Source organism: Phyllostomus discolor, chromosome 9 (assembly GCF_004126475.2).
Source record: "Phyllostomus discolor isolate MPI-MPIP mPhyDis1 chromosome 9, mPhyDis1.pri.v3, whole genome shotgun sequence".
NCBI lineage: Eukaryota > Metazoa > Chordata > Mammalia > Chiroptera > Phyllostomidae > Phyllostomus > Phyllostomus discolor.
Genome location: NC_040911.2, coordinates 80,661,018 through 80,724,624, shown reverse-complemented (window position 1 = coordinate 80,724,624; position 63,607 = coordinate 80,661,018). Strand labels below are relative to the sequence as shown.

The window sequence follows — 63,607 nt, the reverse complement described above, 5'->3', positions numbered from 1 at the left end:
CTGTGTTAATTATTAATCATATCACCTGGCCTTGGGGCCCTGGGTTAGGCCCTTGGGTGGCTGCTGTTGATTTTGGGAAAGTGGATAACTGACCATTTTTTGTATATATATATTTTTGACCACTTTAATGTATATCCCTAAGTGTTGCCCACCGTTGTGTTTCAAGGGCCTACCCTTTATTGGAGAGTGGTCTTTTCTGCTCCTTATGCTGAGTGCACACACACACACCCACATAAACACACTCCTTAGGTACATTTACCCACAAACACGTGTACACTCCCACAGACATATCACCTGAAACCCTTCCACCTACACACAGTCACATTTACACACATGTGCATTGGACCTGGAAGGATATTTAGTCAATTTTTTTTAAATTCAAGATTTCTACTGGCAGAGTTCGAATTCTATAGAATTGAGGGGTTAGGTGGCAGAGGAGGTTGTGAAAAGCCAGGTGGGCCCCCTGCTCTAACTCGGTATGGCTTAGCTGGCTGTTCTGCTTGGACATCAGGGCACTGCCTTTGATATGACTCTGCATCCTCTCCCCCCCATCTCAGGTGATGACGGAACTGCCCAACGTGCAAGCACAGTTGTGCACATGCCTGCTCCATGTCCTGGCCTGCATACTCACCTGCACGTGCCCATCTGCCAGGCAGCTTGCTTTGCCAGGGCAGATCCACCGGACATCTCCATGGGGTGTATGTCAGGAATTTATATTCACCTGGTGCATATCTTGAGAATATATAAGTATACACATTAAAACTATTTTGAATAGAGGATCTATAGATGTGGTTCTTTAAGCTTGAAAGTCACAAAGGCTGCTCTGAAAGCATCTCCCCTGAGGCTGGTCCGCAGTGCCGTTGCCGCTTCTCACAGCCCCATGGTGGGAGTCCGTGTGTCCATTTCTAGATGTAACTCCACAGAAATACATACCCTGCACTGTCCTTTTTTATACAAAAGTGACAAACCCTTCCCCCTGTCCTCATTTTGCTTGTTTTAGTCAAGATAAGGTATCGTGGAGCTCTTTCCGTAATTACTTAAACAGACAATGTAAATTTGGACCCGTCTATTTCCTGGCCCCAAGTCACTTTGCGGGAAGCACCTTTTATTAATTTCACCTTGGGAGGCTCTGGTCCGGCGTGAACCCTCCCCATGTCCTGGATTTCCCCCATTCACTGTGATGGGACGGACGGATGGAAGTGGCCCAGCACGCAAGTAATGGGGAAGAAAGTCATTAAGTAGATTTCAGGATCACCGGTGTGGGAATTTTAAAGGACTCCATGAGAATGAAAAGGCCAGAAATGTTTATCTGCTATCTGCATGTTGGGCGCTTCAGGTGTGGGCCAGAGGGAGGGAGAGACTGTTTGCTTAGTGCTGACCACCTGCCAGGCAAGGTGCCAGTTGTAAATGCCAGGCACTTTGGATTGGATGTGGATGAAACTTGGGCTGGGGAGAGCCGTTCATCCCCATGGGGGAACAGAAGCCCCCAGAGTTAGGTAGCCCATCCAGTGTCACTCAGGTGGGTGGTGATGCTGGGACTTGAACTGCAATCTGTCTGACCTCACAGTGCAGGCTCATTTCTCTGCACAATAAAAAGAGGCTTGGTCTACCCCCCACCGAAAAACAAACAAACGAAAAACACCACCCACAAAAACCAACCAAACAAACAAAAAACCCAAGGTCATTGCTGGAAAGAGTGGAAATGGGTACAGCGACACTGAGAGACTGTGTGGCAGGTTTGACTACAGTTGGTCACATGCCCGCCAGCACTTCCGCTCCTATGTGTGCACAGCCCAGAGAAACACGTGCATGTGTCCACCCACCAAAAATACGCACTAGAACGTTCATAGCAACAGTTTGCAATAGCTAAAAGCTGGAAACAGCTCAGATGTCCATCAGCAGAATGGACAAACCAGTACACTCATACAGTGGAATGCTAACGTACCAACAGAATAAAATGCGTTAATATTTGCAACATCTATTAATCTCAAAAATATTACGTTGAGTGAAAGAAGCCAGACGGAAGGCTGTAGGCATGCCTTGTTGTGTTGCGCCCCACTGGATTGCACTTCAAATTTTCACAAATTGAAGGCAAGCCCCCACGAGCAAAAAGATTGTGTCTTGTGTTATTGCAATATTTGCTTTATTGTGGTGGTCTGGAACCAAATTGTAACATCTCCTAGGAGGTGTGCTCATATATACTATATCATTTGGTATGAAGTTCAAGAACGTGCAGACCTAATCCATGGCGTTAGAGATGAGGGGGTGGGGTCCTGCCTGGGGCAGGGGTGTGTGTAGAGGTAATTTCTGGGTTAGGGGATGTTCCACTGCTTGACCCAGGTGTGGTCGCATGGATAGCACGGGCATATATGTCAGTCTAAATGCAGTGGGTCTGAAGACGTATGCACTTTTCTCTGGGTGTGATATACTCAGTTTAAAAAGTCCAAAAAAGAGTCTGAGGTTGCCCTTCCCCCGACCTGCCCATCCCCAAACAGGGCTGTGTTGGCCCAGCGGATTTCTTCCTTGCCACAGAGGTGAGCAGGTGAAGGGAGGAATGACCTACTTACGCCCTGCTGCCTCTCCAGTGATAAGGATTGGCCTGCATTTGCATAGATGCAACTGTTCACCAGACCCCTCACCAGATCCCCTCATCTGGGCATCTGCAGAGCATGAAGGAGGCAGGGATGGTTTCCCAGCCGAGGAAATCCAGGTTTCCAGAAGGACATGTGTGGGGCTGTGCCACCTCAAGGGGAAGAGAGCAACCCTGGGATGGGGGTGGGGGGAGCCTCGGGGACTCAGGTGGGGACAGGTGTAGGAGGGGTGGCCCTGGAGAGTTTGTCAAAGCAGTCAGCCCTCCAGTGCGCTGCCTCCATACTGAGCAATTGTGGAATGTGGGTAGCACTTACGAGTTTCAGCTTCAAAAGCAGATTCAAACCAGATAAAGAAAAGCAGGAGTCATTCAGAAGCGGGGAGAGACTAGATGTACCAGGAAGCCAGCATGAGGTCCTTGCCGCGGCTGTTTCTGAAACAGCCTTGACATTGATTGAAACCCAAAGGACTCGATCAGGGGTGGAAAATGTGGCATGCTCAGGCTCACAGCGGGCCAACCACTGCTATCCAATTCCTATCACCTGCGGAAGGTCACTTGAGAGGAAAGTTTTTTCCTGGCACCGGATTCTAGGTAGAATTGTTTGCATTGTTTCTTGTGCTGTCGGCATCAGTGGATCCTCGGGCAAGGTGTTCAGTTGTGGTTTTGTGGAAGCCTCAGAGATGTTCTCTCAAGGGGCCTGGAGTAGTTGGCAGGTACTATCTCCTTTTACCTTTGCTGCTACTGGACAGGTGAGCAGTATGTGAGCTCCCACGTCCTGGGAGCCACTTGGAATGTCTGCCCTGCCTGCCCACAAGTGCAGGAGTAAGCGTCTCTGGTTTGAGTCACCCTGCATTCCCTTGGGCCCGTTGGGATGAGCCCAAGGGTAACCCTGAGGCTCAGAATGAGGTAGGCGGCGGGTTCAGTTCTAGAGCGAGGCCTGTCTAATGAACGGTCTGCTAAACATAATGGTAGCGTTCACATGAAGCTGTGCTTTCTCATAATGACTGGCTGGGCTCTTTGTGGAGGCTACTTGTGATTTGTGTAGGATAATCAAATGTCAATAAACAGAAGGATTTGTGGCCCTATCAAGGTGGCATTGGGGACAGTGAGCTCATGTGAGCTATTTCACATAAGAAACAAAGTCACAGCCCCGCTTACTGGAGGTGATGGACACAAAGGCTCTTCGCGCCCCCATGGTTCTGAGGGTGGTTGTTGGACACTGGTTTCGCAGGAGTCTTCAAAACCTGGACCTCTGTTAGGCGATCATGTCAGGCATATTTTATTTCAGTGAGCTCAGTGTTTGATCTGTTGGACTGGGCATTTCCCTCCATTTCACTGCGGAGCCCATTACTACTTTTTGTCTTGGATCTGTCACCTTCCTCTCTCGTATATGGGGCATATGGGGGTCACACAGTTATCTGTCCAGGCCTAGTTCAAGGCCATGATTGAGACCGGATGCCTTATAGCTCTTCCTTCCCATTTCTGGGCTACTCACTGCCTTTCCCAACTACACAAGTCATTAGTTCCCTTTTTGGTTAATTGGCTTGGTTTAGGCTTTTATAACTAGTGTTAAATGAACTTAATTAGTCCTGACTAATTTAAAAGTGGTTCCAGGGCGGGGGGCTTTTCAATTCTGTATCATTTCACTAGATCTCTTTCCAATATCCTAACTCTTGTGCCGTTTGCTCTGTTAAAGCCCAGGCATGGATCCCTTGTTTGCTTTCTCCACAGTCATGTCTGAGTCACCAGGAGGAACTGCTGGAGAAAAACACGAAGCCACACCTGCTGGCCAGAAACACAGCACAGCAGAGCAAACACACCACCACCTACAGGAGCTTTCCATGGCCTCCCATGTCCAAAGCAGGACTCTTGATCTGCTCCTTCCCTATCTACTCCACTTGATTTGAGTGAGTGGTCCCAGCGCTGGCTCAGGACAAACACCAGAGACAGTGACGTCCCTTTTCCTTTCATACTCCACATCTGATCACCAGATTTGCCCTCAGCAAGCGTTGGCTTTACCTACAAGACATCCTGAATCTGTTCACCTGAAACCTTCTCTCCTGCTCCTTTCATCTCTGCCATCGATGCCTGCAGTAGCCTCCTGCATGGCGTTCTTTCTCCCATACTCACCGCTTAGCCTGGTCTCCACCCGGCAGCCAGTGTGATCCTTTAAAAATACGAATCCAGTCACGTGCTCCCCTGGTTTCCAAGGACTCCCACCACTCTGAGCATAAAAGGTAATTTCCGGCACCTTATGTGATCTCCTGGCTCCCATTTCCTGCCCCCTGCCCTGGGCTCTGGTTGTCCCCTTGGTCTGGAATGCTCGTTCCCAGGTATTTGCAAGCCTCTTTCCCTCACTGTGTTCAGATCTCTATTCAGCTGTCACTGCCTTGGGCCCCATTTTCACGGCATGTCTGGTACCCCGCCCCCTCCCTCTTCCTGTTTCTTCATAGCCCTTCTCTTTCCCTTTTGTCATTGTTTGTTTATTTATATGTTTATTTGTCTGCACTCCACACCCCACTAAATGTAAGATGCTGTGTCCAAAATAGTACCTGGTGTGATAATAGGTAATCAGATATTTGCAGAATGAATGAACAAACGAAGAAAGAAGTGAAACCAAATGGCGCCAGCCTCTGCTCCCACGCTTGGTGCTGGCTGGCAACCTGCCTGGGTTTCTCTTGTCCACCTCTGACCCTCCTGCCTCTTCACTGTCAGCAGGCGACCTGGTCTCCTGCGTCCCAGACAGAACAGAAACCAACTGGAGGCAACTTCCTCACCAAGTCCACAAATAGCCGGCCTTCACACGGGTCCTTTCAGTCTCCCCTCACCCCTCGCTGCCATATAAAGGAAGCTTGTGGCCCTCCTTGTGTGTCCCATGTCCCAAACGCAGGGATTCACCTCATCTGTTCCTCTCCCCCTGCTCTCCAGGATGTCCTTCCCATCCTCGTTTCAATGTATTCGTGTCTTTCCCTTCACCCGCCCCGCTCCTGCTACCGCCTTCCCTGGCCTCCCCTTCAGAGTCAAGCTTCACACTTTTTACACATGCTCTCTCTGCATCCTCACTGTCTTCATCCTCGATATTGTTGGGGGGCAGTCTCAGGTTGCTGAGGAAGACAGGAAGGGCTGGGCTAGCTCCCCCTCTCACCATGGCTGGGACGGGTTGGGAGAAGGTGCCCTGAACTCTGAGCAAGAACAACTTCGTGCCCCGAGCCACGTCCTCTGCCGCCATCTGCTGGCCAAACTGAACTATAGCTCTCTTGCTGCTTGGAGAATGTTTTTAGGCTTCTGTGAGCTTTTCTGAATTAAAAAAAAAAGACAATAAAACAAAAAAATCACAGAAAGTACCTTAAATTAATATGAAATAAATGAAGAAAATAAGATTATAACTTATTCTAGAATATCATTTTTTTTCATTTCAACAGCAAAAACAGTTAAGAATGTTTGATCATTCATTCATTCACTCACCAGATTTTAGTGGTTTCGTTTTGTATGCCAGCTTCTGTGCAATTAAAGTTTAATTATGCTCTAATAAATAATTTCACTAAGTAATTAAGTAAATGAATAAAGATTGTGAACTTATTTATTTCGTTTCCCAAGTGAAGCTTTACTGTATGATTTCTTTTAAATTTGTTGATGTTTGTTTTATGGCCCAGATATGGTCTGTCTTGGTAGATGATATATGGTGCTTGCAAAGAGTGTGCATTCTGATATTGTTGGGTGGAGTGCCATATAGAAGGTGAGTGGATCCTGTTTGTTGGTGGTGTATTGATTTCTTCTATATCCATGCCAATTTTCTGTCTAGTTTTATCAACTGTTAAGAGAATAGTGTTGAAGTGTCCAACTATAATTGTGTACTTGTTTATTTATTCTTTCAGCTCTGTCAGTTTTTTTTGCACCAATAGATTTTTTTTAGAATAGCTTCAGACTTACAGAAAAAGTAAGTAGATAGAGTCTCTCCCATTTTCCCTATTATTAACATCTTACATTAATATGGTACATTTGTTAGAACTAATAAACCAATATTGGGCCCTGGCTGGTGTTGTTCAGTGGATTGAGTGCTGGCCTGTTCACCAAAGGGTCCCTGGTTCGATTCTTAGTCAGGGTACAAGCCTGGGTTGCAGGCCAGGTCCTCTGCAGGGGGCGCGTGAGAGGCAACCACGCGGTGATATTTTCCTCCCTCTCTTCTCCCTCCCTCCCCCTCTGTCTAAAAATAAATACTTAAATATTTTAAGAAAAACACCAATATTGGAACATTATGATTAGCTGAGTCCACGGTTTATTCATATTTCCTTAGTTTTCGCTTAATGTTCCTTTTCTGTTCCAGAATTCCAACCAGGAAACCACGTTGTATTTAGTTATTATTCCCTTAGGTTTGTTCCCTCTTGGTTGTGACATTTTCTCTGACTCTCCTTGTTTTGTTTTATTTTTAAAAGATTATTTATTTATTCACTTTTAGAGAGAGGGGGAGGGAGGGAGAAAGAGAGGGAGAGAAACATCAATGTGTGGTTACCTCTCATGCATGTCCCACTGGGGTCCAGGTCTGCAACCCAGGCATGTGCCCTGACTGGGAACTGAACTGGAGACCCTTTGGTTTTGCTGGCCGGCGCTCAATCCACTGAGCCACACCAGGCAGGGCTGTTCATCCCAGTGTTACTTGTTGGATGATCCACCCTTTCCCCACTGACTGAAAATGGCATCTACTGACAATTGGTGGGGAATAGGAAGAATTTAGTTTTTGATTTAGATGTGGCTAACTTGCATACTCTTTTATTAGTTTGGATTATTTATCTATCACTTTTCTTGGGTTTTCTAGGTAGATCACATTACCTGCAAAGTTTGATAGTCAAGTTCCTTTACTGTCAACACACCTGTTGTTTGTTTTCCCTTTTTCTTATTGCATTAAGTGTAACTACCAGTACCATGTGGAATGAAAGAATGATATGGGGATTGTAGCCTTATTCCTGACTTAATGGGAATGTCTATAACATTTCTAATAAGTGTCCTGTTTGCACTGGTTCTGGAAACCTTTTATCAAGTTAAAGAAATTTCCTTCTGTATTAGTTTGTGAATTTTTATTTTGAATGAATATTGAATGTTATCAACTATGTTTTCTGCATCTGTTGAGACGATCATAGAATTTCCTCCTATTATGTGTTAATAATTACATTGATGAAATTTTTAATGTTTTTCTTGTATTTTGGGGACATTTTTTGCCTTGTTCTATTAGTCAGCTTAGGCTAAGTTCTGCTCTGTTAACAGACAACTCCTAAATCTTAGTAAATTACAACAGAAGTTTATTTCTTATTCATCTCACATGAGCCCAGAGGATTAATTTTACATCCTCTTAATTCTACCACATTGATGGAGCATCTTATGGTAGATGAAAAAGAGAGGTAATGGAACATCTTAATGTTTCTGATCAGAAGTAGCATGTATTACTTCTAGCCACATCTCATTGGCCAGATCAAGCCAGTGCCTGAGCTTGAGGTCAGTGAACAAGCACATAATCTTCTTTCAAAAAGTATCCAGCAAATTGGGGCAGCGAATGTTTTGTCGACACAACCCACTACACTGGTCTTGCTGGATTTCATGTTTGTTTAGGCCTTTGCATCTATGTTCACAAGTGACCTAAGACTTCCCTCCCTGGGTTTTCCAGAGCCTTTTCCCCTCCCTCTTGGGCTTTTAAAACAATTTGGGTAGTTTTACATATTTTTACTATATACATTGGGAAAATATGTACAAAATGTTAATTACCCGTTTCCTGGAAATTTAAAGTGCTTATCTGGAAAACTCGATGGACTCAGTTCATTTTTTTTGGAAGTAGATCTTTGACTATTGTTTTAATTTCTTTTACGGTTAATGTTCCGTTAAGATTTTCTACTTTTGGAAGTGAGATGCAATTTTGGCAATTTATATTTTATTAGAAAATTGGCCTTTTTGTGTTAGTTTAAACATTTACCAGTCTAAAATTTTTCAAGTATCTCTGGCTGGTGGATTGAGCGCTGGCCTCAAGGTCCTGGTTCGATTCCCAGTCAGGGCACATGCCTGGTTCTCTGTAGGGGGTGCATGAGAGGCAACCACACATTGATGTTTCTCTCTCACTCTTTCTCCCTCCCTCCCTCTCTCTAAAAATAAAATACATAAAATTTTAAAAAAATTTGTTCAAGTATGTATTCTGTCTCAAGTACAAAAGTCTCTCTTGTGACTTTAGTTATATCCTCTTTTTGTTTCAGATTTGTTGTTTTGTATTGTATTTGCATTGACTGGGCTTTGTCAGGGGGTCCCTTTGCATTTTGACCTTGCATCTCCTCCCACTAAAAAGGTTGTTATGAGCTGCATTAAGCAATACCCCCATTCATGTGTTGAAGTCCTATCCCAGCTTTCTGAGCTAGGCTGAAAGATTATTCAGCAAATATTCTATAGCTTTCCTCTCCTTCTGGAAGCAGAGTCTATTTTCCTGGCCCACCGACATTGAGCTTAGCCATCTTACTTGTTTGGTCAACGGAATGTGAACAGTCATGATGCCATATGAGCAGAAGCTTTGAACATGCTTGGCACCGTGTGTACTTGCTATTTATCTTGAGAATAACATACCTTGATAGCTGACATTTCAGGGAGAAAATAGAGAGAAGGGGAGTAGGTGTGACTGAGCCCATAGAAGCCTGAAGCTAAACCTGGGACCTGCAGACAGAAGCATAGGCAAGAGAGCAAATGCTTGCTCCTGTAACCTGTGAATTTCGAGGTGGCTTGTTTTGAGGCACTATCATGGCACTAGCTGACTGATATATCTCTACTTGGGGGAGTCATCCAGCCCAAAAGGGACATTTCTAGGCATTAGTGATAGACTAAGCAGTAGACTTATAGACGAGGAAGCCACCTAGAATTCATGGGGGGCTCTGTCCCAGCAAAGGGCCTTGCAGGAATGCGTGAAGGGATTCAGGTCCCTGGAGGATACATTTCATGGCTTGACTCTGGCTCAAGGAGCTGGAGGGGACAGAAACCAGTGGGCATTCTTCTAGTTCTGTTCTATCAGACTGAGGAAAATCTTCTACTCCTCACTGCCCAATCCTCAGCTAATGAGGAAGAACTTTGTTCTAAAAATTCAGAGCTGCTGTCTATTCCTTTTCCATCAAATGGATCACCTGAGAACTATACTGTTCTGCTCTGCTCTCAAGGTCCCTTCTGACCTCAGACCCACAAGCCTGGACAGTCCAGAGAGCAGGTAGAGAGTTCCAGCAGGGGACTGGGAAGATGGGGGAGGGTCACTGTCTCCTCAGTTACTCAGAAAGCAGCTGTTGGGCAGTAGGACAGGGGCTAGAGATCAGATGACTGGGAAGGCTCTTCTTGGAGTTAGGGGTGGGGAGTGGGGGATGTGCAGGGGAATGGGTGGAGCCTTAAATGGGGAGGCAAAACCCTGGCAGGGCCCCTGAGCCTGTCAATGCAGCTTCTTCAGCTTTGGAGTCCCCACTGTTTGCAAATGGTTGACTGATAGATATCCTTACTTTTCTGACCTGTTTTGAATTTCTATCCTCTTTTTAGGTTTCTGTTGGTGTTTTAAGGGGAGGGGTCTTATAAAGGGCTTGGTAGGGTGCCACCTTAAGTTAGGAAGTCTCTATCTGTGACTTAAAACAAATCTTTCCAACATTGTCTGTGTGTACAAGCTTCAGTACTGGAGTCGGGAGAAAAGCTGTGCATGGACAATCAGAGTCAACCTTGTATGTTTTACCAAAGTAAATATGAGGTAGTGAAGACAGTGCTGGGGCTGGAAAGGTGGATTTGGGACATGGATGGTCCTATGGGTGGCATTGAGGAAAGAAATGAAAAAAAGAAGTAAAGATAAGAAACCAAGTAGAACTTTAGGAAATGCTTAAATTTAGGAGGAGATGAGAGAGGGGCAGGAAATCCATCTTTCCTGACATGTTAAGGACTCCTAATAAGGTGAGCAGGTCTTGACAGTAGATTGGGAATGGTGGATGTCGGTGTGTCATATAGAAATGCCATCTTCAAAATCTCCAGAATCGACCTCTTCTCATCATTTATGTCCCTCCCTGTGGCCAATGGCCAAATATCCATTGCCTGGACTGTTGTGGTTGCTGCCCTCCCTCTAACTGCTCTCCTGCTTCTGCTCTGGTCTCTTTCTCTTTCCTTCCTTCAACACAAAAGCTAGAGTGGCCCTGTTCACCCAAGGTCAGGTCCTGTTACTTTCCTCCTCAAGCCCTCTTATGGCCCCACCTCACTCGGAGGGAAACCTAGGGTCCTGCCATGGTTTACACAGCTCAGTGGACCCAGGTGAAGGCTGCCATCACCTTCTTTATCTCATACTCCCCCACTCTGCCTGGTCTTCTCTGACTGCAAAAGGCTGGGATTGAAGCATGAGCCACTTAGATGGAAGGAGGGAGTGCCCCAGGTATGGGGTTCGGTCCCCAGGCCAGGGCTCCACCTCCCTGTGTATCCTGCCTCTGTTTCCATGATAGATCTCTCTCCATGTTTAATAGCCCATGTTTAGTCAGCTATTGATCAGCTTCCTGATGACTTGCAGCTGCATTCTCAACAGATCCAGTGTGCCCGAGATGCCAATCATTACCTGCTCCTCTGCTACCCCATCTGGGAGAATCACTGTATCCACAGACACTGGTACCCAGTCAGCTGTGTTTTGTGCCATGTCATCTGTCCCATTCCCATCTGCCTGCCCAGCTATTCAGATTTGTCCCCGAATCAGTCAATCCATTGGTTGGCCACTGACCAGCCTATGTGGCTTGCTTCAAAAGGTGAGTGAGGCCTATCTGAGTCTCTCTCAGGAATGAGATATGGGACCCCTTTGGTTTAGAAATAGGTGGCAGACAGCATGGTGGAGTCATGTGAATGAAGAATCCTGGAAGTTTTAGAGTCCGCAGTTAGACAGGCATGAGCAGAGCAGAAACAATAGGACAGACAGGCAATGTCACCAGGGAAGGAAGTCCCAGGTGCCTAGCAATGGGAAAAACTGGGAAAACAAGTATGATGGGCTAGGACCTTACCCCAGAGTGACCGCTTCTCACCTGGCCTATCACTATGCGGTTTAGACCCTTTAGAGGAGGAGCAAGGGGGCTGCAGAATAGCCTCAGATGACTCCCATGCAAGCTCTCATATGACCACTCCCTTCAGCATTGGGCGCTCAGGACAATGAGGGTCTGACCCACATCAAATAATCTTAGGAACAGAGCCTTGCGTCTGTTGACCACAGAGACAGATTTTTAGTCAAACTAGGGATGACATCTAGGCCTCACTTGTGCTTCAGCTCCAGGCCCAGAAGAGCAGCAAAAACAGATGAAACAATGCTATGCATGGCTGACACCGGGACCAGCTGCCATGACTAATGACCCCCTACCCTAGTGTCAACCAATCAGTGGAGACCACGGCCCTGAAAGGACACACCTGGAAAGCAGATGCACAGTCTGTGGAGATCCTCTCCTGGGACCTCCCCTAAAATTCCTGCCTTTAGAAACCCTTGAGACAAGGGACCTAACTCTCTCTTTCTTTCCTCACCTTCCACCTCTTCTCTCAGGGGCATTACCTTTATGTTCCTTCTCCTGGTCTCCAAGGACCCTTCTTTTGTAACTTGTTCCCTGAGTCCACACAGCCCAGCTGGCTCACTTCTTCTACTTCTGTGACTTTCTAAGTAAAGTTTCACTTGCATTTGAGTTCTTGGCTCTGAATTCTTTCTTAGCCCAACTCAAAGACTGAGGTCTAATTTCTAACTCCACTGGTAACAGAAAGACTTTCACAAATGGCAGGGGGAGGTCCCCCTGCTCCAGGGGGAGCTGCCGCCAGTGCACCCCTCTTCCTGGCTCTTGGCTCTGAAAGCTCAGCCTGTCACAGCCCCAGTGTCTAGACTTCTTCTTGATTCTAAGTTCTTCCTGCAATGTCTTATTCATTCTCCCCTGGACCAGAGCAATTTGAGAATGTAGGCCAGGGTCCCTGTCTCCCTGCTTCTGCCAAGGGGTCAGTGGGGAAAGGGAAGAAACACCAGCCCAGACCAGCAGGAGAATGCAACACTCCCTTCCCAAAGACCCCACTCCCAGTCCCAGCTGGGTCCACGAGGCTCCCCAGAGAGCTACTCTGAGTGCAGGACCGGTTTAGCCTTTATAAGCATCTGGTTTTGTGCTTCCCAAAGCCAAAGGAATAAAAAAAAAAGAAAAGGAAAGAAAGAAAGAAATTCTTTCCAAGTGGATGGTGAATATGTAACCCCTGGGGGGGAGCAATAGGATGGGAATAGAAACAGGGTCAGGAGGGCACTGAGGAGTCAGAGCTCTGATAGGTCACTGAGGGGACAGCCACCAAGGTCCCAACCTTTCCTCAGTGCCTGTCAGCACCTGGTGTAGGGGTGGTGGGGAGACGCATGCAGAGAGGTGGGGCTCCACGTGGGAGGTTTAGGTGGGCTGGAAGGCGCATGGAGCAGGTGTTCCTGCAGAGCTCCAGGGTTCAGCTGGCTCTCTGCTTGGGGGAAGACACAGGCTTTAGCTCCTTGAGGATTGATGGGATCAGATGGGGTGAGGGTCTCGCAAAAATCAGCTATCAGGTGCGCAGGGTTGCAGGGAAGGGTCAGTGGATCCATAGATCCAACATTTAATGAGCACTCACACCAGTCCTGAGCAGCCCTGGGGACAGCCCACTCCTGAAGGACACAGACATGGATTCTAACATTGGACTGTAGGCCAGGGTGATTTTGGTGTGAGCTACCAGGAAGACTGAGGAATGAGTGCTCGGGGATTAGTTCTGGGTGGGGGATCTGGGAAGGAGATCTTGGGAAGATGATGAAGTGTGGAGAGGACGGTGGGGCAGGCTCAGGGCCACGGGGAGTAGGAGCCCTAGCACCAGTGGCCTTGTCGTGGCTGCAAGGAATGGACGAGATGGCTTTGCAGAAAGTGAGTGGGCTTGCATTTAAGGTGTTTGGGCGTCATCCAGACACACATCTGAAGCTACAGTCAGACTCTTGGGAGCCATTTATATTTGAGATTGAGATGACTTGGAGTGGATGAGATTGTGTGGAGGGTTGAGAAAAGGAAGAAGAAAACCCTGGGGGACATTTAAGGACAGAGAAAGGCGCCTGCGCAGGAGTTGGAGAGAGTGTGGTCAGGGGACCAGAAGAGATCCCAGGGGCGTGGCTCAGGCAGGAGGGGAACATTTCAGCAAGCAGGAGTGGCCACAAGTGTGGACTGCAGTAGAGACAGATTATGGGAGGAGATTAGGGAAATGAAAGGTCCCAGGTGACTTGCAAAAGTGGCTCTGTGGAATGCTGGGGACAGAGGTCCTGAAGAGTGTGGGAAGCAAGGCAAGATGGGTGGCAAGAGCCCAGCTTGAGAGGGAGGGTGGACTGGAGCTAGAGGTTTTGGGTGGGAAGCAGGAACGAGGCTTAGTAAAGGGGTGGGGAGGGGCAGTTGGACAAATGCCAATGTGTTTGGAGACTTTCTTTTTTTTCCCTGTTACATCTCACAGGCTTATGCCCTTCTCACTAACAAACTTCCCCATTTCTTGAGGATTGTGCAAAGAACTCCTATTCCCATTTTGATGGGTACTGAGTCTCCCTCATTTCCCCAATCACCTTGACATTTCATAGTGGCTGCCTGGAGACAAAGGCCCCACTTTTTAATATGCACTTTAGGGACAGTCTTTAATGAGTCATGTGGGCCAGGGTGGGAGGCTGGGGCACCCAAGCACCTAGGAAATGGTGCAGTGAATGCACTTCTCCCAAATGCCCCAAATCACTTGCAAGAGGCTCCCTCCTCCAGAAGGGTTGTTGCTATGCTCTCCATACTTCTTGGCCACTCTACAACTTTTTTGGCAGGTCCTGCAACCAAGCTTAACAGCTCAGTGCTTGATTGATGCTTAGAGCTGGGCCCCTGAATGCTTCTGCTGTGGCGTGCCCTCTCTGGGCACTCTGTAGCCCTCTGCCATTTTCTGAAGGCTCGACACCTGGTGTGGGGGTACAGGAAGAGGTAGCTGTGTGCAGAGGGCCTCCATGCCCAGGAGATGGGGGCTGAAGCTTGAACATCGGACATGTTTTGCTGATTGATCATCATGCCGACAGAAAGTACTGGCTAAACTTCGTGTACTGCCTGCCTCCATGCCTACTGTCATGGGGGCAAGGAGGTCTCCACCCCTACCTAAAAAATTCTCCTGAAGTCTTCCTCCCCACCTTGCTCCCTTGCTCCCACTGTTGACCTCCTCTGGACTCAACTTCCCTGGCATGGGGTCACTAATGTTCACCCTGCTCAGGGACCCTCCCCTGCCATTGACCCCTGCCCAGGAGTCCAATGTTCAGCCCTCTGATACTAGGGTCTGCTCCATTGTTGACCTCTGATTTGACCAACAACCTCACCTCTGGGAGACCACAGGGGCTGTCCCCCAGTGTCTCTGCCTTTAAGGTGGCCAATGTGCTGCATAGAAGGGCCCTCTTGGGGTATGCAACATGCTCCCAGTACCCACCTTAAACTCTCCTTCCTGTGCCTCTGGGGTGTGTGTGTGTGGGGGGGGGGGGGGGCAATGCCAGGCTTGAAAGTCCAGAAGCTGCTGTTCCCACAGGGTGAAATGTCAATTCCTGAGCCGAGATATTGGTCATGGCTTGTAAATTGGAGTGAGGGGTCTGAAGTTGTGGTGACCTTTCAAACAGACTACCTTCCCGCTACAGAGTGGAAACTTTTGGCTTAAAATGTTGGCTCCAGCAGCTGGATCTTCCACTCTTAGAACACCCCAACTCCAGACTCCCTAGGGGATCATCTAACCAGCTCTTTTTTCAGGGATCCACTGGACCAAGCCATTACTCCCATGCTGGCTGCGTGTATGTGGTCAATATTATCCAGCTGAAGACTGAATTACTTGCAACCTCTTGGGAATATGGTGTGTTGGACATTTTACTCAGAGCCAACAAGCACGGTTTCTAGATAGGCGTTCTCTCACTCACCAGGTACACCTGCCTACTTGGTTTTGCATATTTTTTCTTGTAATGTTTCTCCCGTTTAGCTGGTGGCTGCCTTCCCCACGGAGGCTCCCAGAGTGTCATAGGTACATCTGGGGAGGCTGACAAAGTGAAAATTTGTGCTTATGATTACTGTTTGGGTCCAAGACTAATCACGAGAATTTTAAAAGTCAACAACCTCCCCCTCCAGAGTCCTTTGGTCAGACTACAAGTCCCAAAGGACAGCAGCCGTTGGCTTAAAGAGACAGTTAAGTAGAAACTAGAAAGGTGAACGAACCCCCACCCTATCCTGTCGTGGGCCTTTGGTACTTGAAAAATTTTAGAAAAAAAAAAAAAGGAAGTTCTTTATAGACTGTAAGCTAAAGAGGGACAGTTTGCACAGTTTGGACAAAATAGAAGTACTCTTACCAATAAATATGTCTCAAAATGACAAATAAAGTTCTCCCCGTTGGACGGCTCTGGATCCGGCGAGAGGTGATGGGCACAGGCACGACGAGCTATGTACAGAGTGTAAACAGTAAGGCCCTTGGGGGCCGTAGGCGGGGCAGGGCCAGGTGATGCGGGGTGGGTGGGGGGGTGCGCATGGAGTCCCGGTAGGGGAGAGTGCGTCCACCGGTAGATACAACAGGCCTGTAAAATGGTCGTCCAATCTGCCACCAAAGCTGTGGATGGCGGGGACAGGTCCTCAAGGTTCCTCCAGTTGGCAGTAAGGAGAAACGGTGTTCGTTGAGAAGCCCTGGCCCCAATGACTTCTCTAGGGAGGCGGTGGGGCAGCCATGCAGGGCCTCTGTGCCCCTTTCTCCCCAAGAGGAAGGGCAGGCCTGCCCGGCCATACTTGGGGCTGTCTACCCAGGGTTCCAGGCATGAACGGGGCAGTGTTTGTCAAAGAGATTGGGAGCAAATGGCTCTATGGACTCCGCAACCCCTCCCTCCGAAAGGAGGAGCTGGGGCAACTGTGTCCACGTGGGGGCCCATAAACTTCTACACTTCCAGTGCACCACCCCCGCCTCAGTTTCCAGTCCCTGGTCCGCATGGGTCACTTGAACAAAGCCAGACTCCCTCCGCACGCCCTCGTCCTCGCCCTACCTTATCCGCCTCCCCAGCACACCCTCATCCCCGGCCTAGCTGGGTGGGGGGTGGTCCTTAGATATCAGTCTCCCGGAGGTTGCTGTCGTCTGCCAGTTCACAGGCCTGACAGGTGGCGCCCTCCGAGACATCGTGGGGGACGCCAAGGGACACAGCTTCCACCTCCGAGCGCAGGGCACACGCGGCCTCTGTGCGTTGCGCACTCCCGGAGCGGATCTTGTGCGACAGGCTGGACACCTTGGCACGCAGCTGGGTAGTCGGTCTCCGGAAAGGCCCAGGCAGCCTCCACTCGCGAAAAGCGCGGGGCGGCTTTCCGCAGCCGGTGGCGGAAGCCTGCACCTCAGGCGTGTCTGGGGAGCCCGAGGCTGAGAGCTCCGTGAGGGCCAGGGGCGCTCCGGGGAGCGCGGCCCCCGGGCCAAGGGAGCAGTCGGGGCGTGGCCCGCTGGCGGAGGCCCGCCAGTGGTGACCGTAGACGCGCCAGAGGGGTCGCCGGCGCCGGCGACGCCGGCACTGGCAGCGCAGGAGACGGAGGAAGGCGCGCTTGAACTCGCGGCTGGAGCAAGGGTAGATGAGCGGGTTCACGCAGCTGTTGAAGTAGCCGAGCCAGAAGATTACCTTGAAGACGCCTTCCGAGGGCTTCAGCTGCGGGAACAGGGAACCTGCAGGGAGCAGAGACCCAGGCAGGTTAGAGAGATGCTCTGGGAGGAAGGAGGCTCAGGCAGCCCCTGGACGCCAAGGGGCGACCCTCCCCGACCTCCCCGGGCCCTGGCTAAGTGATCAACTAGGGGTTGCCAAGGTATCTCTCCCCAAGTGGTTCCTGATATAATTGGAGGGGGTCCATGAACTTGGATGGGGAAGAAGAGTCATCTTCAGTTTTTTACTCACAACCACCTGAAACTGAGTATTTCCTTCAATGAGGAGCATAGGCAACAAACCGAAGAGAGAATTGGGTAAAACTATTTGAAATTACAGTTTTTGTAGCCCAAAACTGGTGCAACACCGGCAGTTTCCTAAGGCTCAGTCTAATATTTGCTGGTCCTGCAGATATTTTTCTATCACATTCGGTTGTTGCAGTTGTTTTGAAATGTCAGCCATGCTCCTCACCATTTAGAGAGGATGGTTATTGGAACGCACCTCTAGACCTTATTTCATGCCTTGACATAGAAAAGCACATTGACGACTACTTCACAAATTTCATTTAAAAAATATTCTGGCAACAGGTTCCATAAAATCAGTTTTACTTGCAGTCCTTTGGATTTTATTTAGTGCATTTGAAAGCGTGGCCCTGAGAAGGGCTGTTAAGTAGCCCCTAGCCCACAAAGGGTAAGAACCCCCGATCCACGCTGAGCCAGGCTTTGCCCCACGCCAGGCACTGCGCTGAGCTCACAGCAAACGTCGCCCTGCTCCCCGAGAGTAACGTGGGTCCAATGTCATGGGCACTCAGGTGGGGTGATGGTGGTGCTCAGCCTGTGGGGTGGGGGCTTCCCAGGGGTCTCAGAGAATGGCCAGGAGCCAGCCAGGACAGGTAGGTGGAGGGTGTAGGAGCGGAAAGGACAGACGGGCAAGAGAATAACAGGGCTGGGGCCTGGGAGTGTCGCATAGGATATGTTCAGAAAACTTCATTGGGACAGAAGGGCTCTGGGAAGTTTAGCTTTTATTTTGTGGTCAGAAGCCCTGGATATTTTTAAGCAGGCGAGAGATAGGACTTAGAATTAAACCTCAGTAAACAATACCCGTGGCTGTGGGAATTCAGGACAGCAGGGCTGTCCCAGGGGGAGTGGTGAAGGAAGGCTTCTGGGGTGGCTTGAGGGAGCAGTGCCAGGCGGGAGGGGGTGAGGTGGGGGCACCCCAGTGCCTGAGCTGTACCAGGAAGACCGTCCTGTAAACCTCTCCCCTGGCATTTCCAGCATGGACCCGAAGGAGTCGTGTCTCCATAAAGTACCTGACAAAATGCAAAGGCATGATCCAGGAATCGAAGGCCACTCTCTCAGCCTCACTGGTCAGCAGCAGCAGCAGAGGTAGAGGGTAGGTGGCAGGAATGTCCATTTCCGGGCAGAAGCTGCTGGTGCCCAAGAGGCTGAGCAGACCAGGGGTAGGGGTCCTTCACGAATCATGGGACCTGCTCTCTCTTTCCCTTCCCCTCAAAGAAAAGAGAGCAGGCTCCCTGATTGAGGGGGCAGAGGTACCATGCCCTGCTCTCGAACCTGGGGCCCTTGTATATCACCCACCTCTCACCATACAGAGAACTCCAGGTGCTAAGAGACCCCTGGAGGAAAAGAAAGGTTCTGCAGCATTGCATGACCATTGCAGCAAACCATGGTCACGGCACCCTGAGCAAGTTATTTGGCTAGCTAAGTCTCATCTTCATTGTCCGTGAAGTACACACAGTAATAGTTCTCTGGCAGGGATTTTGTGAAGATTCATAAATTTCAGGATCTAGAACTTAAGTTCTTAATAAATATTCCCCTTCTCCCTGTTTCTGTGGCTTTTGAGACAGGAGACCTCAGGCCTGGAAGGGACCCATTTCCCAGCTCTGGGGAGTAGCCAGAAGCAGAAGCCCGAACCCGATAGATTTGAGGGAGGCTGGGACATCAGTCAGGGTGTGTTGAGGAGACGGTATCCCCTGGGAGAGGAGTCAGGTAGTTGTCCCTGGAATATGGGGTCCACCAGCATTTACCTCAGCCTCCAGGAAAGCAGCTCCCGAATAGCATCCCTCAGTGGTTGCAAAGTAAGACAGAGTGCTGAAAATAACTCTCTGACTCAGGCCGCAATTTTTTATATTTAGCCCAGGATGACAAATCAGTGGACTATGCTTTCAGCGACAAGCCTGACGCCGGCCAAAGGGCACTGATATCAGTGTGGTTTTGATTTGGATTGGTGGGTGACATGGCACACTGCGTGAGCCGGGCCGTGTTGTAACCATTAATACTCTAATATTCTCAACCAACCTGCGTGGAAGCCTGCTGCCAGCTGGGGATTCCTTACACAGATGGAGTTGGGACTCAAACAGGCTTCCAGCCCCCCAGTTTTCCTACTCTGTCCTGCTGACGTTCTATCTTACTTTGGGCTCCTCCAGAAGCAGATCCTGAGACAAGGATTCAAATGCAAGTTGTTAATTTGGGAGGTAAATGAATACTAGTAGTGGAGTGGGAAAGAAGACAGGGAAGAGAAGAAAGCCAATAAAAGGTGTTACGGAATTCCTGAGGACTCTGGGAGACAGTGGAGAATAGGAACCTTGGATTTATTCCCCTGCCCCCTCCCACCAATGGGGTGAGGGATGTGGGGTATCTATGCACCCACTCGCATAAGTTATTGGTTCATTTTCCACAAGTCCTACCTGCTGTGCGTGTGGACAAGGAGGATTTTGGTGGGCAGAGAAAGCCCCTGGGCAGAGAGACAAAGGCAGGTGCTTGGGCAGAAGTTAGCCCACTAGTGCACCAAAGGTCTGAGGGAGATGGGCGAGGCACCAATAGCATCTGCACAACTTTATTTGCTCTCTGCCCACTGTGCACAGACATCTTGCCTGGAAAATACAGACATTTGTGCTTTGGGCTCCAGCTTCTACAAGCAGTAGTTCCCAAGGGACATTTCCTGTTCTCTTCATAGTTGGCAGTTCTGAGTCTCACAACTACGTCTGCTTAGAGTGCTACATGCAGTGTCCTCCTGTGCCTCCCTACCTCCCTTTTTCTCAGTGTACAGCCTCTTGCAAGGATCTCTGGGTCAGAGAGGGCTGTGGGCAGGCACTTCCCTTCCCTTTGCATGTCACAGATGAGATGAGGAACTGTCCTGAGACCCCTGAGGATGGGCACTTGGCTCACAGGCATTGTCCCTGCAATGCTGCCCTGCTGTGGGGGCATCAATGGACAAGCTCCTTCTTGGCCACTCTCAGCTTTTTCCTCCCCAGCCACTGAGTTATGGCTCTTGGGTTGACCAGCTGTCCCACGTATCTTGTCTCTGCATCCCTCTCCAGCTGCCTAGCACACACCTTTGTCAGCACCTGTAGCTCAGATACAGGAAAGCCTCTATCGGAAGCTGTGGGCTCTCTCTCCCAGTACCTGGTAGTCCCTTTTTCTGCCCTGAGTTGGCTCCCACTTTGCCCATAGCCTTTTTTTGAAAGCATGAAGTCCAACTGTGCTAAGTAGTCTTGGCAGCTGTTACTGGAACCAGAGGCTCTCATAGGACTCCCTCCCTTACCTTCCCACCTCTCTTTCCCAGAGCCCAGCATCACCTCCTTGCTCTCCTTTCTCTTGTGGATCCTGCTTCTCTCTGCCATCTGACTTTTGTCCTTATGGGCATCAGATAAGTGGTCACACTGACTTCTCACTGTCTTCTGGCCACAGCAGGCTCCTTAGTCATGCCTTTTGCACATACTCATTTTGGATGCCCTTCCACTTTCTTCACCTGGTAGTGCCAGCTTCATGGCACTTCCTCCTGGAAGCCTTCCTCACTCCATCCTTACCCAAGTGAGCAAAGTTAGTTGTACACTGCCCCCTACCACTGCCCTAGCATATCTACCCACTTTTCAGTTTTCTGTCTATCTTAACCTTAAATGGGAAGCTCTCACAGCATATTTGTCACATTGTAGGTGCTGCATACATTCTGACTCCTCTCTTTCTATTGCACCCTGCATCCCACCATCACCAACTCCTACTAGTCCCAGAATTCCCCCATTGTGCACCATCCCCTATTATCACCCTGGTCCCAGCTACCATGCATCCCAGCTCTCCCCTATGCCTGCACTGGCTCCTATACAAGCCCTGTGGCTGCCCTGTCACCTTCTCTAGAGCACTTGACCTTACTTCCTGTTTCATGAAGAAAACAGAAGCCAAAGAAGTTGGAGGCTCACTCAAACCTTCCTCCCCAGTAAGAAAGGAGTCTCTGTTCCTCCTACTCCCCACAAAGCCCATGCCCTTCTTGTGTTGTGGTGCTCTTGGGCCATCAGTCACCTGTGAGCTTGCCTCTGTCACAGCTGCACCCCCAGACTCTCTACCCTTTCCATTCACACCTGCTGTCTCCTCTTCCCTACCTGCTTTTCACTCCACTGCTTTGCCCCACAGCCCCAACCCACACAGGTCCCCAACCTGAAGACACTTTGCTGGTATATTCTGGACACTTGTCACCTCACCACGGCTTCCAGGGTGCCACTCTCTTGGATTTTTGACTCCTTGTCAATTTCCTATGCTGCCTCTTCCTCACATTCCCACTGCTAGATGTAGGAGTGCCCTTATAAGAAGAGTCTTGTGAAGGCAGTAAGGTCCCTCTGACTTCCCAATTAAAATTGCAATGTCCTCCCCCCACCTCCTGTGCCCCCATTCCTCTCAACTGGCTCTACTGTTTTTGACAGCACTCATCACCTTCCCCTAAACTATCTGAGTTATTCTTTACTGTGGCCATCATTCCATGGGCCAGGACTTGCGTCTGTTTTCTTGGCATTGTCCTCCTATCACCTGGAAGACCTCATGGGCACACTGTGCATACAGTAGGTGCTCAGCACTTGCTGAGTTTGCTGAATGAATCCTTTTTCTCTGCCTTACATGTCCAACTTGTCACCATGTCCAGTGCATTCAACTTTGTCTCCAGTTAGGGTCCCTCTCTTCACATCATTCCTGAAGCCTTTGCTGAGTCTAGCATCTCATTTGGTTTGCAAGACTATGATAGCCCCCAGTGGTCCCCTGTCCTGTCCACTTTGCACACAGATGCTGGATGCTTTTTCTAAAAGAAAAAAAGTCATAAGGTTTTTCTGTTTTCCCCCTCTGAAAACTGTGAGTGGCTTCCAGTGGCTCTGAGGAATAAGCCCAAACTTTCTTGTGTTGCATCCAAGGCTTTTTAGGACCCAGTGCTGATCTTAACTCTCTCCAAATTAGGCCACATGAAGCCACAAGCAGGTCTTCTCACAGGGTTGGGCCCCTTTGGCCTTTCTGCTCAGTCTCTTCTGCTCCCACGGTGCTTTCTGCTTCCTTCCACCTACCCCTCCAGCTTTGGGTCACACATCCTGCTTGACCAAGCCTGGGTTAGGTACCTTTTCACGAATGCCTCTACTTTAATTAATAAAGTATATGATTGTTCTATTCATTCCACTAGACTTTAGCTTTCTCGAAGGCAGGGATGCTATTAATTATTCCTTTCATCCCAGCCTGACCCAGAGCAGTCACTGTAAAATATTTGTTGAATGAATGAATATGTGATGTTTGGTTAGGTGGCCTCTAAAGTGAGGAGGAAGGAAATGGGAGCTAATGCTTTTCTGAGGGTTCAGTACCTACTAGGCTCCATGCTGGTCCCTGTAAATACTTCTCATTTCATTTTCATGGCACTGCCATCCTACTGTGCAGAAAGATTTAGTTATCTCCAGAGGGCAAGGGGCAGGGGCAGGTTTTGAACTTGTGTCAGTGTAGCCCTAAAGCCCTTGGCCTTCCTGTATCATCATGCAAAGATAGAAATAGAACTTCCCCTGGTCTTCCAGAGATCTTGGTGGTCAGACCACACACACTTGCTTTATTCTGCTGGTAGTTGCCCCAGCCCCAGCTCTGGGCTTTCACATGCTGGCCAGGCCATGATGGCCCTCTTCTCTCCATAGTGGGTGTCTTCCCTGGTTTCAGACTCAGGCCTGAAACTACTTTCTCCAGGAGTGTTTCTGTGATTAACCCCACTCCCTGGGCATCTGGGGAGGTGGTGGTAGTTTCTGGACTGTATATTGAGCAAATCTTACTTCTGCTTCCATCAGGCTAGGTGGCATTTGTTAGCCTCCTGTATGACCTCAAGGGTGCCTTGTGGGGCCTGCCACATCGGGTTTGGCTACTGCATATACATATCCATCCAGAACACCTACAAGAGCTGGGCTGTTGCTTGTTTGTATGAGCCACTTCTCAAGAGAGAGCATCAAACAGACCCCCACCTCCTAAGAGGAACACCAAGCTTCTTGGCTATGTCCTTCCCCCGTTTCAAGCCTTTGCTCAAAAGTCACCTCTAAGGTTCAAAGTAGATGCTGCTGGTGCCCTGCCTAGGAGTCCCCAGTCCTTAGCTGCTGTGAATGTTGGCTGTTAAGGCTCACAGTATCCTCTTTTCTGGAGAACTGCCCTCACTCAGTGGGAGCTGCTTCAACTGGGAGAAGGTACCTCAATGGGGAGATGGCACCTCCCCACCAAGGGGCAGCTCACAGCCAGGGACAGGCTGATGTGGGATAGAGAAGGCCAGCTTCCTTGCCTCCAGGTGGTACAATTCTGTGCTGTTGGTCTTGCTCTGTGGCTCCAGTGGGACCAGATTGAGGCCAGAGTTTGAGACCATATCCTGGGTTAGCTCTTTCCTGACCTAGCTCACTTCCTTCCCTTCCTCACAGGTGCCTCCTGAGAGCTACCCTCAGTCCATCACTTGCATAAGGACCCCTGTTCTTATGTAGGCTCTGACTCTAGGCATGGAACCCAAGACACTCAAGGCCATGTTTTTAAGCCATTTTGCTTGCTTCCCAACCTACAATGGTGGGATTACACCTTCATCACTGTACCAATTCTTTCACCTACTGCTAGGAAACACAGGGCACGAGTGTGCACACCTGTGCCCACTTCTCTCTACTCAACAGGCATGTTGGAGCAGGGCAGTGGCTGCATTTACCTGCCAGTGAGGAGAGGTAGTAAGGATGCAGGAAAGAGATGGCTGCTTCACTCTGCTCCTATTCTCTCATGTGCGTTTCCATCAAGCTTACTCCCACCCGCCTTCCCTACTCCCTATATTGGGATGCCTTTGTCAGGAGTCTAACCTAATGTGCGAGGTGGGCAGGCATTCTTGGCCAGAAGTGGCAGGGCTTCTCCTGTATTAGCAGGTGAGCCTGCTCTCTGGCATGTTGGCTGGGACAGTTTGGCCTATACATTGTTGGGGAAACTGAGGCAGAAGCCTGTGAGGTGGGGGGGGGCGAGTATTTGCAGCCTGCTTCCCTTTCATAAGAAACAGGAATGGCCAGGCCTAGGTGGTAATGCTGAGATACCAGTTAAGGCTTGTGGTTACCAATGTGGCCAAGCCTCATTGAGGACTGACAGCTCTGACACCAAGGGGTGGACTGTGTGATTAATAGTACTGTTTTGGCCTCACCAGAAGGGTACTTGCTCTTTCTTGGCAGAAAGTCAGAATTCACAGCCAGTCTTACTCAAAACTTGCAGCAAACTATGAAATATCAGGCTGCACCAGCCCTCCCCTTCCCTACTCCCTCTGTCATTAGTTGGGGGTGAAGGGCTGGTCCTAGAGCCACAGAGGCTGACTGGTGAATCCCAAGGTAGGAAGATGAGTCTCAGAGTCCTGAGTCCTACTCTGGGTCCCACCCCCTTTCCTTCAACTCTTTTCCTGCCCTTTCTCTCCCTCCCCACCTTCCCTCTTTCTCTTCCTTCTTTCTATTCATTGTTGTCACTTCTTAACTCATTATTTCCTGATCTGTGGCCTTGGAGTGGCCAAACTCCAAGCTCTGAGTGCCCAAGGCTGACCTCTGCCAAATGGCTCCTGTGCTCAGCTGAACTGGACCCTGATCAGAGCATGAGCCTCTCAGCCCTGGGGCTGCACGGACCAATGACTCATGGGCCTGAGCAGATCAGTGCTTATGCCAGAGGAGAGAAGGTACCTAAACAGTGGTCACTCTGTCTGGAAGTCCCAGCACTCAGCTGCTAGGCATTGCCCACGAGGACTCAATACCAGCTCTCAGGGGCCCAGGAACCCTGTTGGGCTGGGTTACCACCTGCAAAAGGAGGGCAGACACATCCTCCAGCATTTGCAGCAGAACTTTTGGGTGGGGCATGTAGCTCATGAGGCAGGATGAGGCAGGGCCCAGGTGGGGCCAGACAGAGACTTTCCCTTGAGGGATGGGTTCAAGGGTCTCTGGGGGGTCTTTTGGGGTCTGTGAGAGGGTCAGGTCACACAGAAAGTGACTTTCTCCTATGGCAATGCTCAGGACCCTGGTGTGCCCAGGGTCTGGGGCATAAGGGAGCATGAAACTGAGCCTGGTGGATGAGTGCAGGGGCTGAGGGGTTTGGTGAGATTTAAAGCTTAAAATATGGCTATCAACTGACCTGAACCCTGGCCCAAGCCTGACCTCTGACCCTGACAGGAGGTAAAAAGGACTCTAGAGCCAGAGGAATTTTATTCCAGTCCCAGTTCTGACATTTAGGATTAAGATTAATATAAAAATAGACTCTGGCCAGGTATCCCGGTTAGAGCATTGTCCTGGTGTGCCAAGGTTGCAGGTTCAATTCCTGGTCAGGGCACATGCAAGAATCAACCAATGAATAAATAAGTGGTCCAACAAAAAACAATAAATTGAGCATCAATAAATTTATGTTTCTCTCTCTCCCTCTAAAAAATCAATAAATTAAAAAAGACTAATATCAAAATACTTTTAAAAGAAGTAAGTAGCACAGGATATTCTTGCAAATATGTAAAAAGGAGGAAAGGTCATAGTGAGAAGATGGGGAGGGGTTGAGGGTGAGGGAGCCACAGAGTTGAGGGCAAATCATTTTTTTATGGGAAGCTTGGGACTCATCTACATGCTGTGTATGTGGGCAGAGGAGAGGTCGAAAAGAGGGAGGGCTGAGCAGTAACAGATAGAGACCCCTTAGGACAGAAAGGGATTGAGAGAGATTCAGAGCCAAAACAGAACATGTAGGACCTCTGGGGACACCCCGAGGCTGCCCGGAGGAGGAAGTCTGCCTATGGAGAGTGTGATTTTGCTTTAGCAAGTGCTTAGCTAGACACTGGTTTGCACTGGCTCACAAGATCTGATGGTTAAATTTTTAGGAACTTTGCAAGCCAGCTCAGGTCTCTTTGGTAGCTTGAAATTGACCACAGTGGGAATATTTTCACCATGGAAATGGGTGCTACAAATTAGCCCCCACTCCAGAGCCAATTGTTAAGTATTTACTAGCACACCAGTGTGTTCCACGTGAGAGAATGGTCAGATTCGAGGTTTAGGGCTCACAGAAGTGGGTGGAATTTAAGAAGGCAAGAGATGGGTGAGGGAATTTAAGATGGCAAGAGATGATGAAGTGATGGGTCATGGCAGTAGCTGGGAAGGGAGGCCTAACTAACCAGAGGGCAAGGTAAGGGCAGGGAGTTGAAGGTTTGGTCAAGGTTGAGGTTGATCAGCTTTTCCTGTACAGACTCTGTTTCAAGTAACTAAACAGGTAGTGGTGCATTCTTTTTAGAATTTTAGTGAACAAATGTACAAGGGATGGCAAAATTCAGATATCACCACTTTAAGTCCTAGTGATATAAAGAGAGCCATGGTTAATGGCTGCTAAAACCAGCAGGTGAAAGGTTGATGGGACACTTTATAATGGATGGATCAGGCTGGTGGCTCCTAAACCCTTGACCAATCTTAATATTATCCCCCCCAAGAAAAAAAAAGGAGCTTGCCCAAAACACTTAACCTGATTCTGATCAAACCAGTTTACAGGAAGTATAGGAAAAGGAGGGACGCATTAAATGGCACTATGGGGATACAACCCACAGACTGTGGGCTAAGGAGAATCTTATCAATTAAAGAGACCTAGGATGCAAATCAACCACATGCAATGGACATACTGTTTTTGGACCCTGATTCAAACAAATTAAACATTTGAGGCAATAGGCAACATTTGCACACCAGGTAGATATTTAACAATTATTTTTCTGTTATAATGGATCATGGTTATTTTTAAAAGTACTTATTTCCTGAAATACATATTGAAGAATTTATGGATGAACTGATATGATGTTTGGATGTTCTTCAAGATAGTCTGTGGTGGTAGGAAAGTAGGTCAGGGTCAAGGTGAACCGAGACTGGCCTTGGGTTGATAGCTGTTGTAGTTGGGTCACAGGTCCCTGGGAATCATCTTACTGCCCTGTCGACTTAGTATGTGTTTGAAACTGTCCATGATTTAAAAAAATGGGAAAAACCCTAACCCTAGATCATTTTGTATTCATAGTAACCACTCAGTAAATGTTAGCTGCTTTGTTTAAAAAAAAAATTTCAGGTTACATAAATGGAGGGCCATCCCCAGTGTATCACTAGTAAGGATGGTTGGCTTTACATAGAGAGCTGTTACCCTAAGGAGAATAAGCCAGTCACAGAGGGACTGCTTGGTTCTACTTATATGAGGTATCTAAGATACAGGCATACCTCGGAGACATTGCGGGTTTGGTTCCAGAACACTGCAATAAAGCGAGATGTGATCTTTTTGCTGGTGGAGGGTCTTGCCTTCAATTTGTAAAAGATACAACATCTGTGAAGCACAAAGGCGAAGCACAATAAAATGAGGTATGCCTGCAATCAAATCATAGAATCTAAGAGGGGCTGGAGGGAGGGGGAAGAGGAGCATTGCTAATCAGCAAGCATAAAGTTTCACTTAAAGAAGGACGTTCTAGAGATCCGCTGTACAAAACTGTGCCTAGTTAATGCTACTGTGTTGGACACTTAATTTGTTGAGAGAGATGTCATGTATTCTTAACACAATAAAATAAAATAATAAAAAAATAAAGAGGGTCTTTGTCACCCAGATTCTTGTCACTGCAGGATGTGAAGAGGCCATGGGTCCTGTCATTTCCTCCCTCTAATGCACGTTGACTCAACACCTACTGCATGCCAGATGCCACAAAGGCACAGATAGCAGGCGTAATGCCAACCCCTTCTTCAAGCTTTTGGGACAAGGGACAGAATAGAATAGACATTACTGAGGACCTGAAGCACCCCACATCTCTTCCTGTGTCTGTAGATCCCTATACGAGACCCCTGCACGACCGCAGGGAGCCTGTGGAGATGGGTCCTTTAGCACTTGGCCAATACTCTGCAGATGCACGTGCTGAGTCTACCCTCCACAGCTGGCTGCCAAAGTGTGCTTTCCAGCATGGATGCCAGTTCCTCAGTGTGGCTCGAAGCCTCCTCTTGTCTGCTCCCACATTCCTTTTCTTCACGAAGGCATAAGTTTATGAAGTGCATACATCTTAAGAGTATGGCTTAATGACTTTACATATGCATACAACAATGTGGTTACTGCCAAGATCAAGAGAGAATATTCCTGACCCTTGGAAGGTTTCTGTGCACTTCTTCTGATTAATGCTACCCACCTGGCTCTCTTACATATGTAACCACCATCCTGATTTTTATCACCACTGATTAGCTTTACTTGTTTTTGAATGTCACATACACAAAATCATATAATATGTTAGCTTTTAATTTCAGGTCTGGTTTATTTCACCCAGCATAGTGTCCATGAAGCTCATTCACGTTGCTATGGGCACCAGGTTTGTTATTTTACTAGGTGCATAGTAGTCCAGTCAATGAATATACCTCGATGTATTTATCTATTGGATTGATGACATCTTGCTTCACCTTGTGACCTGTCTTCTCATAGATTCTACATTTCAGGTGTCCCAAACCACAGGGTGACCCTCAAATACCTCCACTCCTCTATGCCTGCATATGCACCGTTTTCTCTGCCCTCATACTTGGTGGTATGTGTAAGAACATTAACTGCGCACTGTGATAAAGGTATGGCAGAGTGTTTGAAACATGAGGGGTCACCTAACTAAATCTGGTGGTGGTCAGGGAGGCAGCAATACCACAGGACCTAGGCTGATCATACAGAAGGGAGCCCCTCATATGGATCGCACATGGCTGGAGTCCCAGTGTGTCCTAGGACTTCCAATATCAGAGCCTCCCAGTAGTTGACATACCTGGGGGCATATCTGGGCGGGGCCATGGGCTCTGAGCCTCTGAGGCTGCTTTGGGTGACTGACACACTCTACACATTTGGAGGCCAACTAGGAGGCCAGTGAGGCTTGGAGATCTGCCCAACAAAAGGGAGCTGAGTGTGCAAGTTGGGCATCTGTCTGTGGTCACTAGGAATGACAGGGGGCGGGACTCTGTGTGTATGTGTGTAGACAGGTCCACCTCTGGGCATGGCTGTGGGTACTTGCCAGGCAGGTCAAAGCCAGACTCAGTGAGGTGCTGCCTCCATGAGACCGTCAAGAGAGATGGGGCCTCTGGAGGTGCCTGGGAGAGGAAGGGAGCTCTCTGTAGATGGGTACTTTCCTGCCTGGGGCAGTGCTCCTACAGTCCCTCTGTCCCCCTCTTGCTTGCAGGGAGGGTGACTGGCATTTCTACACCAAAAGGCTGTGGGTGAGGGGACCCTTGCACTACGTGTCCGGGGCCGAGGCTTCCATCAGGTGCACTTCCTGTGGCCCCCACCCCTGCCATGACTCCCTTTTGGGGGCTCCTCCATGTAAGTCTGCAGGCAGCAGGCCCTAACTGCTGCCTGTCCCCACACGTGCTCTGCAAGTTTGGGCTCTTCTGGACATTGGGCTAAAGGATTCTCATAAGAAGGGACCTTTTCATAATGTTCTGTGATTTTCTCAGGTGCCCAGTCCTGTTCCAGCTTGCTGTGGCATGGGCAGGAGGTACGTATCTGTCATGGTCAGGGCTGCCAAGAACCCTTACCCCCAGGAAGGGGCCATGTACTCTGTCGTCCAGACTGGAACATCTTTGAGGGTGAAAGGGGGCACTACTAGTAGTCATGTGGGTCAACATGCATAACCAAGACTGTCCTGGGCAAGCCGGGATGTGCAATCATTCTGCAAGGAGCAGACGGCCCTGCTGGGCATCAGTACAGACCACCAGGCAGGTGGGTGCCCTCTCATGGGGGTGAGTGGTATTTCTCGTGTCCTTATACAGCTCCCCAGGTGTTCTGGAAAGGCAGGTGCTGCCCTCCTTGGGCTTGCTGCCCGAAATTGCAGGGTCAGACATGTGATGTCTCAGGTTCACTGAGCTGACCTTCTGCCTGCCTATCACATGCCCTTCAGTTGCTCCTTATGGGGAAAGGAGGCAGCTGGAGGTGTGGGGGATGACCCCTAGCCCCTCTTCAGGCCCCTCAGGATTTTAGGTGGCTGGTGTCTATGTTCCAGTCTCTCCTGGCCATTGACCTGAGCCCCCAGAGTCCCCATGGTTCAGGACACCCCATCAGTGCCTCTCTCTGCTGCTGCTCTGGCCTGACACATAGCATTTCAGGTTTATAGATGGCAGTCAACCATCCCCTGTGCCAAGGTCCCTCTGGGACCTCCGGTTCCCTTCTTAAGGTCCTCAGTGACCTCTGGGCAGTTGGGGCCACTCACTGGCTATGTCACTACTGCAGCTGTGCCTGAAGCTTCCATTTGGCTTTAGGTCTGGAGGTTTGGGTAAGAAGCATCCTGGGTCTGTTTGACACCCCCTGGGTTTTGGTCCTACTGGGTGCCTTTGTTTCTATGGCCTATGGCCCTTGCTGGCAACCACTACTCTTTCTTAACCCCTTCATCTCTGCTGCTCTTCACACCTGGTGTTGGGACTGGTGCCTGGGAGCTGAAAGGCGTCACTCCTGGCTTCCTGCTTCTCTGCCTCCTCCTGACTTCTTCAAAGTATGAGCTCCCCCAGGCCCTGTCCCAAAACCCTGTCTTTTCCTTGCATCCCCATTCTCTTTCTGGGAGACTGTACCCCACATTCCTGCTTCTGCAACCACTCCTATTTGGCCCCCTTACCTAAGTTCCCAATGCTCTCCACCCCCACCACATACTGGCACCTTCTACCAAGATGCCACCTTGAATGCCCCCCCCCCCCCAAGTTGCTGCTCAGAATATTCCCTGTTCCTTCAGTAGTGCCTTCCTCCTCCCAGGCCTGGGCGCAGTGCTGGGGGTGTCAGGTCCTGCCGGCCCCAGTCCCTCCTGCATAGCCCTCAGTCTGCTGTTTCCCCTAACTCAGGCTCTGTCCTGTTCTCTCTGTGATCCGCCCTCTGAGCCACATCATGGCAATTGGAATACTCAGTGTCCCTGCTTGGCCTCTGTCCTGTCTGTTTGCTATTGCCAGAATCCACTCAGCTCAGCTCCACCAGCAGCCATGGGCTCTGCTCTGGGACTCAGAGAGGTGCCCTGGGAGGCTGTGCAGGGCATGGACCAGTAGGAAGGAGGAGACAGGGACACCTGCCCCACCCCCCTGGGGTCCCCAGGCCAGGTCTGAGGAGCAGCCGAGAAAGAGCAGTGTGTACCAGCCGGGGGCAAAGGCCATGGAAATTTAGGAATGACTTGCTGGAAGAGGGGACACGTGATCTAGACCTGAGACAACAGTAGCCTTTTGCAGTGTTGATTGTGACAGTGAGAAATTAGAGACAGGGAACGCTCAGCGGGAGATGGCGTCAACATGCTGCGGAGGGCTCTCAGACAGCACCGTGCTGCTGCTCACGCGAGCCGGCATGGGTGTGGGCAAAGCTCAGCGACACAACGTGGGTGAAAAAGACAAACTGAAGATGGATACACAAGGCATGGTGGGATTTACATACACCATAAAGACACACAAAACAATATATTATTATTATGGTGGGCACTGGTATTTGTGGGAAGAACATAAACGTGTGGGAGTGATAAATACCAGATTTACCTTTGGGGAGGGTGGGAGTGAAAAAGGAAGGAGAAAGGAACCTAGTGGTGGCCGTGCTCTATTTCTCTGAAAAGAGAGAGAAAAAGGGGTCTGAGGCAAATATGGCAAAATGCGAACATCTGTTCTGTATGGGTGATTACAGGTATGAGGGCATTTGCTGTGTTGTTTTCTTGTTATCTCTGCATTATTCTGTAACTAAAAATTTTAAAAGAAGCTAAAAGACCATAAAGGGAGGTGGCATTCTACACACAGGTTGTTTATTTCCTACAGGGGGCTGGCGTGAACCAAGGGGCGGGAGGAGGATGAGGGGACCTGGGATGACAGGGGACAGCTGGGCGAGGCCAGAGCAGGAGCTGGCTGGCAGGGAAAGGAGCCCAGGTACTGGGCCTGGGGGGTTCTAAATACTGAGTAGTGGGAGGTTTCTAAAGGGGGCCACCCGGACTTTCTCCTGCCCCTATTTGCCTCCCCCTACTCCCTTCCCTCCCTCTCTCTACCCCTACAACAGTTTCTGGCTGGGTGATTTTCAAGCCAGTGATTTATCCATTTCTTACCTTGTACTGAGCATATACTAGAAAAGCAATGGCCCACATGGCACTCACCACGTGCCACAGTTACAGTCACACATGATATCTCACTGAAATCTTGTAACCCCCCTGTAAGTCATCATTATAACCATCACCACCATCCCTACTTTATAGATGAGGAAAGAGAGGCACAGAGAAGTTCAGGGATTTGCTGGAAGTTACACAGCTAGTCAGAAGTGGAGCTGGGATTTGAACCCAGGCTATCTGGAGCCAGAGCCTGTGGTCCTTGCTGCTGGGGTCTATTGCTCTTCATATGCCAGGCACTGAGCTGGGTGCTGTGGATTGGTGACAACCGAGCCAGCATAACCCTGCTCTTGCAGAGCTTCTGGGCCAGTGGGAGAAGTCAGACACCAAACCAAGCGACACACAGATGTGATTACTGAAGAAGAGACATTCATGCCAAGACCTGAAAGATGGGGAGTTAGCTGGGAGGGGTTGAGGAGACCAGGCCAGACAGAGGGAAGAGCAAATGCAAGAGCATGAGGGGTGTGGGCAAAGAGGGGGACCACTTGTCCGGGTTTGTCCCCACTGTCCTGGTTCATGCCTGTGGTTCAAACACAAATATTCCTAGTGTTTCATTTTGGTTTGGACAATAATAAGTTTGAAGGTCACCCTCTCATAGGCCATGGTAGAGAGTCTGGATTTTTTTTCTCCAGGGCAGTGGGGAAAGCATTGAGGGGTTTTTGTAGATGGTGACACTAATTTATAATTCATAAAGGTCACTCTGTGTGGAGAGAGCCTGCAAGGGAGCAGGAGGGAGACCATTGTCCCTTTGCCGACTCAGCTGCAGAGTGTGGAAGCAGCAGGACTGGGGAAGGCAGGGGAGGGCCCAGCTTGGGCCTGCTGAGGCTGCAGCCAGGGGTGAAATGACTCAGGGCAAATTCGTCTGCGGAAATGCTGTCCTTCTCTTCCCTGTGCTGACCCAGCCTCAAGGCTTCCAGCAAGGCCCTCAGCTGTGGGAGGAAACCCCTGAGAACAGCTGCCCACATCCCAGAACTGCAGAGACCCTTGTGGAGGGCAGAGGAGAGTTTTCCAGAAGAGCTGAAGGACTCAGTAAATGTAAGAGATGACAGTAGAACAACATTAACCTTCCATTTGCTAATTTGCCCCTTTCCCTTTTCCTCTTACCCACACACAATTCTAAGAGGAGCCTGAAGCAGTTAGAAGCCCAGGGCATTCACAGACACCGGCTGGGGAAGGTCTGGACATGGGGCCAGCTTCCACACTGAATGAGTGCTGGGAGAAAGCAGGTGGCTTCTGGTGCCTGCTGATGTACATGTTGACTGGCCTGGGCTTGCTGCCCATGAATGAGTGTAGGTCCACCCTCTCTGTGAGCCCACCTTTGAGAGTTGACAGTTATCTGGGAGTGTGTGTGTGTGTTAATCTGTGGATAGGCATATACACTATTGATCATACTATGGGCAAACGCTGGCACAGGTTTCCACTACCCTTTTATATTTAGCCGGGTCCACGGTGTAAAACGAACCCAGGCTTGTAATGGTCGATGAAGAGGGGTAAGGACAGAAAAGTTAGAAACCCATAATACAAATCCTATAAGCACGAAGAACCTCTTGTTTGTCCCCCAGAAAGCGTTGCCACGCATCTGTCTGAAAGACCAGGGAGGTTGCTAAGTCCACCTTCTATGTTCAGGTGGAGAGCCACTTGCCCCCCCGGGGAGCGCCATCCAAGCCTGGGTGCCAAGAAGGCACGGCCACAGGCTCAGGGAGAAAGGGAGCAGGCTGGTGGGAGAGGCGTCACTCACCAAGTGGCAGGACGAAGAAGAACGGGAACCAGCAGAGCACGAAGACTCCCACGACGATGGCCAGCGTCTTGGCCGCTTTCTTCTCGCGGGAGAACTTGAGCAGGCGCACCGACAGCGAGCTGCGAAAGGTGTGGCCCTTGGCGCTGCGCATCCCCTGGCGTGCCCCGTCTGTACCTGAGGTGGTGCCACGACAGTGGATGCGCAGCACCACCTCGGAGGCCTTGCCGCGCTCCCGCTTGACGCCTGCCTCGAGGCTGCGCGTGGTGCTGCGCGCTACGATGTACACGCGGCAGTACATGACTAGGATAACGGCCATCGGCAGGTAGAAGGAGCACACAGAGGAGAAGACGGCGTAGCCCACCTCCTCGGTGATGCTGCAGAAGCGCTCATCAGGGGGCACCGGCTCTTTCCAGCCCAGCAGAGGCCCCACGGACACCACGAGAGCTACGGCCCAGAGCATCGCCAGGATGACGGCCGCCTTGCGCTCGGTCATGATGGCGGGGTACTTGAGCGAGTGGCGCACGCCCACGTACCGGTCCACTGAGATGGTGCAGAGGCTGAGGATGGAGGCGGTGCAGCACAGCACGTCCACGGCGGCCCACACGTCGCAGAAGGCCCGGCCGAAGGCCCAGAAGCCCAGAACCTCCATTGTGGCCGAGAAGGGCAGCACTGTGGTGCTCAGCAGCAGGTCGGCCACGGCCAGGTTCACAATGAAATAGTTGGTGACCGTCTGCAGGTGGCGGTTGCAGGCCACCGAGAGGATGACAAGCAGGTTGCCCACCACGGCCAGGAGGATGAAGGCGGCCAGGAAGACGCCCACACCCACGCCCTGCGCGCTCACCACCAGACCCCCGACGGCCGCCGTGCCGTTCACCTCGCCGCCCGCGCCCGCGGCCCCCGGCTCCCCCGCGGAGCTCCGGTTGTCCTCGCCACTGCCCGCGCCTACCACGCCGCCGCCGCCCGCAGCCCCAGGCACGCTGCCCACCGCCGGGCCCTCGGAGGCTGCCGGGCCTCCCGCACCACCCCCGCTGCCGCCCGCGCTGGAACCCGCGGCGCTGCTGTCCGGGCGGGGTCCCTCAAAACTGACGCCCAGTAGATCGCGGAAAGTCATCTCAACGCGCGGCCGTCGGGGGCCGGGCCCCGACGCAGGACAAGTGACAGTCAGAGAGGGGGGTGCCGGGCATAGCCGCAGGGCTCTGGTCCAGTCCCGCGCGCCGGTACCGTCGGAGTCCTGCCCAAGTTCCCTGGACTCCGAGCGCTGCTGGTCGAAAGCGGAGCGAAGCGGCAGGGGCAGCGGCCGGGGCTCTCCGAGTCGGATGGAAGAACCGGGTCGCCGGTGCGCTTCGCTTTCTGAGTGTGCCTAGGCGAGTGGGAGAAGCGGCGGCTCCCCGCCCGGGTGGTGCAGGCGGCGGCCACTGCAGCGCTCGCTACTGGGCGCTGTGGGCGGGACGGAGGAGGGGCAGCGCGGGGAAGGAGAGGGGGCGGCCTGCGTCGGGGGTAGGTGACGCCACACTCACCAGGGACAGGGGCTTTGCGCTCTCAGCAAGCAGGCTTTTGGGGGTCCGGAGAATGTGGGGTGCTGCCGCGTACCCCAGCACCGCGGCAGCTCTCCCAGCCTCGCCGCGGGTGCCCACGTCCACCCTCCCTGCTTGTGGTCCGCTCTGCGATTCCTCCCGCGCTCTTTCCCCTCAGCTGCGTCCCCCTTCCTCCCACCCTTTCCTCAGCCTCTCTGTCACTTGCTGGTGCCCTTGGGTGCTTGCAGTGTAGAAGGCGCGATTCCCGGGTCCCCGGGCTCCCGGCTCCGGCCGCCAGAGAGCAGCAAGCGCCCGGGATCTGCGGACTGCGGACTGGACCGCGCAATGGCATTGCGAGTCGCCTCCTGGGACTGCCTGGATGGATCTGTCGCACCTCCTCCCTTCTCTCAGGCTACTGGCCAGGGGAGGGTCTTAATAGCCTCTGTCCAGTGCGGTGGCCAGGAGAAAGCCCCGGAAGGGGTCAAATGCCTGTCCTGGCTTGGGATGGGCGAAGAAACGAGAGAGTATATGGTGACAGACCTTGGACCCTGGTCACGATACATGGGTTTGCATATACTAACTTCCGCACTGTTACTTGACTCCATATCAGATGATGGAATAAAACTTTCTCGTCACACTAAATGAGCGGCCTCCTTCCGGGGAGCGAGGGTTTAAGTGCTGGAGGATGGGAAAGGACACTTGGCAGGGTGGTTAAGGGGGAGGGTCAGACAGACTGGCTCCAAATCTAGGCTCCATCCTGTATTAGCTGTTTGACTTCTTTGTGCCTCAGTTCCTCATTTGTACCGTGAGGGTAAGAGTAGTGTCTACTTTACTCGTCAAGGTTAAATGAGTTAATATATGTAAGTCTCCAGAGCAGTGTCTGTGTTTGTTAGCTGAAAGGGGGGCTTGGTAGGGCACTGTTTGAACAGGGAGGACAGAGGGCAGAAGGGGTGTGGGGATGGTATGAACCACTGACCCAGGTTCAGGGGAGAGTTTGAGGAGCCTCTTGAAGGCTGGGTAGGACTGGGTCTGGAGAGACAAAAAGAAAACGCTAGCCAGGCTGCTGTCATCTGGGCACCAAGCTGGGCACTCTGGGTGGCAGGGAAAGGAGGAATTGCAGGGGGGATGGCACCATTGTACCCATGGGGGACGAGGAAGGCTTGTGCCACACCAGGGAGATTAGAGCCTGTTGGAGAGGTGTCTGGGGGGAAATGGAGAGAACTCACAGCCTTGGTGCCCACTGGCTGTGGATGACTTAGGCAGGATGTCTTCGAGTCCTAGATGAGAAAGTGCTTTGGAGGAAAAGCACAAGATGTTGAGAGATGGGTAACCCCCTGGCCCCTGGACCCTCTTCCCCAGTCCAGGAAGCCAAAGCTGTTAGAATTGTGGTTTAGAGAAAGCTCTGCCCAGGCTCTCCACAAGTTTCCCCATTGCCTCTTTTGTCTTTACTTCGGTCCTCCATAATTTCCCAGAGAGGGAATAAAAGCAAGATGAGCCCTGGAGACCCTGCTGGCCCTTGGGTTCTTTGTGATCCAGTGGTATAGCTTCTGTTTAAGATGAAAAACTAAACACCCGTGCTTATCCCCTCTCCCTCCTGAGACCCCTTTAGGATTAGAATAAAGAAAATGAAAGGTTCATCCCACAACTGAGTTAGTGCCTGGTCTGATAAACCTGAATTCCAGCCCCCTAGGAGGAGGTTTGAAGGGACACTACAAGAGGTCCTGCAGGGACTCAGGAGATCTGGGCCTGCTCCTCTCTGGTGAAGATGGAGCAGGTGGCTGCCACTTTCAGAGTCAGAATGCTGTAGGAGAAAGAACGCTGAGAAGGTGTTCTTGATAATCCTGTCGGTGGGGCGAGCCAGTCGACCCCCAGTTCCCTTCCATACTACCAAGCCCGGACAACTTTGATTATTCATTCGACACAAGTTAACTAAACAACAGCTTATGCCAGGAACTGCTCCTGGCACTGGGGATATGACATTGAGTAAGGCAAAGACCCTGCCATCAGGGTCTTTGGCTCAGATTCAGATTCAGGTGGCAGGAGTGCTACCAAGAAAAGTTAGGAGGAGACCTTTTCCTTTGCTGTGGACAACAGTTTTCTCTGCGTTTGATGCCTGGGTCCTGGAGATTATCTTCAGTTAAATCTTCAAAGAAAACCCAAATCTGATCTCTTCTAGTACCTCCCCATCTCTGAATAGCAGCGGAGCCCAAATGCGTACAAAATCATGCATGTCACTGGCAAACATGGCCAAAGCTGCCCCTTTCTGGGGTCAGTCTTTATGAAGAACATGGACTTTCATTCTATTCTTCCATTGCAAAGGGATCTAGAGCCCTAGTCTGACCTGTAAACTAAACTCACTGGGGTGACCCTACCCCTGGCTACAACCTGACCTACAACCGAAGCCTTGCTGATCCCCCTAATTGTGTCATTTACACCAGATTCATACTGCAGTCAGCAGGGGCACTGGATGAAGGACCGAGGGCTCGGTGCTACCCTGTCTCACCATCAGGACCACAGAGCGGTGCTCAGGGTTGGCCACTTCTCAGGAAAGGACCTTGTCTCTGCAGGAAGGAGATTCTTCACAGTCCCTCCTCCCAGCCCCACCCCTGTGTCAGAGAGGCTGCAGGGGACTTGAGTCCAATTTATGATTTGATTATTTACCCTAATTTTTGCCTAAAATTAATGCAGTTAGAAGTTATTGACTATATTTCTCATCATAGAAATGGAAAAGCTGGGGATAGGCGTCAGTGGAATGATATTCCTACCCAGAGCCTGGCAGGTGGCCCACTGCTCGGGGGACCCTTGGGTGACTGTTTGCTTTACAACTGTTTGTTTCTGCTCCTAAGAGATATTATTTATTTTTTCTTCAGGGGAGGAAGTAAGCTGGGAAGCAGGACATTGAACAAATCTGGAAGACCCATCAGGGTGGAAAACTCTTAGAGTAGGGTAGAGATTAGTTATAGTACGTTAAAAGCTATACTATCCTCCTCCCACACTTCCAATTTCCGTGGTTTAGATCCATGAAACTCTATTTCTTGTTTATTCAACATCCAATTTGAATGTATGTGGTTGGGCAGCTCTCATGGATGGAGCTGCATGGGGCAAGGACAACTCAGGGATCTACACTCCTTCTAATGTGTGGCTTTACCGTTTCTCAGAGCCTAGGAATTCTCCAGGGCCCTAGAATCCTCCTCTAGCTTGTCTACATTCAAAGGCCCAAAGAACAAAGGGGGAGTGTATAGCATTACAGAAACATTTTAGGAGGCAAGCACAACACATCTGTCCACGTCCTGCCCCCACTTAGATTCAAGGGGGAAACATGGTTTAGTCAGGTGCCCAGTAAAAAAGGGGAATGCATTTGATGGTCATCCAGCCTCTGCATACTGCAGAAGAGCAAGAGTCCCAGGAAGACTCAACTTGGGCATGAGTTAGGCAATGCCTGATGGATGGATTGTGAAAAGAACATATAGATTGGCTGCTCTGAACTCCCAGCTAACACTCTAACCAGGCCTGGTGGGCACCTTTTAGACCAGGCTCAACATGCATATTTCCAGCTGGTACAATAACAATTCCAACTCGCTTGGCTCTGTAATGCAAAAGGAGAATTAAGGTGGGCAGAGACTCAGCTAGCATTGCTTTAATCTCCATGGAGAGTAAGCAATCCCTCTCTAGTATAATCCACCCAGTGCCAATGGGAGTCTCTCACCTTTCTTTACTAGTGCCTGAAACTCCCTTCTTATAATCTGGGTGCTTTAACTCCAAGAACCAGTGTTTGTTTTTTCTTTTTAAAAATGTTTTATTTATTAATTTTTAGAGAGAGGGGAAGGGAGGGAGAGAAACACCGTTGTGTGGCTGCTTCTTGCACACCCCCAACTGGGGACCTGGCCTGCAACCCAGGCATGTGCCCTGACTGGGAATTGAACCAGCAACTCTTTGGCTTCACAGGCTGGCACTAAATCCACTGAGCCATACCAGCCAGGGCCAGTGTTTTTCATTACATCACAAATTCCTTTACCTCCTAAGTAGAGGTGATATACAAGGTTGCTTTCTCCTCCAGCCCTTGAGAACTTGTTATTGTGGGACAGGGAACTGGGATGAGTGGGGGAGATGTTCCATGGGGATATTCTGTGGTAATGAAAATAAAGATAAGAAAGTTCTAGGGGTAAACTTTGCTAACCTGACAAATTCTCTGACCCCCAAATGGAGCAGCAAATGCTAATGAGGGAGATTTCCTAACACGGAATTAAAATAAGTCAGTCAACTCAGAGGAAGTGACCTATAATCAACTTGAGAGGCCAGGCAGGGTTGCATGACTCCAATCCCAATTAGGGAGGCTGAGACAGCTCCTGCTGGGATGTCCGCCTTCCAGCTCACAAATGAGATGGCCCAAAGCCATTTTCCATTTCCTTTCTCCTGGGCCAAGATTCAGTCTCTGGAGAAGACAGTGAAGAAAGGAGGGTTTACTTTGAATGATTCCCTGGAGGAATGGAAAGATGGAGGAAGCAAAAAATTCCAAGTGTCCCAGGAAAAAAATTAGGAGGTGAGGCTGGCTTTCCCGACTCCAGTGTTCTTCATGCTTTATGCATGAGATCCTACCAGTTCTCCCTTCCTCTCTCTTCTGCAAGTTCATCACTTAGTCTGCAGAAATCCTATTTACCTCCTTGTTGGGGTCCCCTTATCTTTGATTTATTCCTCTGTAGAGTCGTATTTTGTAATTCTATTGTTTACCTGTGGTACCTGGAGATAGTGACCTTCTTGGGCTTTTCAGTGACTGTGGCATTTTGTCTTTTTGTCTCAGTGGCTAGTTCTGTGCTGGTTTCTTGAAGTTACTCAGTGAATGTTTGTTGAGTCAGTGGATAGAAGTATGAATCAACAAATGAAGAAGTGAATGAGTGAATGAATGAATGAATGAAAGTGTGAAGGACTGTGTACCTCTCAGTGTCACTGAGGGTTAGAATCTATATCTCTATTCCAGAGCATCAGCCTTTTGCAAGAGACGACTGGCGATGGCTTTTATACATTCTAGGGAACTTGGTCCGGCTATGGTAGAAGTAGGTACCTTTCTCCTAGGAATGCTTCTGAGAGGCATCAACAGGGAGAAAGATTTGAGGGTCACATGCCCTGGCTCACAAAGAGGGAATAAGAGAACCCCAATGTCAGAATGTGCCTAACCTGTGCTTATAGATCTCAGCTTGGGTTGTTGTCCAGGGCCTCGGGCCTTGAAGGAAGGTGGCCCTGGACACTGCAGGATCCTGTGCGTGCTCTGACCTGGGAAGAAGTCTGCTCCAGGTCTCTCCATCTTTATCGGAGGAGCAGTGATGACTCACTCAGCTAATAGCCTTTGAAATCATCTGGTTTCACCAACTGGCCACCTTGAGAACGATAGAGATCATGTGAGTAAACATCACAACCAGTTTTTTTCCTATTTTCTATTTTTAAAACCAGAGGCTAAATTTTTGTATTACCATGGCTTCTTTGAATCCCTCCAGAGATTTGTTCTCTGGTGGTTTAGTTAGGATTATAACCTAGGGTTGTAGGTTAATGGTCATTCCCCAAAGGGTATGTCCGTGTGCTCATCCCTGGAACCTGTGAATGTTACATTATTTAGAAAAAGAGCCTCTGCAGATGTAATTTAATTAAGGATCTAGAGATGAGGAGATGATCCTGGATTACCCAGCTGGACCCTGAATTCCTTGGTAAGTACTCTTATGAGTTAGCTGGAGGGAGATGAGACACAGACACACAGAGGAGAAAGCGACAAGAAGACAGAGACAGAGACTGAAGTGCTGTGACTACAAGCCAAAGAATGCCAAGGGTGGCCAGTAACCACCAGAAGCTGGAAGAGACAAGAAGTGGGTTCTTCCCTCGAGCCTTTGGGGGGAATGTGGTCCTGCTGTCACCTTGAAATTTTGGACTTCTGGACTCAGAACTGTGAGAGAATAAATTTCTGTTATTTAAAGCCACCAGTTAGTGTTAATTTGTTACAGCACCAACAGGAAACTAATACACCTTAGTTGAGATTGCATAGTTGGCACAATGATCTGTCACAGCATTTCCTTCAGAGTGGTGCAGACAGTGTCAAGATCTTTTTCTGGTGTATACATCAAATATAATGGAGAAGGTAAAGGTACATCACAGCAGACACAACTTGATTATGATAGAAAAGTCCTTTGGAACCTGAGTAAATAGACTCCCTGGTGTATATTCAAAAGACAGTAGTTTCCTCGTCCCTTATCCACAGAGGAAATGTCCCAAGCCCTCCCGTGGATGCCTAAAATTGTGGCAGCAGTTTCTTTATTGGGAGATGCAGCCTCTCCAATAATTTTTATATTTTTCAGTCCCAACCTGTTCCTGAATCTGTGTAGCTGTCCCTCACTTGCAGTAAATTGCTTGGTATTACTCATTTCAGGGGATCCTTTGCTGAAATTTTTATTTAGGCTCCATGCTTTCTGGCACAACATGCTGCTGTCATTTGGAAGATGGTTTTTGTTCATGTCTTCCACCCACACCTTAAATGCCTTTTCCATCTTAACTAAGCACTTGTCATGCACTGTGGCCGTAACTTTTACAGTGTGAGGTGTGACAACAAAACCAGCACAGTTTTCTTGCTCCCTCTTTGCAATTTCACAGTTTGTTCTTACCTTATGTAGATCTTAGCAACCTTAGCATCTGATGTTTTTTAAAAGTCAAGAACTTGCACCTTTTCACTTAAAGAAAGCACTTTATGGCTTCTCGTTGGCACATCCAAATTGCCAGCCTCATGACTCTTGCACCTAGGGGCCATTATTAAGTAGAATAAAGGTTGTTGGGACACAAGCACGGTGACACTGGACATCATCCGGTAAGCCAGTCGGTGACCAAGTGATTAATGACAGGCAGGAGACTCTGGACAAAGGGATGATTCATGTCCTGGGCTGGTCACCTTGCCCCTCAGAGTGGTGCGCAATTTAAAACTTATGAATTGTTTATTTCCGGAACTTTTCATTTCATATTTTTGGACCACAGTTGACCACAGGTCATTGAAACCTTGGCTGAGGGATGGCTACTATACGTTTGCAAAGTAACTCCTTTCATATTAAATTTGCAAGGGGGATATCATAAAACTGGAAGGAAAAAATTTCAGTCATAGGTGCAAGGGTTACAGGTATTTGAAATACCTGCCACTTGTGTTGTATGTTTACTCTGAGGAAGAAGTTGAACAAAGTGGAGTTTATTGTAGAAATAGCAGCACCCATATCTACCAGAAATTGATGAGGGTGACCACTTATTTTTTATAGTTAATTCACCTTCTGTGTTTATGGGTAAGGCAGGATATTGAGTGCTTTTTCCTTCCTTGAAGCACCCTCACTGACCTAAATTGAGGGGCCTTTTTTTGTCTTGGTTTTTATTTTGTAAAATAAAATGATTTTTTTTTACCAGTGTGCTTTTGTTCATAATATCTACACTTGTCCTTGTTAATAAAGGTAGTTCGCTGGGAAGTGGGCCATCTAGCTGTTTGATCTGCTGGGCTGTTCAAGAGGTTATCCAGAGAAACAGATCCAACTGGAGATATGTGTATGTATGTACATGTATATGTGTGTGTGTGTGTGTATATATATATGTATATATGTATATATAGACGTGTGTGTGTGTATATATATATGTTTTACATTTAAATTTAAATTTTTAAAAATTGGCTAACTCAACTGTGAGTTTTGGGATGGCAACTCCAAAATCCAGGATAGGCTGGAAATTCAGGTAAAAATTGAAGTGTTGAGTCTGAAATCTTTGGGGCAGGCCAGTAAGCTGGAAACTTGGGCAGGATTTTTATGTTAACAGTCTCGAAGCAGAATTCCTTCTTGTTTGGGAATCTTCAGTTTGTGTTCCTAAGGCCTTCAGCTGATTGGATAAAACCCATTCACTTTATCGAGGGCAATTTTCTTTATCTAATCACGTTGACAAAGACCTTCACAGACACATCTAGACGAGTGTTTGGCTAAGCAATGGGCACCATAGCTTAGCTTTTCTTTTGCAGGATTGAATTATGACCCATTAGATTTTTATTTGAAACATTTTTGGGAGGCTGTTGGGAAATTTTGCCCTACTTTGGGGCCCGTTTTGATCTTCAGGTTTATTGTGGAAAGAGGAATCCAGGTCAGTTCAATTGGCTTTTGTCATCTAGGAGTTAGCATCTGAGGTTCTGAGCAGCATATGTAAAATTGATATAGGTCAGGTTACCCTGGATCGTATGTACTCAACAGAATTCTAAATTCTTCTATGAATAACTGGGGTTTTGTCTGGGTTTAAGGAAATCCTTAATTATAGTTGTTAATTCAGCTCTGGTCCAAGGTTTGCATTCTACAGTTTTCTGCATATCTGTCTCATGGCAGGGACGTATCATTAGAGGCAGCTGGTATTTAAGTATCTTAGGAGTTGTTGGGACAGGGGAAGAGGGATGTGGTGTCAATGTGGTGTATGGAGGGAAAATAGTTGGAAGGATAAGGGGGAAGAGGCAGGGCTGGGTCTTGGGGAGCATATTTGCCTATCTTTGGATGTCCCTGAGTTGGAAGCAGGTACAAAAAATAAAGAAAATGGAGGTCATAGACTAATTCCTGACCATTCTGGGCTGATTGCTGTAGGTGTTTGGCTTTCTGGACTGGTGGCTACAGTTCGTGGGACATAGTTTTATTGTCATATATGGTCTGGCCATTCTATGTTTGTATATTCAGTCTCTGAGGATTTATTGGTGTCTTGCCCCAGAAAGTTCACAATCTGGATTAGGAAATAAGATGTACATTCAAGGACAAGACTGTTTGTGCCAGGGATTAAAGGCTCCATCTGGGGCCAGGCTGAGAGATCAGGCCATGGACAGAGTAAGGGTAAGGTTGTCGGCAGGGTGAGGGCCAGACTGTGGTGGAGTGTACTCAGGCAGGCAGTGTACTCAGGCAGAGATTGCCGGGTTGGGCTGTACTCACGTGATGGGGTTGGGCTGTGGGCAGGTGACTGGTCATGGCAAGGAGGGAAGGGGGTTGACCAGAAGCTTTTCTCTGAGGGTAGGGTGCCAATAAAGGGCTGATTCAGTGACATTGACCCCATTTCTGATTTAAGCTCTCCCTACTTTCTTAACCACTCCTTTGGCATTAAGAAAGCTTCCTCAGCTGTACCTGGTACCTTGGGGGGAGTAATTTTAGGTATATTCTAAGGTTGGGAGAAGGTGACATGGCTTTGATAATAGGGGGTTAGGGAGAAATTACAGCCTGCAGCCTCTCCCTGCTGTGTGAGAAAAGCGTCATCACACTTGCACACAAAGATGTTTTGACAGTCACATCCTGTGACAAGGCAGAACTGCCCCTGTGCCATTGTGTTAAGAATGAACATGCTGTGACACCACAGCATCTCGAAGGCTGGTAGGGGTGAGGAGATGGCAGGAATGATAGGGGCATTGTTCCTTTCACTGTGCTGTTGATTGCATTTCCTTCTGTTTAAAAGATTGGCTTTAGAAGTAACTATAATTTCAAGTCTCCAGTTATTGCTTATCTAGGGTGATTTTATGGGGGCCAACGAATTCTGCCAACAAAACCTCACCTACTGTCTGGCTACAGTGCTGCACTCATGGGTTGAGCACTGCTTTTCATTTCTTCATTTCTTCATGTCACACATATGTATTACACATATACATTATTTATTGATCACGTCATTGGTCACGGGGAGTAAAATATTGAGTAGGATATGGCCGTGACTTTCATGGATCTTATAGTCCATCATATAGATGATAAAAAATAAGTGCAATGAATCTAGTGCAATGAAGAACACACATGGGCACTGTGACAGGATCATGGAGGGGGCAGGGCAATGTAGGGGAGTGGTGAGGACAGGCCTCTCCAAGTGGGTGCCATTTCAACTGAGACTGGGTTTTTAGAAATACCAGGTCCATGAGGAGCAGACCAACTCACCTCAGGCAGAAGAAGAGCATGTAGGAAAGTCTCAGGCCAGGAAAATCTTGGCATTCCTGGCACCAAACGAAGGCCAGTGAGGTTAGGGCATAGGGAATGAGGACTGAGGGCATGAGCTGCAGCTAGAGAGGGAGCTGGGGGCCACAGATAGATGCAGAAAGGTATCTGTGTCTCATTTCGAATATTCCACACAGTGAGATATTTTCAAGTAAACTTTTTATTAAAGTATAGTGTATACAGAGAAAACTGCACAGATCATAGATAAATAGCTTCCTGAATTTTCATAAACTCACCTGTGTAACCATCACCTAGATTAAGAAACAGAATCGCCCCACTTCTGTCCCATTGGAGACTCCCAGTGGGCATCAGGACCTGCTTCACTGCCTAGTCCTGGGCAAGGAGAGTATCCCCCGCTATCCAAGTGTGTCCAGTGTAATCACAAACGTCCTTAAATGGGGACGAGGAAGGCAGAAGAGTTAGAACCAGGATGATGGCAGGAAGATTAGAATGACCACTGCAAATTTCGAAGACGGAAGGAGTCCACAAGCCAAGGAATACAGGCCACCTCTAGAAGCTGGAAAGGCCAGAAAACAGATTTTTTCCCCAGGGTATTCAGCAGTGAACACAGCCCGTCCCTGCTGACACCCTGATTTTAACCCAGTGAGGCCAATTTCAGATTTCCGACTTGCAGAAGTATAAGATTATAAATTTGTGTTGTTTTAAACCACTGAACTTATGGTTATTTGTTACAGCAGTAATAGGAAACAAATATATGAACTGCATTGTCAACGACAAGACTACTTTGTACAATTGAAGATTTCTTTTTGGTTCATTTTGTCCTTAAATCAATCACTAGGGATACATGGTCAAAATACTATTTCCAAGTAATTTGAAATTATTATTCTTTGTATGGTTATTCCACCAACTTTATTTACAACTGACTTATTTGTTTCAGTTTTTTTTTTTTGTTTTTACTTTTAGAGATGCTTTGTATTAACTTATTTTTTTAAAAAATTATATGAAATACATGATTCTAAAAATCCATTCCATCTCCCAAGTTCTCTCTTTCCCCTTACGGTTAACCATTAAAAAATTAGTTTTTGGCTTACCTTGCTGCTAAGGTCAGAATGTTTGGTTACTCTCCAATTTATATGCTGAAACTCTAATCCCCAGTATGATAGTATTTGGAGATGGGGCTCTGGGGAGGGAACTAGTTCATGAGGCAAGGCCCTCAGGGTGGGATGGTGCCCTTATAAGAAGAGATATGGCAGAGTTTGCTTCTTCTCTCTCTGTCAGCCATGTGAGGACACTGCCAGAAAGCAGCTGTCTACAAGCCAGAAGTGGGTTCTCACCAGACACTCCTTCTGCCAGTGCCTTGATCTTGTTTGGGCTTTCTGCCTCCAGAACTGTGAGAAAGAAATCCTTGCTGCTTAACAAAGAATACTCTTCTTATTTGAAGATCAGCTGATTAGCAAACTTAAGGATCATAGATTGTAACAGTATTCAGAGAAAAATGGGTTCCCAGCCAGAGCCACTGTCTGTGAGGAGTGTGCCCCTTGTCTCCATGTCGGGGTGGTTTCTCTCTGTGCACTCTCATTTCCTCATCCATCCCTACAATGTGCATTTTAGGTGAACTGGCATGTCCACATTGTCCCAGTCTGAGTGAGAACCTGACTTTCCAATGGAGCCTGTTGAAGATTTCATATTATTTTATTATTACTTCTGAGAGAAGTAATTCAGTCTGGATGAATTTCTCCCTGTCAAAGAAAGTGGGGTATATGCTACTGTGTCGTCTCTCAAGCAGGTGTATGTCTCTCATCATCTTGGGAGGCTGTGAGGGACATGCTCTGAAAGATAGATGCTTGCTTGCAAAGTGCTATAAACTATACACTTCCTTTTCAAGTTTACAAAGCCCACTATTTTAGTAAAAAATAAATGGTTTATCTTTGTTTACCCATATTTTCCAATAACAAATGTTATGCCTTTATTAATATCCATAGATAATTCCCACTATTGGGGAGTTATTACTGTGACTCAAGAATTCTTGGCTGTACTATGTTGTTGTTCATATGTAAAGGTAACAGGATTATATTATTTGTAGCTAAATACGAAGTCTTAGGAAATGTATGATTTTATACCCCTCCTGCAAGGATACTGCCATGTGAACTTCAGGGCCACATTATTGTGCAGAGTTAGCTTCCTTGGAGATAGGATGACTAGGGACAGTGATATGTGGTGGAGAGAGTATTAGATCAAGAGTCAGAAAATAGGAGTTTAAACACAACCCAGGGTTTGCCAGTTACTCGTTATGTGACTTGCAGCTGGTTATCTGAATTTTCAGGGTCTCTGTTTCATCATCTGAACAATGAGAACAATTCCTATGTCTTTAGGCTGCTGGATGATTAAATAGGATAAAAATATGAAATTAAAATGGAAAGGATGATAAGAATATACATATAATTTCAGTTAGGGTACCTCAAGAAATAGACTCTGAAAGAAGGATTCAAGTGCAAGTAGTTTATTTGGGAGGTGATCCCAGGAAACACCTGTTGAAGAGTGGGGAAGTGAGACAGAGAAGGGAAGGTGAGTTATCAAAGCAGTTATTACTGTGGGCAACTGGGGCTTAATCCCCCAGGGAGCTCTGTGAGACTGTGGAAGAACAGGAACCCGAGTTATCCCACAGTGGGGTGAGGGGGTGGGGTATCTATACCCTCATTCCCATCAGTTATCAGTATTACTGCTAGGATGGACATTAACTCCTTGTCACTGTAGCCTATTCCCTACTTGTGCAGGGGGAGCTCCAGCAGCCCAAAGGAGCCCCTAAGAAAAGAGTTGCAGGTGCTGGCAGGTGGAGGTTGTGAAATAGGTGGTCGTAAGTGCATACAAGTGGAACACTGACTAACCCCCAAATTAATCATCTTTCCAGTACCATTTCAAACAATATGCTAATACTCATCAGGATATATATTTAGATAGAGTCACTTTACTATTTCCCCAAATGTCTTTCCAGATATGATGTCAAGACCTATTTTGTCACTGGGGACAGCTCCAGCCCACACTTGGCTCTCAGCTCCTACCACCCTGTAGCAAGGACCTTGTTCAGCTCTTCCCATACTTGCTCCTCCTTCACTCTTCCCACCCCTGCCCCCAGCCCTCACTTTCCACCTGCCTCTAGCATGGGATTGGGAAATGCATGGGAACTCAGGAAGGACTTGTTAACTGATAGAATTACATTCAGAATGTGGCTTCATTTATCGCTCAAATATATTCTCATTTCTATCCCAGAAAGTTCATTTTAGAGGCAGATACCTCCTGACGAGAATGGTGCGCCGGAGAGGCCTGCATAAATAACACTCATGGATGATAGCCAAGCCTCATCTTAGAAACTAGATTTCATCTTTCCCCCCGCACAGTGCTTAGTGGAATTGCTCACATGGAACAAAACAAATGGGCTTGAGTTACTTGCCACTCTAAAGCAACCGTTTTGGGACGTTTATGTTTGACAAACATATTCTTATCTCAGAATCTTCTCTCATCCAGATGCCAAGCCCTCCCACCCTTGGTCTCTATCTCTTGGGTGCCAGCCCCTGTGGTCAGAGCCAGGCTCCTTTGGCCTTTGTTGGTTTGGCTGACTGTCCAGGTATCTCTTTCTTCCTCTCTAAGCCACGTAGGGACCTTCTGAAGTTGCTTCTTCAGTGGAGAAGGTGACCTTGCCAACAGCACACACCCACTGGCCTAAGACTTGCTATGAGCAAGGGGGGGTCAGGAGTGCCAAAGATGGCTCTCCCCTGCCAGAATTTCTGTCTCTCCTTCCTCTCCATATAGCCTGGCATCTTGAGGCCATACGCACTCCTGGGAAATAATTGAGGAGCTTGATTTTTTCCATTGTTATTTTTATTTTGGTTCATAGAAGGTGAAAGCCCTAGAAAAACTAAAAACAAGCCTAGCACAACCCACTGCATGTTCTCAAAAGCACCAGTGATATGCTGGTGGCTTTATTTTTTGATAGCATACAATAGCACTGCCTGCATTTTTTCCCACTCAATTGAGTGACTTTTTGATGGATTTGACTGGTTGTTTTGGCATCGTGTAGGCATAAACTTGAGCTGGGCTCCACAGAGGCGGCAAAATCAGACATGAATAATAATCATAATAAACCTTCACAACATTTGAAAGTTTCCAAAGAGCTTTCATGTGCATTTACCTCTTTCCATTCTAAAGCACCAAGTGACATAGGCACGGCAGGGTTATGACCCTCATTTTCCTCATGGAGGACACAGAGGCCCAGAGGTGGCATGTCCTCAGCCCTGATTAGACCTGGATTTCTTGTCCTGGTCTCTTTCCATATTTCAGGATGGGAGAGAGAGAGAGAGAGAGAGAGAGAGAGAGAGAGAGCAAGCATGATGCCTGGTAGGGCCTACATGGAAAGAGGGTGGGGCAGAGGTGTCCAACCTGCAGCCCTCAGGCCACATGTGGCCCAGAGCATCTGTGAACGTTGCCCAACACAAAATTGTAAATTTACTTAAAACCTTTTTTTTTGCTCATCAGTTTTCATTAGTGTTTGTGTATTTAATGTGTAGCCTGACAGCTCTTCTTCCAGTGTGGCCCAGAGACACCAAAAGGTTGGACACCCTTGCCTTAGAACATTTGCTTGGGTAGGGCCAGTTAAGGTTCAGCACATCAGGTTCTGAAGAGCAAAGCAAACATCAAGGCATTGGAAGCCAGCCTGAGACGGAGGCACTGATGTGATCAGAGGTAGTCCTAGGATTTTTCAGGGGTCTAAGGACTCCAGGCACACCAAAACACCTGCAGAGTACTTCACCTGCTCTTCCTGTAGGGCTGGTGCCAGGCACAGCTGTGAGGTGGGCACACTTGGTCTTCAGGGTCCCTTCTGGTTCCCTGCTCTGCCATTCCAACCTTTCAAACAGTCCTCATTGATCTCTGGGCACATGTCTGCTCTTCCTTGGCCCCCAGCTCACTTGTCTTGGCTTCAGCTTGCTGGCCTCTCCCTCCCCTTGGTTCACCATTTCCATCCTCCTCATCCCCAGGGGAATTCCTTGTTCCCCTGACCCCACTCTCCCCCACCATCCCTTCCCTGGGACCCAGCTCTCTTTGCTCATAGATGTCACAAACTGTTGGCCAAAGAACCTTCCTGGGCCTCTCTCTTCTCAGGTGAAATGTGTTGGTTTTTACTGGAGTCTTCTTGGAATTGTACTTCCTCTTGCCTTGGCCCAAGCTGTCAACCTGAGATGTTTTCCATTGACCTTCCCTTGGAGAATGCTTCAAATCTTGTGTCCTTCAGGATGGCTTTCTGGTTTGTCCTGGTCCACCCTAATCCTGGGCTTCTATAACCTCCTGGAAGGTCAGGTTGATTGGGTTATGGCCCCAGCTTTTCCTTTCTGTTCTTTGGAGCTTTCCGTCCTCCACCTTTTCTCCTACTACCCTCCCGCCTTCCCTTTCCCCCTTCTCCTGCCAGTTATCACACACATACAGTGGATTTCCAGTGGCCTCCTTATCACTCCCTACTCTTCTCACCAAAACCTTCTACAGAACTGATAAGCCCCTCCCCCTGGGTTTTCAGACCGCAAGTTGGGGAAATGGAGTTTTCATGGTGAGGCTCTGGGCCTCAGTTGGTGTAGGTTTGGGTGAGGTTGTGAGTTTATTTGGGAGCTCCTGAAATTTACAGGAGGGAGTGGTTTGGAGTTTGTGACACATACTGAATTGACTACTTTTTATCATTTTGACATCTCTTGTCTCTAACTCTCATCTCCCAGTGGACTGGGAGCCTCTTCCTTGTTTGGAGGGACTCCACACAATGATTTAAATGGGCTGCCGTTGAGTGTGGAATGAGATGGGAGAAGGGTGCTGGTGCGGGCAGAACAGAGGTTGCTGCTCCAGTCCCTACAGCTTGCATTGACCTTGGGTGCCCCCTCTGCTTGGGAGATGGAAGTTCCCTCCTGGCTTCCTCTGCTTTATGGACCCTGAGATTCCAGGCTGCAGGGCCCCCACTCCCCACCCTCCTCACTTAGGGTACAGGCAACTGGTGTGAGGTCAGCACTGGACGCCCAGCCGGAAAGTGAGGGCATATGGTACTGGCCACTGTGACCTGACACAGTGCACAAACTCCAGGGTACCCCTGGGGATGTGTCATTGTCCCCCTGGGGATCATGGGGATTCTGGGTGCTCTCCATCCCACCCCAATTTTTTGAAGGCCCTTACAAAGGCAAGGTCCCTCTCCCCTGCCTGCTGTGCCAAATGTGAATCATATTTCATTTATGGCACTTTATTTCAGTGAAAAACACATAGTTTGACCAATTAAAGCCTCTTTTGGATGAAGCCCCTGACAGAATTGGAGAGGCAACAGAAAAGGACATCCTGTTCCTATGGTTTTCGTCTCTCTCCTGTTTTTCTTTTTCTTTTTTTTTCCTCTTAGTCACAGTTCAGATTTGGAGGGAAGCAGAGATGGGAATAAACTGTGTGCATTCTGGCCTCTTGGCGGCTGTAGGGACCTAGTTCCCAGCTGTGCAGTCAGGGCCCCAGCAGCTGAGGCCAGGCCTGAGAGGCAGAAATGGACACAGGGAGGTCTGGGTGATGAATGAGGGAAAGGGGTGCCTGGAACCCATGGGCTGCTCCTGCTGGGGGTGGGTACAGGGCTGTAAGGGGGCCTCACAGTGGGTGTGAGAGCACAAGGTCTGATCAGGGGAGCAGAAGACAGGAAGGAGAGGGCAGGAGGTCTGGGGTACCTACCCCTCACTGGCTGAGCCTGGTGGAGAGAGGGGCTGTGAGCAGAAGCTAAGGAGCATTGGGGTAGCACCTTGGGCAGGATCACCTGTGTCGTGCTGTGCTGTGAGCTTGGACAGTGACTCTGTGGGCCCTGGAGGCGGGGCTGGGACAAAGGAGGAAACACATGGCAGATGAGATATGGTGAAGATAGCTGAGGGAAGAGACCCTCTGAGGACTTTTGGGGTCACTGAGCAAGCAAGGTGGGTGGGGGTGTCCTTTAGAATCGGATGGGACCAAGTACCAGCAGCATAAGCATCCTTCCTGTCGAGGGGACCCACTCGTACCCAAGGGCTGGAAAGATTGGGGGAAACTGAGTCACAGGAGAGTGGAGGGAATGAATGAAAGTTAAGTTGTTGAATAACTTGTTGGGTAGATACCATGTGCCTGGCATGGTATCAGGTGATTCACACATGCCTCGTTTTGTTCCAGCAAGAACTCATTCATTCGTTCGATCATTCAACAAACATTTACTGAAAGCCTTCCATGTGCTAGGTGCTTTTCCAGACACCAGAGATATAAGTCAAATGAGACATGACTCCTCCCCCCAAGAGGAATCCCAGTCCCAAGGTGGGGATACTAACCATTTGTCAGGCTGGATGTCATGGATGGCTTCCTAGAGGAGGTGACCTTTGAGCAAAGTTTCAAGGGTATAACGGAAAGGAAAATGAAAGGATGGTGTTGGGAAGTTGTGGCACTGTTCCATGTGCAGAAAGAATGTGTGCACAGATGATAAGAACTGACATTTAAAAAAATTATTTTATTGTTAGAATTGACTTTTTTGGGGAATATAATGTGACCGAGTCCAAGGCTCTGAGACAGGCACAGAGGTGTGAGGCAGGGGTGGAGGGTGCCTTTTGGAGGCCCAAGGCCTGTGATAGGTTTGAATACAACATAAACCTTTACGATACTTTATTATTATTATTATTATTATTATTATTATTATTAATTTGGTGGATGATATGACAAGATTACCTTTTTACATATTCCATTCTCACATCAGTGTCAGAGGGGCCAAATTGGACTTAGGAAGTCCTGTTAGGGACTGTGGCTATGATTTGGGGGTGAAGTGACAAGGCCTGGCTCAGGACAGTGGCTTTGGAGATGAAGAGAAGTGGAGAGTTTTGGTGTTAGTGGGGAAGTTGAGTGGATGGGACAGGATTGGATGTGGATGGTGAGATGACAGCCATGTCTTTTAGCTGGTGCAACTGGTGAGTGACCCCTGCTTTCAGACCCTGCCAGCAGCTGGAGGAATCTAGCAGAGAAAGACATAGACGTGGGAAATCCAGTCTAAAAAGGGAGCCAGTGAACAAGAAGGGATGGGAGTGGTGCACGCTGCAGAGGGGTGAGGGAGGGGCCCGCTAATATGGATTTGGGCATCTCGCAGTGCTCGTGGACAATTCCGACTAGTGCAGGATCTCTAGGGAGACCAAGGAAACCAGATGGAGGGGGGCAGGTTGAGACGGAGGGCAGAAAGCAGGACTTAGTGGGATTCCTCCTTTCAGATGGCAAGGCCACTGAGTGGGCATCTCTGGCTGAAGGCCGGAGCACTTTACTGAGGCTGCAGCTCAAGGAGCAGGGTTGCAGGTTTGGACACGCTGAATGTGGGTGCCTGTGGGACTCCATGGGGTGATGTCTGGAGGATGGTCGGACAGATAACTGTGGCAGTCATTATTGGCTCAGGGCTCATGACTGAGTATTCAGGTCTGGGCCCATTAACATATATGTGGCAGGTGAGGCCATGGGGTGGGGTCTTTCAGTGAAAAGAACAAAGGGAAAAGAATGTCACAGAAATCGTTGACTTTCCCTTTTCTCTTCTCTCTCTTTTTGATAAAGCAGTACAATGCTAATTGCCTCTTTGGGAAGATAAAATATGGTGACCATTCAAACATTACCAGAGGGTATATGATGAATGGCGAGTCCTCTCTCATTCCTGATCCCTAGCGAACCCCATCCCCAGAGGCATACCAGTTTCTTATGCATTCTGGAAATGTTCTAAGCCTAAAAAGAAAGCAATTTTATGTAAGTGTTAGCACATTATGTTTACCTTTCTACATTTTTCTTTCAAAATATAACTAAATGTCTTGGTGATTATTCCCTTTAGTACTCAAAATTTCTCATTCTTTTATATAGTTTCATAGTATATCATCATATGCATGTCCCATAATTTAATTAACCACTTCCTGACAAGTGGGAATTCAGTATGTTTCTAGGCTTTTGTTATATAAACAGTACTACCAAAATATCTTTGTATGTGCAAACATCATTTAGGGATTGATTTTGGCTACATGTAAGAGAAAACTCACACAACAGAGATTCAAACAATAGAGATTTATTTTTTCTGATGTCCTGAGCAATCTGTGGTAGGCAAATGCTGGCATTAGTTTAGTGGCTCAATGATACCACAGCAAAGTCCCCACAATCTTGTTCTTATGGTTACAGGATGGCCACTGCAAATCCAGCCATCACACGCACATTCCAGGCAGGAGGCAGGAGGGAAGACAACAATGGGGGAAAAGTGGGTATCATCAGCTGAGTCTCTTATTCTTTTAAGGGGATTTCTTGTAAGCCTTAGCATTTTTTTCTTATATCTCATTAGCCAGAGTTTTGTCAAGCAACCATCCATCCCTATCTCCTGGGCAGCGGGGGTTGGAGGGGTTGGGGGTGGGGGCTGGGAAATGTCTTTTACTTTGGCTCATCACACTGCCAGCAAAATCAGGTACTACTGTCAAGGAGAGAAGGGACATTTGGTATATGTCTAGTAGTTTTATCTCTAGTACCAGTTCTTATAAATGGAATTCCTGGATTAAATACTCTTATACATTGAACATTTTGATTGTGCCAAACTGTGCTCCGAAGGGGTTTGACCACTTGCACTTCTACAATGCACGAGAGGGCTTGCCTCCCCACTGCATCGCCCACAGACTGTGCCAGACTCGTAATGTTTTGTTAAGCTGATGGGTGAAACATGATCTCTCTTTGTTTTAATTGCATTCCTTTTATTGTGAGTGGAGTTGAACATCTTTTATGTGCTTAAAACATTGGAATTTAAAAGGTGATAGAAAAAAAATGCCAGAAAGGAGAATGAGAAACAATGATTTCAGATGGAGGAGAAAAGGAGGAGAGGCTGGGGTCAGAGAAGAGGTGGGAGAAGCTTCAAGGAGGAGAGGAAGGCATAAGGGGCGGTGTCAGATGAGAAGGACAAAACCGTGCCTACTGGGTTTGCTAACACGGAGGCTGCTTGGGACCCCAGAGTGTAGTTCGAGCTAGAGTAGAAACCAGGTGAGCCACTTTGCTGTGGTATCATTAAGCCACTAAACTAATGCCAGCATTTGCCTACCACAGATTTCTCAGGACATCAGAAAAAATAAATCTCTATTGTTTGAATCTCTGTTGTGTGAGTTTTCTCTTACATGTAGCCACTCCTCACCTGCGGAGTATCACTTTTTTCCATGTTATTTAGATGAATAAATGAATTGCCAGGGGCTAAATAACTTGTTCAAGGCTATAGAGCTGGGGGAGCTGGGATTTGAATCCAGGTGTGTTGGACTTGCAGAATCTCTGAGAGAATTTCGCACAGGCTCTGGCAGAGGGAGAACTTTTGTTTAGAACTGCTGCCTTCAGACCTAGAAGGGGCCTTGGATGTTATGGATCCACTTGCCCCATTTGACATATGAGGGAATTGGGTACCTTAAAGTGAAGAGACTCACCAGAAAGCATGAGGGCTTTACGCGAACCCAGATCCTTGGATTCAGGGCATTTTGTGAGATCACTTCTTTCTTCAGCAGGTGGCATTAGTCAGTAGCTTGGACTTAGTAGACTTCAGCTGTGTCAGCATCTTGGACAAAGCAACCTATGGGGGCCCTGGCCCCTGCGAGGAGCCCCTAGCCCCCTGAAGGAGACACGGATCCAATTTCTGTCCTCAGAAAAGATCAGGCTATTGTTAAATTTTGGGTCCCATCAGTATCCCCATGGGAGAGATCCGAGAACTTAAGCAGACCCTGTGCTCTTCTGGGAATTGCTGTTTGATCTGTCACGGCAGATCCTCCAAATTGCCCCCGGCTGGAGTCACTAACATGGTTATCACCTATCCTTGGCTCTCAATAAAGCCAGCCTGATGGCTGTGCTTCTAGCCTATCTGATGGTCTATTCACCTATTCATTTGAAAGATTTTTACAATTAGGCTTAAAATAACTGATTGTTATTATAATAAAATATGGATTATCACCCAGATAATCCCTGTTGAGGAGTTTGTTTAGGGTGGCAATGTGCCCAGCCTCTGAAGGCAAATCATGGTTGGCTAAGTCAATCATGGTAATATGTTCTTTTTTTTTTTGCTAGATACTCACCTTCCCAGAGACCCTTGCAACTGGATGGAGTGGGTGGGTCATGTAATTATAAGAGACAGATGTGAGAAGATAATACACTGACATTAAATCTTCTACTTTCTTCTTGCCTTTAATGTGGATATGGTGCCCAGAGCAGAGATGGCCACCTGGTAACAGAAACTGATGATAAGATATCAAACAGCCTGGGGATGGGGGATAAATGGGACAGGTCCTTGATGACTTTGTTACTAACCCTGGACTCCCCATTTTCAGGTTGCCTGTTATATTAAATAATTAAACGTCTTTATTGTTTAAGCCACTGTTACACTTTTCTGAGTACTTGTAGTTATCAAGTTTTTAATTTACACTCTCAAGTTTTTTAATTTATAAAAAGGCTCACTTATTATTTAGTGAATTGCATTCTTCTTAATATATCTTGGAGACTTATTTCTATTATTACATACAGGTCTGCCTAATTCTTCTTACAGGTATGGAGCATTCCATTACAACACATATACTACAATTTATTGCTCATTTCTCTACCGGTTGAAATTTAGCTTGCCTTCAGTTTTTTTTTTTTCCTACTACAAAGCAGTGCTGTAATGAACATCTTAAACATATATACTGGCTGCTTTCATCACTATATCTGATCTGAAGGTTAATTTGCTAACAGTGGAACTCTGGACCAGATGCTACATGGGTATAAAACTTGGTGGAGCTGCCAAATTGCCCTCCAGAAGGGCTCCGTCAATACACACAGCCGCTCGCTAGCAGTGCGCATGCACGCCTGTTTCCCTGAAACCTCATCAAATGTCTCCTGTTAAAAGTCTGCATTCCCAACATACAGTCATTTAAAAAAGATATCTTATTTTAATTTGCATTTCCTTATTGATGTTTAAGGTAAAGCATTTTTCTTATATGTAATATATTGGACACCTGCACTTCTTTTTTGTCACCTCCCATTTTTAAACTTTCCTCCATTTTCCTAGAGGATTGTTATGCCCCTTCTGTTTTGTACAACTTTTTGTTTTTCATGAATTTGGAAAGTCAGCCCTCTGACAAATGTGCTGGAAATTTTACCCCTAGTTTGCTGTTTATCTTTTGATTTTCTTCATGGTGTTTTCATCCTCAAACTGTTTTTAATTCCTAAGGCCCTGGCTCATGTGGTTCAGAGGACTGAGTGCCGGCCTGTAAAGCAAGGGGTTGCTGGTTTGATTCCCGGTCAGGGCACATGCCTGGGCTGCAGGCCAGGCCCCCAGTGGGGGGTGCATGACAGGCAACTACACATTGATGTTTCTCTCCCTCTCTTCTCCTCTAAAAATAAATAAATAAAAATATTTTTTAAAACTTAATTTTTAGATTGTTGAATGTATCAATCACTTATTGTATGGCTTCTGGGTTTTTACTTTGCACTCCAGGATTATAAATACATTTCTCAATTATTTCCTTCTAATACTTCTGTGGCTTCGTTTTATACTTAAAAATTTGCTTCAACTGGATTTTATTTTGGTCTAAGGAACAAGATAAGGATTTGCTTCATGTTTTTCCACACGGGTTCCTGTGCTGCTGGTTCTGAGGAGCCAGACTTGCATCTGGGGATCTGGATAAGCCAGGGTTATGACTTATCGTCCTGTTCCCTTCAGGTCCAGACAGTCTTTGCACATTTGAAGGCACCAGGAAAGACAATGTTGTAACCCAGGGGGATGATGCTCTGTGGAAATTTCCAGGTCTGAGGGTAGGTGGGGTGGGAGAGGAAACTGAGGAGTGGAGGGTCTATCCTGAATCCATGACCTTCAGGGTGATGACTGTGTTTGGAAGGGTCTGCTCTGAGATGCTCCTGGCAGGGCCTGGTTGTGAGAGACTCTGAAGATTTCCTTCTCAGAAGGCTGGCCGGAACTGTCAGCAGGGAAACATCAGACAATATTGTCTATTGATAACAGAATGAATCATTAAATTGTGCTAGTTACACAGTGGAATACAATTCAGTAATTAAAAATAAAGGACAAACCTAATTGCAGCATTATTCATGATGGCCAAGAAATGGAAACAACCAAATTTCCTTTGATAAAGGACTGGGTAAAGAAGATGTGGTACACATATACAATGGGATGCTACTCAGCCATAGGAAAAGATGAAATACTGCCATTTGCAACAACATGGGTGGATCTTGAGAATATCATGCTAAGTGAAAATAACTCAGAAAAAGTCAAGAACCATATGATCTCACTCACGTGTGGGATATAGAACTAAAGGCAACAAATAAACAAGACAACAGACAGACAAAAACTCATGGACACAATAGTATGGCAGTTACCAGAGGTAAAGGGGAGGTTTGGAGAAAGGTAGTAAAGGGTAAAGGGAGGTTAAATATATGATGATGGAAGGAGATTTGACTTTGGGTGGTGAATACACAATGCAATGTACAGATGATGTATTATATAATTGTATACTTGAAACCTATGTAATTTTATTAACCAATGTCACGCCAATAAATTTAATAAAAAACAAATCAGTATTGTGTGTATTACAGGCTGAATTGTCTCCCCCTCCCTGAATTTATATGTTGAAGTCCTAGCCCCAGTACTTTATGTGATTGTATTTGAAGACAGGATCTTTAAAGAGGCAATCAAATTAAAATGTAGTCATTGGCTGGCCTCTAATCCAATGTGACTGATGTTCTTATAAGAGGAGATTAGGACATAGACACACACCATGGGAAGACTCGGGGAGAAGATAGCCACCTACAAGTCAAGGAGAGAGACCTCAGAAGAAACCAGCCCTGCTGACATCTTGATCTCATTGGATTTGCAGCCTGTAGAACTGTGAGAAAATAAATTTCTGTTGTTTAAGCTACCCAATCTGTGAAATTTTGTTGTGGCAACCCTAGCAAAATAATACAATGTGTGACCACATGAATGAATCTCACAGACATTATGTTGAACGAATGAAAAAAGATGTCAAGCATACATACTGTATGATTCCAATTGTATGGAATTTAAGAACGAGCAAAACTAATTGGTTAGTTTCATGGGTATTACTGGGAAGGGGCACGAGGGAGCCTTCCAGGGTATTGGAAATGTTTTATATCTTTATCTGGGGGTTAGTTATATGGTTATATACGTCTGTAAAAATTTCATGAAGCTGTATCCATAAGGTTATTAAGATTTGTGCACTTTATTATTTGTAGGCTATATGTACTAAAAAAAAGGACAAATTCTTGAGAAGATGCACAAGCTTTTTGGGGTTGGCCTCACCTCTGCGTGGCCCATTCCATTCTCTTTCACCAGCAGAATGATGGGAAAGCAGGCCTAGTGAGCACTGTTCAAGTCAGCGCCTTCTGAATCTGAGACAAAAATAACCACCTCTCAAGTATGTTCTTTCCTTTTTTTCCAAATGGGAAAGGCTCAGGCTTTTTTCACATCCCCAGCCAGAGGGAATCTTTCTCAAACTTTCCATAGAGATTCTCCTTTGGGCAGACACCAAACATGGACATTTTCCACCAGGGAAAAACTGCTGGGGAGCTCCAGGCTTCTGAAGAGAGCCAGTTGGGAAGGAAATGATGGCCGAGCGCCCCTCCCCCCCCAGGCCTCTCCGCAGTCCTCTGGGAGCCTTGCTAGAGTGGCTGTGACTTGTCACCACGAGGCCTTTGATCAAAAAGACTGTGGTGCTGCTTCTGCTGTTTCTGGAGGACTGGGGTGGGAGAGTGGACTGGGTCAGATAGTGGCCAGGCTCCAGCCCCTCTGAGCACCTGGCCTTGTGGAAGTGAAGGTTTTGATTCTCCACCCCCACTTTCCCCTCAATGGAAGGAAGTCATAGATATTTTAAAAAAACAGAGTGTAATGCAATATACAAAATATGGACTGTGGACAGAATGTCCCATTTCTGCCTGGCTCTGTTCATCTGTCAGATGTGGAGAGGATGGAGCCTGCACCTCCTCCTCCTTCCCCTCCTGGGACTCCTCCCTCCCATCGCCACCCCCTCTTTGTCCAGCCTCTTGGGTTTCCAGTGTCCTCCTCACCACCGGAAGTGCTCTGAGGTGGGGACAAATCTTTGGGAATCACCTGTGTAGAGCAGGCACTGTGATGACTGTGCCAGGAAGGAGTTATTTTTTGGATGATGACTCTGTAGGACGTCATGATCTCTAGCCTGCAATCATGCACCTAAGAGTCATCAGAAACAGGATTTGAATCCAGGCTGGTGGGGCACAGCGCTTGAGCTCTCTCCATGGGGTTCAGCTGCCTCAGGTCTCCTTTGAAGGAAGTAGCTGGACTGTTATATTCTATCCTGTCTCTCAAGATAAGTAACATTTTAATGAAATATTTTTAAATGATGAATAAAATACAAAAATTTAAGTAAATACAGGATCAGTATTACTGATTTTCCCTTTTGCTTCATGCTCTAATATGGCACAGTTAGGTCAACTTATTCCTGGGGTCCTTCATCCCCTGTCCTGCCCCAGTATACCATAGCACTTCGAAGGCCCGGTCTGGGGCCTGCTACTTTCTTTAGCCCACTTACTCTCTTGTCCTTGGAACTCAAATGGATAATATTGTATGCTTTCAATTTTCATTTCAATTTTCAGGGTGGGTGAGATCAACTTCTACATGCCTAGCTCTGGGCAAACCACTTCTCTTGGGTTCATCATGTCATGAATTTCTACTGGCCTGTTGGAAATCTCCCCCTGACCACTGCTGACCTCCTAATGTCAACTTGTGCTCAACTGAACTCACCCCTACCCCTGTCTTGTCCTCAGGGCTCCTTTGACTCTCCTGTCAGTGTCAGCAGCAGCCTTGGGGTCACCTAGCTTCCTCCTCATCTCTATTTCTTATAACCAGTCTGCTATCAAGCCTTGCTAGTGTTTATTCTCAAATACCTTCTACAGTTGCCCTTTCTTTTCTAATAACCAGACAGACTGTACATTAAACCGACCACTTGCTGGGAGTGAGAAGGTACGGAAAAGAACACATAAGCACTGTCATTTGTCTTCAGAGAGCGGATATAGTGGGGAGGTGGGGGGAATGTCGAGAGAAAGGGATGCATTCATTTAGAGTTGAGTAGACAGAGCACATGGAAGTTGAAGGCAGAAAAAACTGCATGTTGTTGAAATGACTTCTTGGCATTTTCTTGTATAAGTGAATTTGAAAACTGCTATATTCTAGGCATTTGCTGGATGCTGGGGAGACAAAGACTGAAAATCAGTTCAGTGCCTGAGAAGCTTACAGTCTATTGAGAAGACAGGCCCATGGATAAACCCCACAGAAGCATGCCATTCTGGGGCATGGAGGAAGGAGCACCAGCTGTACCTGAAAAGATAGGCTGGAAAAGCTGCCCAGACAAGGGGATGTTGAGCTGAACTTGAATGTTGGGTGGAATGGGGGAGATGACTGATGTCATTGGTGATGATGTTGGTCATTAGAAAAGGGAGGAAGATGACAAAACTCACCAAGTTGATAATGATACGCAGGGAGACTCCATTAGGATGGAGGTGGTAGGTCTGAGGAGGGTACTGCACCTTGGTATCTCTGATGGAAATAGATTGGACAGTAATATCAGCATTTCAAACTAGTCCAAGGAGCATCATTGCCTGATTTCAGGTGTCCTCTCACAGCCATGGCTTATGATTCAAAGTATAGCTTATTTGTGCCTTTTTTTGTCTTGAATAAAGAAGCATTCAGAACCCAGACATTCATTTGGCTTGCAAGCAGAACGTGCAAGTAAATTTTTTTCTGGATATTTACTTAGAAGGACTTGCCCACTCTGGGATCACAAAGAAATATTCTTGCAACTGGTCTTGACTTGATTTTAATCTGAATAAAAAGTCACGAAGAACTGAGGAAAGTAAATTGTCACACTGATTACTAGTTAATCAGCTGGCACGGATGTCTGACATCTGGTCCCCATTCTGCCTTCCCTACTACAGAGTCCTCTGACTCAGCATCCACAGCCTGATGGGCCTGGGTCCCAGGGGAGCATCTGCTTTGTGTCTGGAGAGCTTGTGGAAGATTAAAAAGGGAGTTGTACTTCCTATACTCTTCCAGTTCTAGCACCACTAGCTCTGGTGACTGATAACCCCAGAGGGGCGTCCTCACCCAAACCATCTCTCCTCTTGGCCTGTCACATGCTCAAACTTTTGCAATGGACACAATTTCCTTGGCTTAGGTCTTGCATCTCCAGGCAAGGTTGGAAGGAGGAACATAAAAGACACTGTTACTTCCAAACATTCAGTGTAACAGAGTTTACAGCTCATGATGTTTTGGGCCATTGTGTTTTCATGGTGGGGCATGGGGAGAAAAGACCTGCTTAGAGGCCAGACCAATTATCAATGAACAGGATTGGGTGAGGAAATGTTGCAAAAGGCATGGCAGCTTTGGGACCCCTGAGGACTGAGGATGGGATCTGCAGGGGATGGGAGGAGGGAAGAAGCCCTAAAGGTGGATCAGAACCTTTGGTTGAGCAAGGATTAGAGGTGAACAAAAGGGGTCCCAGTTTGCTTGAAGGCATAAGTTGGGGAATTCTGTAGGGGGAAAAAGATCAGAGACCCCATGGGCATGCTGGAGTCCCTGCCTCTCACCTGTGCCCTGTTGCTACTCTCCACAGCTAACTCTTTGAAAGATAGGACCTAACCCCATGATGTGATTCATGGCAGATATGGCCTGCCAGGAGTGAC

At 48.0% G+C, this 63,607-nt stretch overlaps 1 protein-coding gene across 1 annotated transcript; it reads right to left on the bottom strand.

Moving 5' to 3' along the window:
• Positions 1–15,871: 15,871 nt before the first annotated feature.
• On the bottom strand, positions 15,872–36,565 carry ADRA1D (adrenoceptor alpha 1D). Its single transcript, XM_028524389.2, has 2 exons — positions 34,387–36,565; positions 15,872–17,290 (listed from the first exon to the last, which is right to left on the bottom strand). Exons 1-2 carry the CDS (start codon positions 35,495–35,497, stop codon positions 16,689–16,691), a joined length of 1,713 nt encoding a protein of 570 aa, XP_028380190.1. The 5' UTR covers positions 35,498–36,565; the 3' UTR covers positions 15,872–16,688.
• Between the last annotated feature and the right edge of the window lie 27,042 nt (positions 36,566–63,607).

Bases quoted from the DNA above. Each gene is read 5' to 3' on its own strand.
- ADRA1D (XM_028524389.2), bottom strand. From the start codon at position 35,497: ATGACTTTCCGCGATCTACTGGGCGTCAGTTTTGAGGGACCCCGCCCG. The intron at 17,291-34,386 runs GTGAGTGACGCC...TGCTCCCTGCAG, and splicing joins CTTCTTCGTCCTGCCACTTG to GTTCCCTGTTCCCGCAGCTG.